This window comes from Ambystoma mexicanum, chromosome 3p (genome assembly GCF_040938575.1).
Source record: "Ambystoma mexicanum isolate Mex_15411 chromosome 3p, UKY_AmexF1_1, whole genome shotgun sequence".
NCBI lineage: Eukaryota > Metazoa > Chordata > Amphibia > Caudata > Ambystomatidae > Ambystoma > Ambystoma mexicanum.
The window spans coordinates 1,062,014,001-1,062,086,089 of NC_090925.1; positions in this window are offsets into that span (position 1 = coordinate 1,062,014,001).

Consider the following 72,089-nt stretch of genomic DNA (forward strand, 5'->3'; position numbering starts at 1 on the left):
CAAACTACTGGCAGTTTGCGAAGTAGAAATTGAACCAGAGTAGGACAGGGTTTCTGATCCTCATGTGCTGGTGTACGGTGTCCGTAAACCCCTGCTGGTCTACTGTGTTGAAAGCCGCCAAGAGGTTGAGTAGAACCAGGAGGCAGTGGTGGCTGCCGTCAAGGATGTTGAGGGTGTTGTCAACCACCTGAATGGTTGCTGTCTCTGTGCTGTATTTGGGTCTGAGCACATATTGGTAGGTTTGGAGGAGACTGTTGGTGTCGATGTGTTGCAGTTGTGAGGCTACCGCTTTCTCGATGGTCTTACCTAGGAAGGGAAGATGGGTGATGGGACATTAGTTACCTACGTTGTTGGGATCCTGAGAGGGTATAATGTTAACACTGAAACCATATACAGGAGAGCTATGCAATCCATCAAAAGCTTCTAAGTCACCACATTCTGTGAGAGAGCATGTTGATGCAAAACTGAAACATTTCTGACTCAATCGTTTGTCTGCTAACCACTTCGCACAAAAGATAATTTGTTTAATTCTTTACATATTTGATTGTGTAAGCTGCAACACAGTGCAGTTGTCAGCCACACATTGAACATTAGTGCTCACATTCCAAAGCAGAGCAATGATTGTGTTGTAGTTAATTTTTGTTCTGAGATTGCTCATAACGTTTGTGGTTGTGTGTATTTTTAGGTGATATATCAGTGATGGTTTGTCAAATGGGTGACATATTACTTTTTGCCTGACCAACTGAACATACAGCCCTTGGGAAACCAAACCTAAACTTTGCATTAAATTTATACATTTTGTGGCAACATCTGCCATACCTGCTCCTTATGAAAATTGAGGGTTTTGACCAGTAGCTCTGCATAATCAGCATCTATAGAAATGGCATATCTTGCAGCTATGTTTTTCAATAAATTGCAAAGCACAGCTGTCAGGAAAGTGTCCAAAGTGTGAACATCCCTCACCCACAACAACATGTGACTATGGCTCACACTATGAGTTTGAAACTCTTTTGTCAACACAAAATGCCCAACAAAACAGAGAGAAGCATAGCCTTTATCGTCTTTATTGCAGATACAGTGGACTATAGCCAAAATGTTATGATGGGAGACAATTGAGGTCAAAATAGGGCCCAAGGCACACAGATTAGCTAATGTTATGGACTCTACCCTAACTTTGCCAGGGTTACTCTCACAGTTGAAATCCACACAATAATCTCATGCATACTCTGCGCAACACAAAATAACAAACCAAGCAAGAGCACCCAAGTTCTGCTACATGTACTCACATCTGAAGGATATTTGTTAACTTTTAATCCAAGACGCCATCCTTATCTTTCACCTTTTGCACTATTGCTCTTGCAGTAAAACTCTGCAAATGGGCGCCAATCTTCAGTGTTTGAGACACTGAATAGCAAAGTGTGAAGAACTCACTCTAGTACTGTAAGTAGAACATGTATTCTACATGTGTCCTGAAGCTTAGGTCTTCATAATTCATCCATGTCAAAAGGTATTTTGAAGAAGAAGGAGGCATGGGGCATACATGCAGTCATCCACCTTTCCCCGTATTGCAAAGCGCTTGAACACATTGAGCTTCTCCCACAGAAGAATAAGCAGACTATTTGCACATGAAGCAGTGCTATTGCCTCGCCTTATAGGAATCCAATTAATCAATATTGTATGTTAGGAAAGATTTCTTAATTGTGGGTCATTTTCCTTCCATGTAGCAACCCCTAAACTTTTTGCTGTTGTTTTCACCGTGATCTTGACTTTGTCGGAGAAGTGCAGCCTTCTGCCGCACTCCTCTGGGCTTTCGCTCCATTCTTACGGGGAAACTGACATGCCCTTAAGACAGTCAGTACCGGGAAACGTTGTTTTCCGTAGTTCTTTTATCATGTTGCAGCTTTCGTGCAGCATGGCACAAGAGGGCACTGTTAGCTAAGTTACTGCTCTCTGGGGTCTCTAGTCTTCTACAGGCCCTAGACACTCTCTTTGGATTGTTAACGAATGGTGCAAGTGAATCACGGATGGGACTTGTGGCAGCAATCGTTTCTTTGTGTTTTTGAGCTCCTTTTGGCATTTAAGCGCGTTTCTCGTGCTTAGCACAAAATGGTGGCTTGGCTTCCAAAATGGCCAGACCACGAGGCTCATTGTCCTGTCCGCTGACCGGCTTGCCCCCTTCACCTTCCCCAGGTTGAGCCGACCCGGGGCCTTCCTTATTTGGGCATGTACTTTCCCACGAAACACAGATGCTTTCGCGGGCTTCTACAGGCCTTGTGTGTGCCTCCAGGATGTGGGCTGGGATGTCTGGTCCAAATACACATCCTGGGTGCCAGAGATTCTGGTGTGTCATGAATGCCTGGGACCATCGTGGTCCATGATAGGTCCACGTATGGTGTGAGTGTTTTGTGAGCTGATCTTCCATTGGGTCCCCTCCGTTTTGGCGTGAAGGGAACCATGTATAAGAGGAGGCTGGAAAAACCACTACCATGTCGATCTCCTGAGTGCTCACGAATGAAGGAATACAGGAGCCAAGTATCCTGCAACTACGAAGCTGAACCGAGGAATCGCTGGTGACCCACTGAAGGACTGCTCCTCTGCACTGCTGTCGCTTGGTGAAACCCTTTCTACCTCTGATCAAACGAGAAGGCCTGTACTGGTACTTCGACCCCTTGGAATAGTGGGAACAACTATTCTCAGCATCTTCACCATCTCCTGCACGTAAGCCTTTGGAAGTGTCTCTGGGCCATCCAGTGGACTGACCAGCCTACCCAGGAGTCTTGCTCTGTAACCGCCATCAGGTTGTGTTGTATGACGAGTCCTTGTCACTCTCACACGATTCGTACACTTGGCATTCCCAGGTCTGAAGTGAGTAGTGTACATTGGGCTGAAATACACACGGCCACTCCGTTGACCAGCTGTGGTAACAAACTGTGCAGTTTCACTGCGTTTGGGACATCCTCAAATCTAAACTTCTGCTGCTGCGGAATCTACACGACGCAAGACGTCCCCTGCTCGTATCTGAACCTGCCAACCCTGAAACTGACGCGGAGAAGCCTGGGTCTGCCTGCATCAAGGACCGGTGAGTAGCATCGCTAGGAACTGGTCACCCTCCTGCAGTAGCCCATAGCTTTTCCCCGCTGTGTCTAACAGCACACCTTTCCGTACTCGCGCTCTGCTTCTGCCCACAGTGGAGGCTGCGCTTGAGTCACGGAGCTCTGTTCATCTTCCTTTGTTCATCGAACTGATCTGCCTGATTCCCTCGAAGAGACTCCCCTTTGCCCGTTGGCACCAGCGTGTGCAGGTACTTTTGAGCACAAGGCTCCACTCTTCATAGGGCTCGGACTTCCTTTTAGTTAGGTGCCTCTGAAGGCGGACTGGGTATAACTATTATTCGCACTGCCTGTTTTCCTCCCCATCTAGGTGGTCTACACATTTCGTGCGTCTAACCCATTAGACTTGTTTGTATTTGTATATATATTGTATTTGATTGGTATGTGTTGATTTACTTGAGTTTTATTGTGATTTCTCGCTACGGTCAATGTTACAAAGGCCTTGTAATAAATGTGTCTATATTTTTAATATAACACCTGCTTGGAGTAATTTGTAAGTGTCCTTGCTGTGTGTGCTCATTGCGGGCTTTCAGTCACCCTCACCCCTCTTGAGACCTAGTCTTGACCGCCGCGATCGCTACCCTGATTGGTCTGGCTTGTCCAGAGGTTACCCTGTTCCAAGAAACTAGGCTGGCCTTCTGAACCTCTGCCCCTCCAGGACAGAGCTCAGAAATCCATCTTAACAGTGTAGTGCTCAAACAGGCTGGTAACTTCAGCTGCAGAAACATGATGGAACTGCGTTGTTGATTCCTCCACAGCAATGTCAGTTTCTGAAAGTCTGCTGCAAACTGAACACCAGCATAGCATACATCCTCATTTGACAAGGATGTCAATTCTGTCTTCACCTTTTCAAGGTCTATAGGTTTCTTTAAATTTATTTACAGCAACACCATTCACCAACAATGACAATGAAATCTCAATCTGCTTTTGAGACACCCACATCCTGGACATTTTGTCTGTTTATTGCAAGCGGCTTGTGTTTAGGTTTATTCACACACATAAAATGTAGTGTTCTTGTGTTTATGTGGCTCAGCACTGCAGCTGAACAGGCACTGTGGCATGTGTGACTTAGCTGAAATCTCTTATTTTAGTTTCACATTTCAGGTAAAAGGTTTTTTTGCAAGTCTTTGTAAACTCATCCTAACTTTGCTGGTGTCTTCTATACATACCCCAATGCTACAACCTCAGGGGGTGGGGGGAGACTAGCATGCACTGATGATCTCAAACATGCATAAAACAAGTTTTCAGTTCTCTTTATCCTTGAAAGCTTTCTGTCTTGCTTTAGATAATGCTATGTATGAAGTACCACTGCTTATAAAATAAAAAAATAAAACAATGGTCTGCATTCAAAAGGCTTGCATTTGATCTCATTTCAATTTCGTTATATATACAAAAATGCACTAATGATCTCTACCAGGATTGAACCAAGTTTGCAATAGTCTTCATCCTGGCAAGCTCACTGTCTTGGGTTAGATAATGCTATGTATGAAGTAACACTGCCCTATAAAATACAAAATAAATAAATGTTCTTCAGGAAAAAGCTTGCATTTGAGCTAATTCCCATTTTGCTTTACATGCAAAATAAAATGAAAGCAAAGGAAGATAGGTACCCATGTGGGCACTCAATTTCTTTAGGCCCTCATGAGATATCATCAACTGCATGCCCGGCAAAATGAAATGGGGGCAGGGCATACTCTTACCCTTGCACCTTACGCATATTTGCACCACCAGATTGCAGAGCTATATTAGAGAATCTTGCAGATTCGTAGGCCTGCTGAAACACTCTGATTGGTGGGAGGAAACACCAGGCCCATCTGCTACAATGGAATTCCCCAAAATAAAGATTTGTGTGCAAGCCTGCTGCAGTCAAGCAGATGGAGCAGCACAGTTAAAAGTGTTGGATGAGTATGTTGCAGAGATAAACCTTCAGTTGTTTATTTATCCTGTACGAGTCCGACCTCACAACCTGGCGGTCCTGCCTCAATATATTTAGCTATACAAACCAGTACTGCTCTCACAATGTGGGGATGCTCCCTCAATTTAGTTGACTCTACCAACCAGTGGATCAACTCTCTGCGTCCTAGTACTGCGCTCAAAAATTGAAGATTCGGCTTTAATTTAGTTGATTCTTCCAACCGGCAGATACACTTCTGCCATTTTTCTACACTCTTCAAATGTGCCATATTGCTCATGTGTTACCCTCATGACCAGTCATTTAGAAGAGAAACGGGTGGTTGGATAATGTATTTCTCCATGACATCCACCACTATCTCATGATCCAGGTAAAAAAATAATTGATACAAGTCTAGCGATGAAACAGTTTGTGCCTCCATCCCACGTCACGCCGTCTAACCTTTTCTGCCCAAAGGGTGCCACATCCTGAATTCTTTGTGAGCAAAAGGAATATACACTGCTTGTGGTGGTAAAAAGGTCTTGCTCGTGGATAGCGCTATTGGATCAGGCTGTGCTGGGCCATGCATGTGGTCAGGGAGATAGTTTGGCTGGCTCAGAGTCGAGAGGGGTTTGAGAGGGAGTGCCATTCCTTGTGGCCCATGCCCTTGCCCCTGCTGCAGGAGGGTGCTGCATTAACTGTGTCTGTGGCATGTGTTATGCACTCCCTGGACACATCATTGTGCCACAGTATGTAGTGCCTGCACATTGAGTAGGTTCCCAAGGCACTCTTTCTTGGGTTACCACAATGTAATATATATTCTGGCAGATGATGCTTATTTCATAACCTGCCTTTTCCCTGACAGTGTTACCCTCCAGCAAGCTCAAGTAGTTCTATGCAGATGCCTAGATAGGCAGTGATGTCGTGGGTGGGGATGTCCTATTACCTGACTTCACCTTCTTGGGGAAGCTTGAGCCTGCCTTTGCCCCCGTCCCCCCTGCATGGTCAGGCTATGATGAAGTAGCCAGTCTCCTCCTTCTATGCCCTTCTGTTGGTGGATGTGGCGCACATCCGGATGTTCTACCTGGTCCTCTTTAGCCTCCTACATTACCATCATGTTCTACTCCTCTACCCCCTGACGTTTGACACCCCACACCTCTGTGGCTACCTCTCCCTGCTGCTCCTGGAGAGCGATCTCCTACCGACCAACCCCATGATTAAGGTACCCACCCATCTTCTGCAAACACTCCTATATTGTTGGGCTCCTTATACTTTACCTTCACCTATTGATCTACTCTCTGCTCAACCACAACTCCCCCCATCAACCACTATCATCCCCCTCCTCGACCACTACCTATCCAAAGTCATGCTCTGCCTCAACCTCCATTTTCCCCTTCTAAGACTCTGTATTGCCCTATATGCAGACTACCAATTCCTGTGACATGGATGTTGAGAGGTAGCCCTGGCATTCATCTTCCCCCGAGGGGATTCCTTTATTTAAAAGGATATGCTGCCTAAGGTGTCACAGTGAAAAACAAAAATGTGCCTATGGTGCCCAATGTACCCAAGGTGCCAATGTACAAAACACAAACAAGTGGATTCTCACAAGTCCCATATAGAAATGTGTTCTCCAAACACACACGCACAGAGTAAAAAAATAGCACACCACAGAAAAAATGTTTGCTTCACAAACAAAGGTTTCTCTACGAACAAGGACAAGAAAATAAGTAAAAACCTTTTAATGTCATTCCATTTTCGGGTTGACACAAATAGACCAAGGAAAGTACAAGAGAACATGTGTGGGTTTTTATGTTTTTATTTTTTTTAAATGGAGTAAGGGTAAAAAGAGAAGACATTAAGATTTTGGAGTCAGCCTAAAAAACATTCACTGACAAAAGGAGATTCAAGAGGGATCATGAAACACCAAATATACCACTCTCAACTAACAACCCCCCTCCGAAAAAACTCCTAAACTGTCCTAAGCTAGCCAAAACTCTCCATGAATCTTACAAATGTGATCCTGCCGTGTCCACTCGTAACTTGATAGCCAAACCAAACTCAAAGAGGAAGTAGCAAGCAACATTTCGAGGCCCTCAGAGCAGTTTTAGGACTCCTGTCCTGTGATTGGCTGGTCGAACTCTCAAGTTCTTACATCTACCTATTGGAGAGCTGGCCTTGAACCCCAACTTGAGACTATTGGCAGGGTTCCACCCTTTGGAAATCAAGTAGGTATTCCATGTGCTGGGTCAAATTTATGTAGGGAAATTTGGGAAATTGTGAGCGCCCCTATTCAGAGACATCCATGGCGAGGTTGTATATTCATGACCTCAAACATGATATAATATTGACGCTCTGGGAGGAGGCTTTTAAATAGATAGATTTTTAATTGTGTTATCTTATACAGTACCAAGTATCAAAGCAATACATTAGCAAGAGAAAGTTGATCTCAGAAATGCTTAGGAGGTTCTTTAATATCTAAAAGAGCATGGCAAATATTACAACTATTTAAATGTTGTTGATGAAGTCATACGTGTGGCAACCAACATTCACACACTGGTCTATTTGAATGTATCATTTCCGGTGATGTACATGACCTTTACAAACACTACAAAAACCACTCGCTGCATTCTCGAGACATTATGGAGGATGCTTGGGAAATATATCAAATGCATCAGGCAAAACGGTGTCTGTGTGAGGAAAAAAGCTAACGATGTCACTGTTCTCCACTTTCTTGCAGCAGCGGAAGGAGGAACATACACTCAAACAATGAGAGATCATTTCAATTAACTGCATCAGACTACCATTATCAAAGGACAAGCTCAGAAGATACCAGGTCCCAATAAAATATCCTGTTCCTTTTCATCTGTTGTTCTTAAGTGAACTGGAAACTCTATGGTATGCTGTTGTCCACACACTAGAAACTGGCACTAAGTTTGCAAACCTTTCAGCAAATAACAAAGTCCAAATGACCATGGACAAAGCTGAAGTATTTGAGTCAGGTATTGCCTACATCTTGGCAACGAGGCGTGCTACAAAAGAATAATGGCTATGGCATAATTTTGAAGTTGTCTCTATGCTAAGGAACCGTGGATCTCCTACTTGATTTGTTACCCTTATTTGTGCAGATCATCATCTGATGCTTGTGTGATCTTCCTCTGTAGTACAAAGCAAAACAAAGAAGTCATTTATTTAAAATGTAACTTTGTGCAATGGACCAGTGAACGCTTCCCATTACTAGCCCCACTGCTTCATTATTGTGCTGTATCCCATTTGCAACAAGGATTGCCCGTCTTTTGTGAAAGAACCTCAATCCAGTGGAGATGCATATATTCACTTGCTGTGGACATGACACCAATGACACCGTACTGCAAATTACAGAAACGCGTATCATATGTGTCATGACGTCAGCTAACACCAATTCAGACCTAAGAGCCCATGTGCTATATTTCCATCAACAAAAGTGTTGCAAATACTGCTGACACCATTATAGATATAAAGGCCATGCTACACAAAATGTTTTTTTCAGTTTCCCTAAGCCTTTGTGTTCCAAAGTTCATGTGACTAATTGCACTCCTCTGCATTGTCCACAAGGCTTTCTGGGGCCTGTGACCTACCTCTCTGCAATGATGCCTACATAAACACTGTCCATAAACACTGTCCTTCATGAGCCATCTGTTCATCTACCTCCAACATTCTGCGAGTTAGCCTGCTTCTCCATTCAGAGATTTGGAGGGAGATCTGTATCCTCTGCAGGGGCCTCCCTTTGCAATAGCCTCCCTGCCGCACTCCAACTTGAGCCTGATCTCCTTAAGTTCCGGAAACCCCTTAAGACATTCCTCTTCTCCTCTCCCTTCTCTCTCCCTCTACCCTGCTAACCTTTCTCTCCGCTCTATCCCTCTCTCCCTCCTTTTCTGCACAGCCTTCTGACTGGCTGCCCGGTCGGTATCTCAGAGTCACACCGGTCCCTGGCACCCTTGTCAGTTCTCTTGCACTTGCCTCTGGGCTTGCATTTGCCTCATCGTTACTGCACTTGGTCAATGACTAAGGAGAATGGAATCTCTGCCATTTTGAGAGATAGTTCACCCCACTTAGGACCCCCTGACACTCTGTAGGGTTAGGGATAAAGCAAGAGGGCTGCAATATTCCACTCTTAGAAGGTTCATAGTTTGAAGACCCAAATCCGAAATTGGGTCCGTGGAACCGGGAGCACTATCACGGGCCCCATCAAAAAAATGGCCATGCTTTGTGCCCTTGTGAGAGCATATTGAAACCCATTGTGACACCCATTGACCTCTGTGGGGCTGGAGGGCTCCCCGGTGGGCAGAAATATACCCATTTTGCAGTTCCCTGAAACATCTGCCAACAACAATAATGTCCATTTGAAAACATGTCCAAGCTCCCCCTAACCAATTAGAGTACCCACGCTGCAACTAATCACTTCACTTGGACCTTTGCAGTTCATGGACGCATGACCTGACAGAATGATTTTCATGTCTGTGGTTGTGTGTTTTGTCTTGGCAGTAAGGGTGATGAGGGTGTCTGTGTCAATTGGGTGTAATGTGCCCCATGTGTTGGTAGGTTTGGGAGCAGGGGGTGGGAGTGGGTGAGTAGGGTTTGCCTCATGTTTTTTTTTGGAATTGAAGTAGTCTATGAGGAAGTTGCATGCTGCAGGCTATGTGGGTGTGGAAGGTGTGTATGGAAGTTTGGTGAGGGATTTGAAAAAGTCTGAATAGGTTCTGTGTACGACGCTGGTCAATTGGAGTACTTGGAGGTAATGGGTGGTTTTGGCATTGCATATGGCTGTTTTGCATTTTTTGCAGCAGTGTTTGAGTTGTGTACTGGTGGCAGAGCATGTGTTATTTTGCCAGGCTCTTCCTAGGCATCTGGCTACCTGCTTCATAGAGAGGAGAGAACAAACTGTTGAACCATGGTTGATGGTGGTGGCTGCATGGGTTTTGTGTTTTGAGGGGGCTCAATTTGTCTGGTGCTTGTGTGGAGAAGGTGTTGTAATTGTTGAGAAGAATGGAGCATGCGTGTTTGGGGTGGCGGGGCTGGTATGAGTAATTTTGTGTCTTTAATATGTTTGTTTTTTCTGTTTGGGGGTAAGTGCAATGTGTGGCAGGTAGGGTGTGGGGGCAGCTCCTATGTTGTAGAGTGAGTGTGAAGGGGATTACACAGTCATCTTCAATTTTCCAAAGAGACATACTTTGTGCATGAAATCAAAAGGTCCAGGGCATTGCCAGATGTATGTATGGGTAGGTGATGAGTTGTGTGAGGTCATAGGGGTGAGTGCAGTTTGGATACCCTTTAGCATGGGGGTGCTGTCTGGATGGGAACCTCCAGGGCTGAAGTCGCCAAGGTAAATAGTGATGCAGGGGAGCTATGAGTGTTAGTTGTGAAGTCAGGCAGTCAGTATTGAAGTTGGGGTTGGGCTTAGGGGGTGGTAAATGAGTTGTATAAAGGTGGGGTTTGTGTGTTATAGAGGGGAAAGATGTGTATAGGTGGTGTGGGATTTCTAAGTGTGAGGGAATATGTATCTATGATATCAATGTCAACTCCTTGTTTGTGTGGCCAGTATCTGTAGTGGATGAGATAGTGTGGGGAAACTTGTCAGGGATAATGGGTCGTGGTGGGGTTTGAGCATTGTTTCTGTGAGGAAGAGTATGTCTGGGGGAGTGTGTGCTAATGGGTTAATTGATTTCATGCATGTGCTCTTAACTCATAAATCAAGAGTGTCTCCCGGCCGGGTGTCCAAAGTGAGGGACAGACAAAGATAAGGGCAATTCCTGTTTGTACCAGTTCAGAGGGGGAGGACCCAGGGTCTGAACCCATGCTCAGACAACAGGCAAGCATACACCAACATGTGCTTTCTCCTTCCGTCCCCCCACCATCACCAGGCAATGCCAATGGCAACGACATTGCCCCTCGTCTAAGGCATGGACTCTGCAATGCAACAACCTCACCCATATTAGCCCCAAACCCATTAGCATCCCCTCACCATCCACAACACATCCGCTCAGCAGACATCACCAGCCTCAACACTACACACAACCTTGATGCTATCTTCATCACCAAGACCTGGCTGACACCTACCTCCACCCACGTCCTAGACGTCCTTATCCCTGACGGCTACAGAATCCAACACAGATACCGGTCAAACAAGACAGGTAGAGGGCTCGCAGTCCTCCACAAGACCTTGTGGCCGTGCACCAAACTTAACATTGACAACATTGGCTCCTTCGAAGTCATCTCTTGCCACTTCCCGTTCTCCCCTATTGACATAGTACACTTCCAGCTCATCTACAAACCACACCCAAATCCAACCCTGCTGTTATCTGAGACTTTATCAACCTGGTCACAACCATGTCCCTCACGCACACCAACAACATCTTCCTAGGTGACTTCAGCCTCCCAGGCAACAAGGCTACCAAACGGAAGAAGGAAGTTCTCCTATGCCATCTCGACACCCTCAGCCTTGCACAGCACATGAAAGATCCAACACACAAGAAAGGTAACATCCACCGTACTGTCTTCCCTCCACTGCAGTTCCCCTCACCCGCTTGACTGGTCTGACCGCATAGCCGTACCTTTCAACATCCTGACCACCACCCTAGTCAAACAGTCCCAGCAGAAACCCATCTGACAGCGAGTTCCTTCAAGAACTTCCCAGTGGAACCCTCACAGAAGACCTCAACAAGCTCCACCTTACATAGACCAAACACCCCCAAACAAACTGCGACTCTCTACTGGAAGCAATCAACACCATTCTCTCCGCCTCCATTGACCAACATGCACCTCTGAAACAATGCATCTGCAAGCCGAAACTGTCAGCACCCTGGTACATGCAAGAACAGCCAAGGCCTCCTACTATCAGAACACCATAGCAGAAGCTGACAACAAAAGCATAGCCCTTTTGAAAGCGGTCAAGCAAAGCGTCAACCTGTTACCATACCTTCTTCATTGACAAAATCAGCAAGATTCGCCAGCACATAGGCACCTACTCTGCATCCACAGATTCACCTCACGTCCCCCCTGGCAAAATCTCCAGACCCTGGACAATCTCCACAGAGTACATGGTAGAAACCCTGGCCACCCTCAAAAGCCAAATTGTATACAGACAACATTCTCCCAGCATCCATGCTCAGAACCTCCCCGAAGAAGCTCTCCCTCCCTACCTGGAGTTCAGCAACAGCTCTCTAACACAAGCACCTTCCCATCAACCCTAAAAACAGGACAAATCCTCCCTCTACTAAAGAAACTCACTCTGGATCCCGATAAGCTAGGGAACCAGAGCGTCCCATCACCCATTATATCTTACTAGGTAAGATCATTGAGAAAGTGGTAGCTGCACAACTGTAGCAACACATCGACACCAACAATCTCCTTCAAACCTACAAAACAGGGTTCATTCTCAGATGCAGCACACAGAGAGCAACCATACAGATGGTCGACAATGCCCTCAACATCCTTGACAATTGCAACCCCTGCCTCCTGGTTCTACTCGACCTCTCAGCCACTTTCGACTTAGTAGACCACCAGGCACTTATTGACACCCAAAATTGGCACATGGGGATCAGCAACCTGGTCCTATGCTGGTTCAAGACCTACCTCGCCAACTGCCAGCAATTTCTTCTGATGGACTCCTCTAGATCGCCAATGCTACCCATTAACTGTGGAGTCCCGCAGGGTTCCATCCTCTCCCGAGTGATCTTCAATCTATACGTGGAGCTGCTGGTAGCCCTACTAGCCACACACAACATCAACATCTACCAATGTGCTTGCGACAGGCAGCTATACCTCGAGATCGAGTCCATCAAAGCCTTCCATAGGGCCAAAACCTGCCTCTCGCTAATGCACTCTTGGATATCCAGTGCATAACCAAATTCCTACTCCTCATCAACAACACCAAACACCCAGACATAAAGACCTGGCTATCAACCATGAACTCTGAGTGCTTCACACCCAAGCTCACCTCCTGAGCCAAGTCCCTCGGGTTCCACATCAACAAACACCTCTCCTCCAAGACACACATAGCTAAGAAAACTCAGACAACTTGTTATCAGCTCTCCCTCCTGACAAAGGTCACGCCCTTCCTTCCTCCAGACAGCTTCAGATCCACCATTCAAGCACTGGTCCTTTCCCACCTGGATGGAGGCAATGCACTCCTCAAAGGCCTCCCGTTGTCCTCCCTTGTGCCTCTGAGAAGTGTCCTACATGTGGCTGCATGCCTGCTCAAGGGTCTGTGGAGATACCACTACATCACCCTGAACCCCACGGACCTTCATTGGCTCCTAATGCATGCACAAATCACCTTTAAGTCTTGCTGCATCATTTCTAAGACAGTCACTCTCAAGTCACCCATCAACCTTGCAGAAAGACTCCACATCTCCAGCAGAAGCCAGGACACGCGCAGACTTGAAATCTGCCGCTGCAAAAAGGAAAGGACCAGAAAACAAGACGTTTCTGTCTACACCCCAAGACAATAGAACCTCCTCCTGGTCAGTATCAGACTCGCCACCATGCTGCTACTATTCAGAAAAGAATTCAAGACCGACCTCTTGAAGGAATCTCTCCTCCTCAACACAGGCATTACGTCACCCCTCGCGCAACCTGACTCACTAGACGCTGCCTGCCCCTCTACTATCCGCCACCCGGTACAGCTGTGCCCCTCCTCTATGCCTCTATGTATCCTACCCCCCACAGTATATCTGTTCTGTTGTTACCTATGAAAAGTGCTCCGTTATGCATCTGTACTGTTGCTGGAAAGTCCTCTGTTGCTTCTCGAAGCTAGGTCCGCACTTAATAAATACCATAATAAAAATATCAAAAGTACTCAATGGAGGGCAAGGTTTGCATGCAGGGGAGGAAAAAGTATGGCCCTTCCTTTCCCTCTAGCAAATGAATAAAATAAGGGACAGGTTGTCACCAGACTTATGTTTCGTAAAAATATATGTATGCTCAAATAATTGCATATTATTCCTAAATAATAATGGGAACACAATGGTAAAGCTCTCTGCACTAGAGTATTTATTACGTAACCAAATTCCAAAGTTGCCCTTCGAAAACCATGTGCTCTTGCTCTGCTCGATTAGAGCTGCATATGTTATCACATGATATAGCAAATCAATATTCAATCCTTGTTGTTCAAATGATGCACTTTGACAATTTAAACCATTTTCATTAAAAACTGTTTTATTGAATGAAGCAGTGTTTGTACACAAGTCTATTTTTGCCAATGCATTTCGGACTTAGTCCGTCTTCGGGACGAGACCCTTTGTGTAACTCTTCTCAATAGCAAACTGTTCTTCACGTGCTCTGGCATGAAGCCAGTGTATAAGTAGCTGCCTTCCTCTTTTGTTACTTTAAGCTCCACACAAGTGGGAGCTCGGAGAGGTCAAGGCGGCAGCCTTCCTTTCCCTCACCATTTGTTTAATAATGAGGTTATGCTGCTTCCGCTGATATTGTTAATGTCATTTCCAGCCATTATGGGGAAAGGTTGGTTTTCGTATTCTCCTTACACTCTGAAGATTTAGACCAATTTAAGATTTATTTCTTCTGTGTTGAGATCTCGCTCCTCTCTCCATCCTTTGTGATGGCAAATTGGAGTAATACCTTTTGATCAAGGGTTAAATGATCTGCAGGACTCAGACATATACCCTCATTCAGAAATTTACAATGACAAATTAATCATGTCTGTTCTATCCAGGTTCTGTATCTAGATCAATCTGCTCTGTGAGTTCTGCTGAAATGCCCCTCAGCATTAGATCATTTAATGAGGCATCAGTGCCCCTCTCTAGGCTATTGAAGATGGTTGTTCTTCATATCCACTTTTGCTCATAACTATAATTAGAGCATGTTCACCCCCTCCGATTTCTGTCATTGGGCTGACAGACAATTGCAAGCACATTGAATGCCTCATGTGTCAGGGGCCGGGAGCGAAAGGAACAATAATATGTGCATATGTTGTGCAAGAAATGGGTGTACTCTTTGTAGAGTGCACACCATGCAAGAGTCAGATCTAAGACCAATGGGGCTTCCCAAAAAAGTAAAGATAAATATTGATACTGTAGATCACGTCTATTCATTGCAGGATTCAAGAAATCAAGTCTAGATGGCAAACAATTTGAGGTTGCCATATCCAAAGCAAGGAATTCCTTCCCTGTACACTTGAGAACTGGAAACTGTCATCTGAGGGAGAGAAACGTCTAAAAGCAGATATTTTCCCCAGAACATTGACCTATCTCTGGTGGTTCCATTTCTCTTGGTGATTTGCTATAGCACCAACGTCGCATTTGGGCAAATGTTTTCCTTATATAAATACAACTAACTACAAATGTAAATGGGACCCGTTGGTAGTCTAAGACGAAGATGCTTGGCACCATTTATATCTTCCCATAACGGGGAGTTGCTTGTGAAAAACAGAGGTTTTTCTCAGTAGGCAACACTGTGGCGATCTTTAGGGTGATGACCTGCACAGGGAACTATTGACTGGCCTGCCTCGAATACTGACTTGACCCAGTAGAAGCCTTATCTTCACCAGCGACTTGTCCCACAGGAGGACATCAACACTACCCATCTTGAACACTGACTCGATCTACCAGGAGCCTTCACCTCGAAAGCATGACTCGACTGTATCGACTCCGGCTGAACTGCAGAAAAGCATGTACAAGCCTGGCTCAAGGGTGTGATCCCCAAAGATCAGAAATTAAAAACATTGAAGAGGCCCTGTTACCAAGGTCTGCCTCACAGGAAACTGGTGACATTTAAGCTTCCTGCTTTAGCTTTTGGAAAGATATATCTTTGAATATTGACATTTGTTGCTGACATCTTTCTCCTAAGCACTCTTGTCTACAAACACAGAGTGCCCCTTTACTTTGAAAGTCTGCTTCTCTGTGCTTTAACATTACATTAGTTGCATCTATCTGTGTTAGTTCGATTAACAATCCTATTTTTAGAGAACCTTAGTTGTGCATTACTTTATTTTTGGTGGCATAGCACTATTGTTGTTTGGATTGCTTCTATCTCAGTTCACGCGCCTCCTGAGAGTACAGCCTTCCCTCTGCCCACGTTACCAAAAGGGATGCACGTCTTTACTTCTTCTGCATTCACTTTGTCTCATGTACAACTTCATTACTGTATTTCTTCTGTCTTTCACTTCTTCGTCTCCTAACCCATCCTTGACCCCAGCCCTAACCTTACAGTAAACCTACCATATCAATTGCCATCTCGAAAATGTGAAGAAGCAGACGACGTAAAGGTAAGAAGTAAATGCATGAAGAACTCAATGTCTGACAAAGTGAATATAGAAGAGGAAAGTGCAGATGACGTTCTTTAGTCAAAGTAAAGGGGGAATACCAAACAAATGCAGCTTAGTAAGTATACCTGCAAAGCTGTGTCTGTTTCACTTTTATGAATGGGATAACTGCTGGGTTAGTAGTAGTAATGTGGGCTAAGTAGGAGCTTTGGACAATATTTCTTCTTGTACTTCTGCAGATCAGTAGTCATTTTGCAAGATACCCCATGCATGAACTAACTGCAGCGGCAAGTGGGATGAAGTTTTGAAGTGCCATTGGGAGCACTCAAGTTTTTAGTTCACCCTCATCTTTTAGTGGTCCTACTGGCTGGCTCCAGTCATTTTTCACTGGCCGTTCAGATAAAGGTACTCCTAATGCCAGCTCTGGACTTGACTGTCGGCTTTGCATTTTGTCCGAGAACGCAGTTCGAAAAAAACTATTTTAGGACAATAGTTGTCATTGCCATAGAATCTGAATTCAGTGCTTTCCATAGAATCCCTATCTTTATGGCTGACTCTATGATCTTTAATTTGTGCACTTGCGTGGAGTCTCCTCAACTTTAGGGAGAAATGAGTGAATTCCAATGGAGTCTCTCCTGATATAGTAGAATCGAGTAGCCTTGCCCAATTGTCAATTCCATAACACTTTGATTATCATTGCACCCACGTCATTAATTTCTTAGACCAGAGCTGATTTTCTCTACTCCTGTTCATATGCTTAGCTGGCTCACATCGCATTCTGAGAAGTGCCACCCTTTCTAAACATTGGAGAATAGGAACAGGACTTTGGGATTGGTTCAATATCCCAATTTCCTAATATATTCTGAAGTGGCAAACACAGCTATGCTGTAGACACCGCCTAAAGCCAGTCATCTAAATTGCATTACTTGGCAGGTTTCCTCTATATGTGGCATTAATAGCAAAAGTTAATTAAACGTTAATTATACATCCCTAATGTTGAACTCTCCGCCAGGTCTCTAATACCTATAGGAGACATGCCTTGTGCTCAGACTTGGCACGCAAAGTACATGATGAGTACCGGTTGAAATGCCACGTAGGGAAAACCATTGCCCGTCGGTCTTCAAAGTCAATGTAAAGGCATTTCAAGCACTTTAAAAAAAAACTGTGGGGGATCCGCTACCTATACACTTGAAATTCCATAGAGATGTATTGAAGAAACACTAGCACAATCTCCAACAACTTGTTTCAACAGGATGAACTCTGCCAGAACTTCAATGAGTTCCAATTGAAATGAGCACGCATGTCTATATCCTAATGGCACCCCAAGCCATAGTTATGGAACATTTGTCTCACCTACTGAAAGCCTCACCCCTTTTCCCAGTGAGTAGGTGTTCACTCCACTTCATATCCACAAAGTGGTCAATGAAGGGGAAGGCATGTCACATAAGTAGTGACCTCGCTCACCTTGGCTTGGCTGATGCACAATGATATGATATGATAGGTTATTTATAACGCGCTTAATACCCAGAGGGTTCTAAGCTCGGACCCGGGGATAAAACCTGTGTTGCTTCCAAGGCGAGCGGGTTGCCCCTGAGCTATCCTCCCGAGACTGTGCTTTGGAAGTCACATACTGGTGCAGCCTGTGCTGGTGCCATCTATGCAGATAGGTTACCCCTGATTTAATGATCACTTTTATGTTTACTTTAAGAAACATATACTATGGACGTGGTCATTTGGATGCATTTGTGACTAAAGCAGATGATTCCCATGGGCATATGTAACTACAATAAAGAAGAACATATTTTGTAAGGAATCAGAAGGATTCTGCCCTGTTGAGGCCCATCAGGCATTCTCTTAAGATGCTCTATTGAAGCTATCCTCTTCTCCGTAAATCAGGCCACAGAGGACATGAGCTTCCGCGAGTGCACTTCATTTTTGCTATGTCTTTATATCCGTCTTGCACGTGCTTGACTTGCATGTTCATCGCTTCTCCCAAACCCCTCCACTTGAAATCAACTCATCTCCAGTTCCAGGTCTGCAAATGGTCTGACAAATGACCCCAGCAGCTTCCTTCCTCCTCTCCTCTTTGGGCGATATAAAGCAACTCTGTTGCTACAAAATCCAGTCAAAGTAATACAAAAAAAAGCAGATGATGGAAAAAGATGGGATATGGATTGGAGAAAAAAGAACTGGGCACATTATGTGTATTGAAATACGTGCTGAGTGTAAAAAGAGAGGAATACTCTAGAAGTACCTGACAGCTGCCCTGGTAGCTGATATAGAGAATCATGCTTAAGGATTAGCAACAGGAGAGGTGAGATCTGTACATGGACTGCACGAAACAGCTCGGCATTGTTTCTGTGGTACTCGGGTAGTCTAGAATCTCTAAAGCACTTATTCATTGCGTGTGGGGCTTTACAGAAATTGAGAGAAGAGCTTTTCGGTGGCTTTGTTCATACAACCACCGCTCTGAACACAGAACATTTTTGGCAATATCGAAAGCAAGGGTCAACGTCCTCACTTCTGATCAGGGCAGTTACGTTTTTGAACAGTATTGATATCTCAAGAACACGTAAAGATGGCTTGTCAGGTAATGGAATGGATGGAATAAATGTCTGAGAATGAAAGTGATAATTAATTCTTCTTGTTTTTATGAGGGTATTTTAAAAATGCATACAAAAGGATGATGATCAGAATTAATACTGGAGTTGTAATAATGTAAACATGAATTATGCATTATGAATAATGAATTGTGAATTATTAATTTAAAATGTAAACGTGATTTTGTGAGTGTAATCATGTAATGAATCTTGGGAAACGGAAATGCTCAACTCAGATAGAGATGGCCGTGTCGCGTAGATCGATGGATATTCTGAGGGCTTTGTGGTGATACCCAGAACTGTAAGAAGTTGTCTTCACAAACGTAGTGAAGTTAATGGCAAAACTTCACGAACTTCATGAAGTTGCAAAGTTTTTCATCAGCACTCTGATATGACCGAGGGCTCGATTCTTAACTGTTGTTAAGTGCCGAAAAGAGAGTTAAAAACGTTAATACCTTTTCGGTACTTAGACCTATTTTGAAGGTGGCACATTCTTCTGAAGTTGGTAGGAATGCGGCACTTTCGGAATACATGTGGCGGTTGCTATTGTAGGTTGATAACGAACCCAGCAACCGTCACATTCGTTACCTGCCTCTTTAGACTGGTATTCTTGTGGCTAAAGCCGCACACATATACAGTACCATTTTGGTACCATTATTCTGGAGGAGTGCCACAAGAAGCCTGCAGTGCAGGGTGTATATGAACACTTTCATATACACCAAAGTAAGCAGCTTCAGTGTAGCAGAACACGTTGGTGAAACTGCTTACTTTGGTGCATATGAAAGTGTTCGTATATGAACACTTGTATATGCACCAAGGTAAGCAGCTTCAGTGTAGCAGAACACGTTGGTGAAGCTGCTTACTTTGGTGCATATGAAAGTGTTCGTATTTATTTATTTAATATTTGTATTGCGCCGGTAGCTCGCGAGCCTCGGGGCGCAGAGACAAGAACACGATAGACAGACGGACAAGAACAAACAGCAGAGACGGGACAGAAACATGCAGAGATTACTCCAGCTGGAATTTGGACGTATGGTAATTTATTTGAAGATGTGGGTTTTTAGCGATTTGCGGAAGCGGATGTAATTAGGCTCTATTCTTAGGTGGTCCGGGAGGTTGTTCCAGAGATTGGCTGCGAGGGACGGAAAGGCTCTGCCTAGGCCGCTTTTAAGTTTATGTGGGGCTACTGCAATTTTGCCGATTTGAGATGATCTCAGTGTTCTATTTGGAACGTATGGTCTGATTCTCGTTTTTAGGTATGTTGGTGCTTTTCCGTGAATGCATTTATGGACAATAGTTAGGGTCTTGAAGTGCACCCTATCTTTAATTTTTAGCTAGTGAAGCTCCCTTCTGGAGTCGCTGATGTGCTCTGTTCTAGATTTAAGCTTCACAGTTCTTACTGCGTTGTTCTGTACAACTTGGTAGCTTTGTAGGCACCGTTTGGAGGCACCCAGAAGTAAGTCATTGCCATAGTCGAGGCACGACAAGATGGTGGCTCTAGCTATGGTCGCACAATTTTCCTCTGATAAGAAGGGTCTGATGGCTTTTATTAGACGGAGGTGGTAAGCACAGTTTTTCTTAACGTATTGTGCAGCTTCAGCGTTGCAGAATACAGCGTTGAAGCGCTTACTTTGGTGTATATGAAAGCGTTCATATGCACCACACGGGTGTATATGAACACTTCCATATACACCAAAGTAAGCAGCTTCATCGTTGCAGAACAAAACGTTGAAGCTGCTTGTTTTGGTGTAAATTAAAGTGTTCATACACACCGTGTTCTCGGTAGCAGTTTTGTAAAATAACAAATATGTCGTTGCTGCCCAGGCCCTCTTGAGAATAGTGGTGGAGCCTGGGCATGCTGATTTGGCGCAGTGAATGGTGCTCTTTAGTACGATCACTGCGCCAAGTTAAGAATCGGGCCCTGAAATTCATGTTTTACGTACCTATAAGTAGACATACGCTATTATTAATGCTATATTTATTATTTTATTGATACCCTGGATGTGTTCTGATTTTTCCCATTCTGCGAACATTTGAAAAAGGAAGAACAAATTCCACTAACATTACCTGAAAGAGGCAGAAAGTGAGTATTGTCCATTTGGGGAGCATAGGGAGGTCTGAGGGTCTTACAGTCAATTCTAAAAATAATTAGATGCATCACTATAACACATGTAATATAATACGCTAGCTGTAACTGGCGTAAACTTTGCAGTTCTAGCACTATCTCTCCATCGCTCTTTCTTTCTCGCTCTCTCTGCACACTCCCAGTCTTTCTATGCCTCTATCTATATCTCTGTCTCTTTCTATGTGGTGGAGGTAGCATTGTCAGGTGTGCATTTAACAGAGTGAACCAAGCTGGAGTTTTGCAAAAGAAGAAATTAAAAAAGGAAATTATTTCATTGTACCATCACATTATCAAAACCTAGATTAATAATATATATTATTTTCTGGTGGACGGTTATCAATCCAAGGTGGACAGACTAGCACTCTGCTATTATACGCTTTCAAAACACCCCTATGAGAAACGGGACTGATAGCACAAGTTTGGGCTCTAATCTGATTTGCATATTAAGAAACAGTATTTTGTGAATGTAAGACTGAGCACAGACCTTTATTTTCAAAATAAATGAATGTGATAAAAGGGTTTTATGCTTGAATCAGAAAGTACAAAATGGACAATGGACTTGATGTTCATAATACTCCCTCTAACATTACAATGTCTGGAGGACATAAGCATACTCACTGATTTGGACAGCTGCATGGTTTTGGTGTGAAGATGGACTCTTCTAGATCACCAATGCTACCTGTCACCTGTGGAGTCGTGCAGGGTTCCATCCTCTTCCCAGTGATCTTCAATCTATACATGGATTCACTGGGAGCCTTCCTAGACACACACAACATCCACATCCACCAGTACGCTGATGACACACAGCTATACCTCAAGATCGACTCCATCAAGGACATCCATAGGCTCAATACCTGCGTCTCGCTGATCCAGTCTCGGATGTCCAGTGCATACTTGAAGCTCAACAGCTCCAAGACCAAATTCCGACTCCTCACCAAAAAACACTGAACACCCATACATACAAACCTGGCAATCAACCATAAACTCTTGGGATTGAGACCCAAGCTTACCTCCTGCGCCAAGCCCCTCGATTCCACATCAACAAACACTTCTCCTTCAAGACACACATAGCTAAGAAAACTCAGACACCTTGGAATCAACACTCTCTTCTGCAGAAAGTCAAGCCCTTCTTCCCACCGGACAGTTTTAGATCCACCATTCTAGCACTGGTTTTATCCCACCTGGATGGGGCAATGCACACCTCGAAGGCCTCCTGTTGCCCTCCGTTGTGACCCTGAGAAGTGTCCTACAGATGGCTGCATGACTCATTAAGCGTCTGTGCAGATGCAACCACAACACTCTTGCCCTCATCGACCTTCACTGGCTCCCACTGCATGCACAAATCACCTTCAAGTCCTGCTGTATTATCTAGAAGGCAGTCACCCTCAAGCCAACCAGCAACCTGACAGAGAAACTCAGCATCTCTGGCAGACAGCGCACCACAAGAAGCCTGAACACTTTCAGACTTGAAATCTGCCACTGAAAAAAGGAAAGGGGCAGAAAACAAGCCTTCTCTGCCTATGCTCCAAGACAATGGAACCTCCTCCCCATCAGCATCAGACTCACCCCCACGATCCTACAATTCAGAAAATAACTTGAGACCCACTTCTTCAAGGAACCTCTCCTCCTCAACACCTAGGCCTTCATGTTGCCCCTTTTGCCACCTCACTCATTAGACACTGCCACCCCTCTCCTCTGCACCACCCAGTACCACTGTACCACTTCTCTGTGCCCCTCTGTATCCTACCTCTCACTGTATATCTGTTGTTACCTTTGAAAAACACTCCATTATGCATCTGTATTGTTGTATACCTCTGTAAAGTTCTCCATTGCTTCTCGAAGCTAGGTCCATACTCAATACAGATGATAATAAAAGTAGTAGTAATAATATAATAACTTATTATTATTATTATTATTATTATTATTATTATGTAGTGGTGCTTTGGTCTTGCCATATGGAGGAAACTGCTGCACAAACACTTTCTTTACTTGAAGATCTTCCTGAAAGAATGCCAGACAGCACAGATATTCTGAAACATAATCTGACTGACACTACCAAAAAAGGACAAGTGTCCTGAAGGACATGTGCTTGCATGAAGTAGATGAATACTGCTTGTGCCACAATATAATGGCAATAGTAAGTAAAGACATATTCATTTGAATGATTGTCCTGGTTGCTTGACATGACAAACTATCTCTTCCAAATCCCATGAAAATGCAATGCAACACACCTAAAGAAGGAGTAGTTTTATTTTTGCCAAGTGCTCTTACCTTGATTTAGAGAAAAACTGATTTGTGGTCCTTTTGGGGCTTATAAGGGCTTTTAAAAATATGAAAGAACGCACTGTTTTTTTTTTACAAATATTTGAATATATTGAAAACAGAAAATCATCAATGAGGGTTTGTGACATCAGAAATTGCAAAGAACAATCCCGTAAGAAGCTGTCTATGCAGGATTTCCAAATTCTCTTGGTGACATGCTGGTACAGTACAATGTTGAACTTTACATGGAGGAATTAGAGAATGCTCTATACAACAAGCAAATGATTCAAATAGTGTAAGTGATAACAACATATCATGCACAGTTTACTGTATGAGTAAACATATCTCTGCACCTACCAAGTGTATAATCTATTCTTGCTGTACATTAGTGGTCAGGTTGGCATAGGGAAGTGTTTTAAATTCATGCATTGGGATCTTTTTTCAGCAAGAGAGTTGCTGCACCATATCCTCTGTGAGTATTGACTCTGCTGGTGTGGTAGCATTTATCATAGGAGGTCACACTATGCATTGCTTGTTGATGCTACCAGTTAAGCATGATAGCACATTGGAATTCAGGAAACATTCCAGAAAAGAAGCCCATGAAGTTGGGTGACTGCCCTGGAAAATGAATCTTCTCATTGTTGATGAATATAGCATTGTGCATAGTGTTCTGCTAGCTGTTGAACATTTGACAATGCTTGAGGCTCTGAGGAGAGGCTCTGTGTAACTATTTTGATGGAAACTTGTGATTTTTTTTGGTGATCTTTTGCATTTAACTGCATCCAGTCTTCTAGACCCTCTGTAGCACAGATGGTCTGAAGTGCATTGGCAGAAGAAGAAATAAAAAACTCTGGTGTTTTTCCGAATTATGAACTTACTCTCACCATGAGACAACCTTTAGCTCTTGAATAAGCAGAAAAGCACAATAGCATTTGAATATGATTGTGGGACAATTCTATGAAAACATTTACAAAGTGGACTTATTCCAACACATACCGTGTACAGATCCAATGGTGATACTGGATTTACAGCACAGCAACATTGAATGTGTGTTCTTGATGCCTACTGTTGTAGAATGTGAACAATTAAGTTCTGCAATGACAGCCTCCAAAAATAAAAATCTCATTGAGTTAAAGTCTAATAATTCTTTGGATGGCTGGGCAACACCATTAAAATAAAATTAAAACATATAAAGCACACTTTAGAGATTTACAACAGTCTATTTCTTGAAAAACAGCACTACGGTTTGGACTGAGACTATGCGGCATATGTTGAGTTATGTTATGACGTAATGCCAACATTTGAATTGTAGATTAGTCTATGGGATGAGTGATTGATTGTGTGACTCATTCCTAGAGTACTTCCATTGTGTTAATTCTCATGATGTTGACCTTATTAGTTAGCATCAGCATCATAGCAAGAATTTTTGCATGCATCCATATTTTAAAGACTTTTGTTAAGAAAACACGTATTCCTCTGTATTTTGAATATGTAATCCCAGTTGACATGTCCCAAGGCTTCACTATAGATGCAGCACTAATATAAGTGGGCCACACTGTCTTTAAAAGGGCATTTAATATGTGGCTTAGCCACATATGTGAGGTTTGTCAGCTTTATGTTTAACTAGCAAAAGGTACCCATGCTCTGCATGGGTTCTGTAGACAGACATGAAAACACTCTCATCAATTGTTGAAAATTAATGATCCTGTAGATCGCTGTTCAGAGTCGCTTATCACTTGATGGGCTTTGCACTCTAAAGTGAACTGCACTGAGAATGGGCATGTGTGGCTAGCTGACATACCACAGAGCAGACCTGGAGGGGAGGGGAGAATTGGTGTGCTGCAGCATACTGGGACCTTCTGTGGCTCTCCCCACCTGTCACCTCACCCTGGCATGGTGCAGTGAGTTGTGTTGCGGTGTGATAAAAATATCTTGGAAAAGTTGCATACTAGGTTTCAAGGTCCCATTGAGTTGTGTTCCTTGCATTGAGCCACTTAAAATGAGCTCTGTTCTACCAAACAAAAAAGGAAAACACACCTAAAACTGGAGAAAAAGCAAAGATGGAGGTACCTTTGAGGACAACTCTACTTGCTGATGAGTAGAAATGTGCCCATGCACTGGGCAAACCTTCTTAATAAAATAGGCATTGAATTATCTTCGAAGTCAACCCTGTGTTTGATGTTTCCATTGACAAGTCTGATTCAACAGTAAATAGTCTTGCAGAACATACACTCTGTGGATGAGTGACCACTCTTGAAAGGCTCATTGGAGAAAGACATGATGATAGGGGCAGTGCATTCCAGTGGCGAATGGTGAAGATTTTAATTGGAGGGATGTAAACATTTCCGATGAATAATTTGGAGTAGCTGAGCATAGAGAGGGAGCTTGAACCTAAAAACAGGTGTTGGGGTGGAGGGGTTTCTCCAAGTGAGGATTTTTGTTATAATTGTTTGAGTGGTGCATTTTATAGCACACTTTCTGTGAGAAATTGATTGGGTAAAATGTCACACATTTTGTAGGGTAATGCATGAAATCATCCATCAGCTGCCACATCCATAACAGTGCACAGGAGTTTTTAAAAAAACATGTATTTACATGATACCTTTGCCCACTATATATCAGTATTCTGCCAGTGTAAAACAGGTATTTAAGTTGACGACTTTACTGATGCACGTCAATGCTGGTTGTGCCAGTACATGCCAGTATTTCCATTTAAGAGCATGCTAATTTTGGCTTTTCTTATAATGCAAATAATAATACGTTGAGAAAACATGTCCACACTGTCTCTGCCAATATATGCCAATATCCCAGTTCAAACATACTCCTTTTGGCTTTACCCTGAATGCCAGGTACAAATTCCACACTAGAGTAAGAAAGCATGTCCTGATTGACTGCACCAATGTAAGCCAGTATGAATACTCATCAAGATGGCTTTACCCTTGATGCCAGTAAAAATGCCATGCCATAGTAAGAAAATGGTTGTACGTGGCCATACTGGTCTACATTGGTGCAACCAGCTTGGACATGTTTAAGATTGGTCCTGGGGAAGGCTGCACCAATCTAAGTGATTGATTGATTGATTGGTTATTTATATAGCGCCTATACACAATGTGTTTCAAAGCACTTCAAGGAGGGAGGGAACATAGGAAAATACAGTTACATTCAATTAAAGTCCTTGAAACAATACAGAAATGTGAAATAAAAATAAGTATCGTAGTAGGCCTGTCGACATTTCGGATAGTGCAAGAGCATAGAACAAATAAGGCAAAGAGGGAAGGGAAAAGAAGGAAAACAAAACAAGCAGTAACATTACTATGCCTGATGACAATTGATGTAGTGCAAGAGATATACAAGAGGAGGGGTGGGAGGGGGAAGAGGGGGATAAGAGTGGGGAGAAGGAGATGAACAAGACACGCTACTGTGCAAATTTTTCAGCAACAAATTAATAGAGCTGGTGTGGGGGAAGAAGGAGAAGAACAAGGAGGGGAGGAGGACAGACAGACAAGCTGCTATCAAAAGTCACAAGAACAAATGATAAGAGTAAGTTCTAAGTGGGGGGAAGTATGAGAGGAGGGAGAAATATAGTGGGGTGAGGAGTAGGAAGGTGGCAAAAGAAGAGGGATTTGTGGAGGGGGAGGGGGCAGAAAGGCAGTTCACGGGGGGAAGGGGGTACGTAGACCTAACGGGGGTCAAGGAGGCAGTGGGGGCACCCAGACACACACAGTGGGTATGGTGCACAGACACTCACGGGTGACATGGGGGAGCATAGACACTCATGGGAGGGAGCATAGAGGCAAACAGACACTCACCGGGGTATGGCCATTATGGTCACATATGAATATTCCTGTGGGCTTTACCTTTGATGCCAGTAAAAACAAGTCACGCCATAGTGAAATGCCTGTCCAGACTAGTTGCACCAATTCAGGGCAGCATGGCTATGTCAGAACACTTATGTTGACATTACATTTGATGCTGGTAAAAAATACTATGCTATAGTAAGAAAACCTGTCCAGACTGGCTGCACCAATATAGGCAGCATGTTCATGTACCAACACTCATCTTATTGGCTTTACCATTAACAGCAAGAAAAATTCCAAGCCACAATAAGTAACATGTCTTTGCTGGTTGCTTAAATGCTCATCCCATGTAAGTACACTCATGAGGTTGGCTTTGTCCTTAACACCAGTATAAAATGCCATGCCACACTGAGAAAACAGCTCCTTGTTGACCTCACAAATAGCCCCATATGTAAGAGAAAATTACATGCCCCACTAAGGAAATATGTCTTTGCTGACTGCACATTTATTCTCATCCCCAATGTACGAACACTCATCATGTTGCCTTTTACCTTATTGGCATAACACAGAGCTGGCCTACCAAGATAATTCACATGCAATGTATATATATGCCTTATTTTCGATAGGCACTGAATGCCAACTTGTTTCAAAAGGTCTTTCAATGCAATGGGAGAAGACAGAGTCTGTGTCGGGGTGTATTATTCACACGCCAAACCTTTATTACCTCAATTTTAGTTAGATATTTTCAAAAACCTTTTAAACATTTTGCTGAGATTTTCTTAGTGAGACATCTGTGCCCATTTAATTCTGAGGCATGATGTGACATCTCTCGAGGTTGTCTTAATTTAACAAACAACATATACAAATACAAAATGAAAGCAGATACCTGAAACAATTCTGTGCAAATACGCATGACTGTTGTGTAAACTATGCAAAATGTGTCACACTGTGCAGAACAAGCAATGGGGTGTCAAACCTTTACCCACTTGATAAGAGCCTAATCCATCATGTACAATATATTTTTCATTTCTGACATCACGTCTTGTGCAAACAATGATACCGTCCAGTTCTTCTGTGCAAATAACAATAATCAGTGCAAAACAGATGTTGTTCAACAGACATCAGTGTAAAGCCGAGCACACTTAGTTAGAGCCCTGGTTGCCTATTTGGCCCATATATATATAGCCTGCTGTGAGCTGCAAGTTAAGACTGCCTCCCTGACGATGTGAAGAGCACAGAAACCAGTAGGAGGAGAACACCAGTGGCTGAGAAGGTGTACTCTGCAGGGAACTGGAGTGTGCCCTTCTCCACTTTCTTTTGTGTCATATTTCCAGGATTTCTGAAGGGTGAAATCTTCAGAATCTGATAGGGTACTGCACCGGGGTGACACATGCCCCGCTTTGGAGTGCCTCACTGTAGGCTACTCGCCCCCTTTCCCCACTGTGGGATTGGGTGTGAGCTTGTTCCTTGCAAACCTGATGACTACAACTACCAGAAGTCCTTGCAGCAGAATCATCATGGATTGTCAACACCTGCACTTGCTGTGAGCTGCAAGTTAAGACTGCCTCCCTGACGATGTGAAGAGCACAGAAACCGGTAGGAGGAGAACACCAGTGGCTGAGAAGGTTTTCTGTGCAGGGAACTGGAGTGCGCCCCTCTCCACTTTCTTTTTTGTCATATTTCCAGGATTTCTGAAGGGTGGAATCTTCAGAATCTGATAGGGTGCTGAACTGGGGTGACACATGCCCTGCTTTGGAGTGCCTCACTGTAGGCTACTCCCCCCACTTTCCCCAATGCGGGATTGGGTGTGAGCTTGTTCCTCGCAAACCTGATGACTACAGCTACCCGAAGTCCTTTGTAAGATATTTTGTGTTATTGGGGTAAATTTGGGGTTTGGCAGTATTTTCTTAACGTAAAAATATTGGCGGTATTTTGGTGGTAAATTAGTCTTGCATTTAGATTGGGTTTGGCCTCATATTATTTTAGTGACCATATATTGTTAGCTTATATTGGTGGTAATTTTAGTGGTATTTTGTTTTGCAGTATTTAGTGATGAGCATGGTTATCTTCCTTATATTATAACCCCATCATAAAACAAGACCTTCCTTTCTTTTAGAATACCTCCCATTGGACTATACAGAGCTTTGGACCTATGCACTGTTATAACCCAATAATTTTATTCAGAGCACCATCTACAGTTTGTAAATGGTATCAATGGCGTATCTGCATCCAATAATTTATGTGCCCTTAGGTATTACTGGCTCATGGACGTCCAGTAATCTATATATTATATCAGATTCCTTCCAATCAGCATGCAAGGAAGGCACACACTAACACACAAACCTTTGCTTATCTGTTACTTGACTTGCATTGATAAATTGGCAAACACACTACTGCACTAATATTAGCCTCCCCTTTAGACCTTGTCTACTGAAAATAATTCACATATGCATGAATGACACAAACTCACATTTGTTTTCATAGGTGCATATTATATTGAATTACAATTAAATGTCATCAAGTCTTACCATGGTTATTTACAGCAGCCTCTGCAATACAAAAAACAAAGAAAAACAAAGCAGAACAGGCAGGTCTATTTGAAATGTAGATTAATATTCCTGCATCCTGAAATGCCAAAAATACACATGCAGGAATCCCTAACCTTTCTACACTGTAATAATTTGTAGCCAAACATCTGACATTCAAATGATCCTCACTTGGCACAAAGCTTACCGAGATTAGCACTTCTTTAAAGTTCTCAGTACGACCTTGCCCCACTCGCAAAGGCAGGCCCAGTCAGTGCGAAATGCCTTTGTAAATCTTGTGTGGGGAGCACAGCGGGATAATTCTCCCAGCTTGCGCTCTGTAACCCCTTGGAACTCCCTCTGCCTTCACAGCCCAGTCTCAACTAACTCCTTTCTGCAACGTTTGCCATTAGCAAAGCTCAGATCCTTCCCGTTTGTACGTGGCATGTCTGCAGACACTTTCTTCCAATCAGGTTAAAAAGAATGTTTTCTGCGCCACCCTCATGTTCCAACAATGAGAGCTTCAGAACAGAATTATTGTATCTCTTTGGTTTCCTGCTGCCTCTTTCCCTCTGCTCTCCACAAGCTAACACAGAAGAAAGAAAATAAAATGCCAGTCTTGTCAGAAGCTCCCTTCTTTCTCACCCTTTTATCCTTGTTGGCGTTATTCCGGGATGTGGCTTCTTTCTTATTCACCGACCGTGACTTGTATAAGCTGGAACGCAAGTCCTCAGGTTCCAGCGTGGAAGCCGGCTGCCAAGCCGGTAGCGTTCGAATATCCAGGAACAATGTCAATTAATCCAGAAAGGCAGATAATGAAAGGTAAGGAATAGAAGGGGGGTTCCAGGAGTGAAGGAAGGTAGAATGCACGATAAACAGAGAGCGAACTCGAACGTCTAGTAACTCGTAGTGGTAGAGTTGAGACGCGCGGAGCCGTGGGGGCGTGCCGGTTTTCTAGGAAGCTGGTGAATGCTAGACCTCCGCATTTCTGTGTCGGCGGCCATTTTGGATGGGTTGCAGAGTTAATGCCGTGGTGCATCAAGGACTATGAAGTCCAGAAGGGTTGAACCCTGCTATTCATGACACCATGCCTCCTCCTGAGCCCGGACCCACCTGGTTTGCCTGGGTGTATTCGATGAAACCTTTGTAGTAGATGAGGAGCATTCATGTTAGAAACTGGTTCCCATGTACGCTCACTAGGGGGATAGCCTTTCCACTCCACCAAGTATTGTAGTTGGCCTCGTCTATACCTAGAATCACATATCCTGGAGACCTCAAATTCGACCTGATCGTTGATGAGCACAGGATTAGGTCTAGGAACTGTCTGATTGGATTGATGGTGAAGGGTCCGTAATACTTGGGAGCCAGTTTATTAGGCTGTAGATGTCGAGGAAGGAGTCTGGAGGATAGCCAGATTTCGTCCCCTATTGAATAAGAAGGGTTAGGCCTTTTCTTAGCGCCTGCTTATCGTTTAACAGCTACCCTGGCCTTTTCCAAGTGTTCTTTAGCATCGCTGTGACCTTTCCCCAATTTTTCAATTCAGGAATGAAGTGCAGGTACCGGGGTAGGATGTGGCAAAATGGATAGTAAAACCGAAGGATGGAATCCTTGACTGCAGAAAAAAGGACTTGTCTAGATGGCCGAATGATCTGAATTGTTGTAAGCGAATTCAGCTACCGGAATCAATAGTGACAAATCATCCTGGACCTTGCTAGCAAAACAGCAGAGATATTGCTCTAAAGTCTGGTTGGTTCTTTCTGTGATTCCATTGGTTTGAGGATGATATCCTGAAGACAATGCTCGCTGAATACCTAGTATTTGACAGAGGTGTTTCCAGAACTGGGATATGTACTGGGGACCTCTGGTGGAGATGATCTTGGATGGTAATCCATGAAGTCTGAATATGTGTTCAATAAATATCCCGCCAAGTTCAAGTGAAGAGGGCAATTTGAACAGTGGTGTGAAATGAGCTGTATCGGTAAACAAGTCAATTGTAACCATTATGGTTGTATAACCCCGGGATGGTGGTCATTTCACAATAAAATATGCAGCGATGAACTCCCAAGGACGTGTTGGTAAGGTAAGTTGATGCAGAAGACCGGCAGGTTTTCTATTGTTGTGTTTGTTTTGACTGCACACAGCACAGGATTCAATGTAGGCCTTTATGTCAGTGATCATTCTTGGCCACCAAAATTGTCTCTGTATGAGCTGAATGGTAATAGTGATGCCTCAATGTCTTGAATGAAAGGTATCGTGACAGAGATTCATGACTTTATTTCTCAGTCCTTGTGTAGGGATGGCCAGTCGTTGATCCTTGAAGAGATAACCATCCGTAGTGGCTGTTTCTGCACTCCAGGGATTGTAATACTTGTAAGTTCCGATGATCTGTTCGTACTTGCACTGGATATTTAGCTCCCAGGAGTAAATGACGCCAATCAGTGAATGTTTGTCGGATGGCCAAAAGCTCTTTCTCCAGGACCGAGTAATGACATTCACTTGGGGTCAAAGTACGGGATAAATAGGCAATTGGATGTTCCATCTTGTCCTCAAATTCTTATTTTAGGACTGCCCCAATAGCATAGTCAGAAGCATGGGTTTCCACCAGGAAGATTCGATCTATGTTGGTTTGGGATAGGATTTGACCTTCAGTGAACTTTCTTTTTAGATGTTGGAAGGCCTTCTCTTGTTCTGTAGACCAAACAAACAGTGTATCCTTCTTCAAAAGATCCACGATGGGTTGTACGAGTGCAGAAAAAGGAGGAATTAATTTTCTGTAAAAGTTTGCAAGTCCCAAGAAGGATTGTATTTGCTTCATAGTGGTAGGCGCCGGCCACGAGAGTATGGAATCTATCTTGCCAGGGTCCACTCCAATTCCTTTAGGACTGAGCACAAAACCCAGGTAGTGAACGGTTTGAGTATGGAATACACATTTTTCAGGTTTGGCCAGGAGTTTGTTTTCTCGTAATCGCTGTAGAACTGCCTTAACATGCTCTTCATGAATGGGACGGTCTTTAGAATAAATCAATATGTCATCCAGGTATACGATAACAAAAAGGAACAACATATCCGAGAACACTCTGTCCATGAATCGTTGGAATACCGCAGGAGCGTTGGCCAGACTGAAGGGCATGACCAAATACTCAAAGTGGCCGAAGGGAGTTCTAAAGGCCGTCTTCCATTCATCAACCTCCTTAATTCTAATGAGATGGTAAGCACCCTTAAGGTCGAGTTTGGTGAATATAACAGCTCCTCGAACGGCCTCAAGAATATCTGAAATGAGTGGTATTGGATAACAGTCCTTGAGGGTACATTGATTAAGACTACGGTAATCCAAACAAAGTTGTAACTCCCTTGTGTATTTCTCTGAAACAAAAAACAAGGACGCGCCTGAGGGAGATTTTGATGCCCGGATGGTTCCATTTGCTAAGTTGGTATCCAGGTACTCACGTAGGGCCTTCTTTTCAGGCTCGGATAATATAAACATTCTCCCAAATGGACTCACAGCGGAAGAGTCCGTTTCAATGGCGCAATCCTCAGGTCTATGGGACGGAAGAGCTTGAACAATGTCTGTTGAAAACACATCAGAAAATACCTGGTAAGTTTCTGGTACTTGGATAATGTTGGACACGCTCAAGGAGGATGGTTCATGGTTCTGAGAGTTTACTAGAGGGATCCGGGATGTGTCCTGACAAACAGTGTGACATACAAAACTCAGAGCCAAGGAACAAGGAACCTGCTGTCCAATTGATATAAGGGTTGTGCTTCTGTAACCAGGGCATGCCTAGTACAATGGGATTGTGGGCAGCCTTTATGATGTCAAACCATATTCTTTCCTGGTGGTTGTTTATTGATAATTGTAGTTCCGTTGTTTGTTGAGTAATAGGACCTGAGGACAAAGGTCTTCCGTCGATTCCCTCCACGGGTTGTATCACTTCTTTGAGCTCTCTCGGAATCCCATGAGCGGTGGCCCATTCATGATCAATGAAGATCCCCATGGCACCGCAGTCCACGAGAGCCAGGATGGGAAAGGATTGATTCTCAGTAGTTGTCAGTACATTTTGTAGGAGTACTAAGGTGTTCTGTCCAGGAGTATTCAAGGAAGGAATGGATGCGAAGCAGGCATTTCTCTCCCGAAGCTGTGCTCCGTTTAGGATCAGGAGCTGGCGTTTCCCGAACGCTGGGGTGGTGCTATAGGACATTCCCTAACCAAATGTTTGTCAGAGGCACAGTACATGCAGAGACCAGTATCGATTCTGCGGAGCCTTTCTTGTGGAGAAATTGGCCCCCTAAAGGCACCTAGTTGCATGGGTTCCGGATCAGGGGTTCGTGGAGCAATGGTCTCTTTGGTAGTTAAGTATTCAGTAGCTGTCTTTGGGGAGGTTTTCACCTTTCTTTTTTCAGCCTTTCTCTCCTGGATCCTGAAATATATCTGTAGGGAAAGATCCATAAGGACCTGGAAGGTTCCTGGATGAGCCACTCTGGCTAGCTCATCCTTAACTTCATCGTTTAAACCTTCTGAAGAGAGTGAAACTGGCTTCTTACGACCAATCTTCTTCTTTGGCTAGCTGCTTGAAGCGAGTGACATAAGAGAGCATGTCCTGACTCCCTTGTTTAAATTCAAGAGGTCTTTCTTGTGTGCTGTAGACAGGCTCAGGTCGATCGAACATGGCTTTTAGGGCATCCACAAATCCTTCGTAGTCATCCAAAAGCTGTTCTCCAGAATTAACCAAGGGAGTAGCCCAGGTTAATGCATTACCCGTTAAGTCGGATATCATGAATCCAACCTTTGCTTGTGGTGTTGAAAAATAGTAGGGTTTGAAAGTGAAGTGCACTAAGCATGAATCAAGGAAGGAAAGTAGGGACCTAGAAGATCCATCATACTTATCCACACTTCCACCAAGCAGAACGCTTTCCTTGACTGCGGAATCCCGGGATAGGACCAGCTGTTTTAAGGCTGTATTTTCAGCTTTAAGATTTTGAACCTCGGTAGTTAATTCTTGCATACCTCTCATGAGGTCTTGGACTGCCGCTTCCATATCAGTTTCCGTATCAGGTTTCAGGCGTCTCAATCTGTCAGAAGCTCCCTTCTTTCTCACCTTTTTATCCTTGATGGCGTTCTTCCGGGATGTGGCTTCTTTCTTTTTCACCGACTGTGACTTGAATAAGCTGGAATGCGAGTCCTCGGGTTCCAGCATGGAAGCCGGCTGCCAAGCCGGTAGCGTTCGAATATCCAGGAACAATGTCAATTAATCCAGGATGGCAGATAACGAAAGGTAAGGAATATAAGGGGGGGTGGGGTAGCAGGAGTGAAGGAAGGTAGAATGCACGATAAACAGAGAGCAAACTCGAACACGTCTAGTAACTCGCAGGGGTATAGTTGAGACGTGCGGAGCCGTGCCGGTTTTCTAGGAAGCTGGCGAGTGCACACAAAGGCTAGACCGCTGCAGTTCTGTGTCAGCGGCCATTTTGGATGGGTTGCAGAGTTAATGCCGTGGTGTATCAAGGACCATGAAGTCCAGAAGGGTCGAACCCGGCTATTCATGACAAGTGTGCATTTAAAAACTAATTACAGCAGTCTCACCAAAACATGTATTTTCACCTAATTTTGCCCATGAGACTACATTATAATTTTATGGAGGTTAGAATTAGTATTTAGCAATGTTAATTAATTTAGTAAGTTATATGAATAATGTAGTCTCCATGTATAAGGCATCACAGAAAAAATAATAATAATTGGTGCACTTCATTCTCTGCAGTTTCAAGTTGGACTTGGCTCTGTTATAAATTATGTACTTTGCATACTACCACTCAGGCTATATTATACTGGCTAGATAAACATTCTATACTGCTGCTGGCAACAAAAATGTCACCACATTTTGCAATAATTGCAATAAAAATGCCATCACAATTAGTAAAGTGCTATATATATTCTTACATATTGCCTCCTTTTCTGACAATTCTGGCTACCCAATTCCACAATTGGAGGAAACCCAAATTGTTCTTTTCTTTTTTTTTTAATTACTTTAGAATGTATGTGCATTGTAATATCTTTCGTTTCCCATTGTTGCCAATCTCATAAATAACATCTTAATCTTTATGTACAAAATGATCAACCATCCTCCCATCACTTACACTACTATTGCTAAACCCACCATAGTGTGTTCCACCCAGGTTCCCCAATCAAACACATCCACCTCCATTACACCCAGGCTACTAACTGTAATGTTGTTCTTTCTCAGATTCATCTTAATAGTATGCTTTTCCTTATGACTCAACAAAAGTTCCACATCTAGGTCTATCGGAAATGTATTCCTTTGAAATAATCAATATTTTCCACTTGGCTTTCCCAAATATCATTTGTAATATGGAATAATGTTAGACCCCCAATCGAAACAACTGAATCCTTTGGAACCAGTAAGTAAAATACATTATATTTCAATTGCTTGACAACAAACGTTCCATAATTTAGATGCGTGACAGTCATATTCTTCATAAAGGTGCTGACCACCCATCTATGTATAACCATTTTGGCTTGTGCTAACTCCTCACCACCCGAATTGCTAATGACCACTTCACATCCTCCCGATACACCTGGATCAGGTTTTAAACCACAATTAGCATCTGTTGCATCAGGAACAAATGGTTTACCTGAACACATGTCATTTTGTTCTTTAAACTTTATACATGTTTCCAGGTTTGGATTCAAATAAATCTCAGGCTCTCATGACTGAAATGCCACCACCTCTGGAGTTTTAATTTTTATATATTTGCCATCTTGCCAAGATATAACAGTATATGTCCTTGAATTAATTGGGAAATTGCAGTTTGGACTTCCCTATTTATCAACAATCTATCAGCAGGATTTATCACATTCATAATTTCATTCAATATTCGGTCATGCTTAATTATTAGTTTGATACTATGTTGTATAATTTCAGCCTGTTCATTTAATACGAGCACAGTTTCATTAATACATTTCACTTGTTCATCCAATCCACCTCTAATTCCATCCAAGGTTTTTTGGATCATTTCTAGATGATGGTTCAATTGTTGTGCTTTGGCTCTCAATGTCCCTACTGAAATGGCATTAGCTGTTGACATCGTAGTACCTATTACAGCGCCAATAATAGACATTACCAAGGAGACCACAAGCATTACTGCCCCTCTCTTTCCCCTCCTTTTCTTTATATCCACTGGATTCACAAATTTCTTTTCTAATTGCATTGACATATCTCTTATTGTCTGCTTAGCGTCCTCTTTTCTTAATTCTAGCCCTCTTTAGTCTGATCAGTTACGATTCCAGTTTTGTTCAAACGTTTTCCATCAAACTATCAGGATTAATGGGTATATATATATTCTGGAAAATCATCATTCTAATCCACTGCAATGCCAGATGCTGGTCCGGGCTCAAAGATAACCTGTGCTTCCATAGCTTTAAGATTCCCTGACATCCGTCTTATAGACTTGGTCTTCGCCCCCGCCCGGAGCTTTTTGGGAATTTCCTCCCGCGGACTCCAGGACTCCGTCATCTCTCGTGTCCTCTGGTCCTGCGAACTCCAACCTCAAAATATCAATTAGTTGTTCTAAATTAAATAGAAAAGACACAGATTAAGTACATAGCACAATACCAATTTCACCCTGTCTACCAAAAAAAAGAAATAGTCCAAAACTTTCTGTTCGCTTTCTGAAACTAAGCACATGTTAGAGAGAAGCCAAACATATACATAAGGCACTATTATATGCCAAGATATATTTCAACTTTGTACCATAATAATTCAATCTGTTTCAGCCCCTTATATCAATGTTTATCACTTATGGTATTTTTATTTACATTTATCTCTATAATAAGGACCACAACAATTTTTCTTTTCTTTGATGTGGGATTCTATGAACACAGCCACTGTGTCTGACCTGCCATGTCTTCAGGGCACTTAAACTGTTTCTACTTGCTTAAGTCTCCTGATTTCATGTTTGTGATGACAGGGTTTGATTTGGTTAACATGAACACATTGCTTAGTTACTGTTTCACCCTCTGTATTTAATATTTTATAAACTACTGGAGACACCTTATCCACAATTTTAAATGGCCCTTGCCAGGCTGCAAGAAATTTAGAATTTTTATGTTTACCTTTTCCAAAATGAAATTTATATACCTGATCCCCCATGTTATACTCTTTCATAGACATCTTTCTATCATAATATGATTTTGCACTGTCAGCAGCCCTTCCAAATTTTGCTGCACAAATGCAAATGCATGTTGTAAATGCTTCCTCAGTTCTTCCACATATTTGTGAACTGTAGATGCACTCACAACTGTCTGTTCATGTGTCCTGTATTATAAATGTTGTGGCAGTACCATCTTCCTACCTGTCAACACCTCATGAGGGCTGATACCTGTTGCTTTGGCAGGAGTCAATCTGATTGCCATCAAAACCAGGGGTAATTGTAAATCCCAGCTGCAACCTGCCACTGCTACAAACTTCTTTAATATCTCCACAACAGACCTGTTGCAACGTTCACCATTCCCAGAAGAGGCTGGTCGGTACGCAATATGCAGTTTCCTTTTCACCCTCAATATCTGCCACACTTTACTCATTAACACACTTGTAAAATGACTTCCGCTGTCTGACTCTATTCTTTGTGGTATCCCAAATCTTGAAAATAAATAATATACCAGTAATGTAGCTGCGGTTTGCGCACTACAATCTGGTGCAGGAATACAGTCTATCCACTTCGACATCAAACAAACCACGCTCAAAATATAACGGTTCCCCCTACTCGACCTTTTCACAGGCCCTACATAGTCAATTTGCAAATCTGACAATGGAAGGGATAAGCCTCTTTTCATCAGTGGAGCTCTATGCATTGGTGAAGCGGGTTTAAATTGGGCACATACTAGGCACCATCTAGTATATAATTCCACATCTTCGGACATATGTGGCCAGTAAGCATAATCTTTCAGTATCTCTAAAGTCTTTTGTGAACCTCTGTGTACTGCAGTTATTGCATCATGTGCATGGTGTAGCATTAGCCCTCTGAATGAAAGGGGTACCACCCACTGTATTTGTCCTGTTATGGAATCCCTGATCATGAGTCCATCCTGTAGTCTAATTTGTTTTTTATACTTTAATAATACCCTCAACTCATCTTTTCCTGTACAATCATTCTCAGTTAAAGGATTTTGTTCGGGATCCATCAAATGATTATAATAGATCCCCAATATTGGATCATCTTTTTGCACCTTAATCAAATATTGATCTGGTGTATCATAACTCCATTGCACTACTGGTTGTTCTCCCTCCTTTGGAGCCTTATAGCGTGTAACTGCATCTATCTGTATTTCACCAATTAAGTGTTTAATGGGTAGCAACTCTCCCTCACAGCCCCAATTTTGGCTATATGATCTGCTTTATCATTTCCCTCCTTATCTTCTCATGGAGTTTTTAAATATCCAAATTTGTCCTCCAGTATATTGTTAAAGCCTTCTCTGACAATAATTTGTCTATAGCCTATATTATTTTTCCATTTTTGAGGGGCTGTTTATTATATTTAAGCATGCCTCTTGTTTTCCAGCCAGGCAGATACTCTACAAAGCTATTTCGTGCATTATCGGAATCAGTCACCAGGACAATTTCACTGAATTTATTATCAACTGCAGTAGTAATTGCTTTATAAATGGCTGCCAATTCCCCTACCTGACTACACCTAGCCCCAATTATCATCCCTATACTAGGAATGCCTTCACATTTCAACCAGCCATTTTATATTCCTGATACCAATTGTTTATTAATGTCATTTTGCATTTGTGAAAAGCACAACCGTCAACATATACAGTTGGTAAATTCTTTCATGTCTTTTCATCAAAAGCTTTGTGTGGTGATTGTTCAAACTCCTGCAAACTAGATTCCACCTCTACTTCGTCTGATACACATTCAGCTGCACAGTCATGTACATCTGCTAATCCTTGAGCAACTGGGCTCTTTTTATTTTGGTCATACTTCACTTCTACAGGAGAGCCTTGCAATGCTAATGTCCATGAAGTAATTCTGGACTGTGCTAGGTTGCCTGACCTAATCCTTTTACTATGTAAAAACTGCAATGTTTGATGATTTGTCTCAATGATTACCTTTTCTCCTTGAACAATGGAGCGGAAATGCTGCAACGCCCACATAGTGGTCGAAAGGGCCTTTTCACATTCACTGAATTTAATTTCAACATGAGAAAATGCCTTACTTGCATAAGCAATGGTTTCGTGGTTCAAATCATGTTTTTGAGATAACACTGCTGACATACAATGTTCAGTGAAACCTATTTCTATAAAGAAATCCCTGTTTTTTTATGGAGTATGCTAAACATGGTGCATTTATGAGACATTCCTTTAATTTAGCAGCTGCCTCAGATTGCTCTGTTGCCCATTTCCAGTGCGTATTCATCTACAATAGTTAGTTAATGGTTGAGTAATTTCAACATCATTTTCAATACATTTTCTGTTGTATCCCATCATTCCTAATAAACTTTTTACACTTTTCACTTTTCTAGGATCTTTCAATTTCTGTATGGCCTCTACCTTTTTCTTGTGTGGATTTAGTCCATGTTCAGTTGCTTGATGGCCTAGGGAATTCACCTTTTTCTTGCACCATTGTGCTTTCTGTAAAGATACTTTGGCACCCACCTTTTGCAATTGGCCAAGTACATGTCTAATTTCATCAAAATTGCTTTTTAAATTAAATTTTTTTATCAGGACATCATCCACATAAACTATAGTTCCTCTTTCCGCTGCATCAGGCATAGCCTTTCTCAAAAATATGCCACATTCGCTCCCACTATTGACGTACCCAAATGCTGTTTTAGCCCATGCGTATTGTGTTTTATCAAATGAAAATGAAAACAAATTCTGAATATCCTCTGCCAGTAGCACACACCAATATCCAGATGTGAGATCTAAGGTAGTAAATACCTTTGAGCCATGCACCTAAGCAAGGCCTTGATCAATGAATGGCAGTGGCCATCTGGACTCTGGCACTCTTTTATTTAATTCTCTCAAGTCTGCACACAGACGCCATTGAACATTTGGCTTTAACACACCCAAAATAGAAGTGTTGGAGGTGCTATGAATGGGCCTGATAATTCCCAGAGACTCCAAGTTTATAATTATCTCTGCCAATGACCCTAAACATGCCAGCGGTAACCGATATTGGCGCACAAATACTGGATTTCTACCACACCCTTCCGGTAATGTCACAACATGTAAATTAGTTAGGCTGCAATCATATGCATCTTTGGCAAAAACAACTTTAAATTCCATAAATATTTTCCTCAATTCATTTTATCCTCTTCGTTATCACATGCATCTGCTAACAAAATCTGCTCCTCTACCATTTTTGAAAATTCTGGGAAATCCTCCAAAGGAGGAATCTCTGTGCTTTCTTCCAATTGTGTGGCTGTGTCTCTCTGTAAAGCTGCCACTTTAAAATATTTTGGCATATCAGCCCCACTTCAATGTGCTGATTTTCTATTTCATTTTAATTTAAATCAAATACTATACAATTCTTCTGGTGACAGCACACTGTTTCACTGGAATCATAAGGATACACAGACTGAATTTTAAAGATCCCTTTGGGTTGAGAATCCAGATATTCTGACAACACACCCTGTGCATTTACATATCTCTCGGGGATATTTCCAATCACCATGTTATTGAAATCTGCTGTATAATGTGATTTTTGTATGGCCATTCCTAATGAAGTATTCTCTTCTAAATGAATATCCTGACACCCTTTATTGTTCACCATAATTTTGGCAGATCCTTCTCCAACATCTATCAATGGGGTGTATTCATAATCCAGGCATTGCTGTTTCATAGATTCATTCAGGCACCCAAATGCATCAGAATCTTTAATTTGCTGTCCATTCTTGCACTTTAGTGTTATAGCAACCTGTTTGGGGAATGCAGGAATAGTAATATCCTTTTTCAGCTGTAATTCAATTGCATATGGGATCAGTTGTGCACAATGATAAGCCTTTCTCTTATCTTCAAATTCAGGTGCAGGCCCTCCTAGCTGGGACCATATTTTCTGGTTAAGAAATCGAACACCATACAAATTCTGTGCATGATATCATTGCCCATGTAAAAATCATTTTGTGTTCCACTCACTATATACACATTGTGGTAGATGGTTTTCTGTCCAGTATTAATCTTTAACATGCATCTTCCTGCAATTCGGTTTTCAAAATCTGGGTTGTCCAAACCAGAGACATATTGGTTTTTAATTCTAAATGTTGGGATCTCCTCTCTCTCCATTATTTTCTGCAGTAATTTCTCATTAATAAAGCTCCTTTCCTGTTCAAGCGCCAAAGTAGCTTGTAACACTCTAGAATGGTAATTTATACCAATGTAAATCTATGGCTGCTCATATTCCATGTGTATTTCAGCAAGGGTGGTAATGTGTTTTTCTGTGTCTGTTTTAGGAATAGTATTCTGTTTGCATGTCTTCTCTTTTGAATAAAAGCGCAATGTGTGTTCATCTATTTCAGTTTGCCATTTCTGCCTGGGATCCAAATAAATATGCACAGATTGCTTTTCTTTTTCATTTTGCATTTTATTATGACACATCAAAATGACAGTGACACTAGGCACCCAGCTATTCTGTAGGTATACCTCCACTGCATCATTCATTTTAGCAACTGTGTGGCATTCATTTGTACTGTTGTTTTGTGCTTTTATTTTCTTAGGTCTTAATGGTTTTTTGGTTAAAGACCACAGTACCCCATTTACCCCATCTATGAGAGGAGACAATCTTTTCAGGCAATCTATTCCCATTAGGAATGGAATTTCACAAATAGATGAGATCAACACTTCCTGGTTCGTTCTGTGTTTTCCTATCTTTATGTTAACCTCTGTGACACCCCAATAGGCACCTCCTCACCGTTAAAGTTATGCACTGGGCCTTCACTCTGCCTCACTGTGATCTGGTTCTGTGGCGATCTCCCTTCATTGAAACTTTTTACCAATTCTTTGGACATAATTGTGGCCTGTGTGCCTGTGTCAATCATGGCAAAAGTATTGCATTTTTCTTCCACAGCGATGGGAGCATAATAATTGTCTTCAACTTCCTCTAACACACATAAAAAGTGTGAGTTCTTACTAATTTCAGGATTCACTTTTGTCAGACCTTTTTCACTTTTGGCTAAGCACATTGGTAAATGGAAAGACATTTTTCCCTCCTTTTTGTCCATTTTCGTTTGAGAAACCTTACTCATTTCCCCATATTCAGGGGTCCTTTGGAGTGTGGCCACTGTTTGCCCTTCCATCCGGGGATCATCAGAGTTCACACTACAATTCCCAAACTGAATATGCGTAGAAACATTACTTGGTAATTTGTCATTTTCTAATTCTGGGCATTTGTGGATATTTGACATGGTATCAATCTTTTTAACTTCCTCAAAAATCTGTGGATCAAAGAACTCTTCAGGTGACTGATCTGCACCCTCCTTTTGAGCACTTATTATTTCTGCCTGTATCTTGTTAGTGTTTTGATTGTCTAGGGAGAGCATTCTAACATCCCCACTTACTTCCTGTTCAATTGTACCCATGCATGAGTTGTCTTTCTTAAATCTGTCCATTTGTGCTTTTGGAATTTCATGTTTTCCCTTTTCATTTGTGCAAATCTCCAATGTGTAATTTAACTCCAGGTTAAACCGAACTTCTTTTTTAGATGTATTTGCAATTCCTGTCACATGTTCATTTGCCAGTATTTTACTTTTTAAATCATTAAGCATCTCAGAGAAATTATGCAAAATCAAATCAAGGCAATCTGTCTTTTTTAGCATTGCAGGTATCATTAATATTTAGTCACTTATTATCGGAAACCACCCGGTCATTGCTATGGCCTTCTGCCCCCTCCTTTGATGACTGTTTTTGTGCCGTACAGAGCTTTCCTATGTGTTCACTGGAATCTTTCCATCTCCCTAGAATCTTCTCTCTGTGGCCTAGGTCGATATTGGTTGTTTGCTCCCTGATTGAATCTATTCTGATATCTCTCAGGAGAATGGTTTCTATTGGGGTTGTTCCTGAATTCTTGATTCATGTGGGACGAGGAGCGGGGTGCACCTATCCTTTGATTGAAGTCCTCTGGTGGCAGTGATGTGGTGCATAATTCATGCTCTGCCTCATGTCTTGTCTCTTATTTTGTGAGTATTGTCCCCTATGCTGATTCCCATTTTCAGTAAATCGATCCACATATCGGGGTCTATCCTGATTACCATAAATCATGGTGTTGGGGTCAAATCTGCTCTGTGTCCCCAATGTCTTGTAGGGACCATTATTTCATTCGTCCTGGCCTTGCCTCTGATTATTGTTCAGACCTGACATATCATGCCGATATCGTGCAAAAATTGGCGAGGAGACGTATTAGGCCCAGCTGTAATTGTGTATGCCACTTTCTTTGCCTCCTGTAAGGACTGGAATGGAGAAAAATGACGTCTAATCTCTTTTTCAAACTCTGCCCATGTCATGTTCTGCTGTTCATTTAATCCTCTCATGATACTGGCTTTGGGAGCGTCTAGAGTTAAATGAAAGTATTGTCTGTATTGTTCTTTAAGTATCTGGAGGGCTTTAAATATATCGTGCACCTCTTCTAAGTGGTCCTCTATACAGCACTCCCGTCCGTTTTTGAATTGATTGATTAGGGCCTTGATTGATTTCATTATTTTGATAGGGCTACTTGTTGCCATGCATGGTATTGCACTACTTCATGATTCAACCCTTGTTTCAGGTGTATGGGATTGGTGACGGCCCTCAATGGGTGTGACAAATCCCCCAAGGGCACTGCAACCAAGTGCAGTCACCTGCACAGCCACTGGGGCACTAGCACTCTGTGTAGAAATAGAATTCACCTCAACTCCATTGAATGTGGTGCCCTGTCGTTTGTCCTGGGACCTGGAAATGCATATTTGCTGTTCCAAATCCTTGCACTTTTTAAGGAGCCTATCTGCCTCCTTACACAAATAATTGTTTTCATCACTCATCTTATTAATCACAATTTGCATATTGCTCATTTGCATTTGGCATTCATTGAATTCTTTGTCTCTTTTGTCTCTTTCTTGAAACAATTTAACTAGCACCAGGGGCCCACTGCGGTGGTGATAGTGCACGGTACAATTGTCCTTTAACATTAACATTAACATCTCTTGTTCAGCATTTTCAAGATCACTTTCTTTCTCGAAATGTTCTTTTTGTAAAATCTGCATTTCCAAAACAACTTCATCTTTATCTTGTCTAATATGATCTACCAACCCTTTCAAGTGTTTTAATTCTTGCTCACTATCCTAAAACTGTTTCTTTCTTTGGGACAATTGAATGTCAAGATCTTTACATTTTGACTGCATGTCCTTTTGAAATACCTCTAGTTCTGCTCTTAATTTTTCCTCTTGTTCACTAATTCCATCCAGTTAAATTTTTAACCTGCTAATCAGATTGGCATCATTTTCTTGCATTCGCGGAGATCTATTTAAAATAAACCATGTCTTGGCACATAGCCGTATCAGACAATCTTTCTCTGCATGTTTGTCAGTAGCATTTAATAATCTCAAAAGGCAGACCTGGATTATGCTACCTTCTGCAAATATGCTGTCCAATGATTCTTTCTGCACTTCACCATATATGCGGTCATCCAACTTTGTGGTGTTATTTGATGACCATGTGCTTATAACTTTGCCTCCAGATATTGCACTAACTCTGGGAATGTGACCTCCATTTAAGACATTCTGAGATTCACTTTTAGAGTCACACTGCTCTCATGAAATGGGTTCCCTTTAATGCATGTATGGTAGTGTGAGACACACTTGCCACACCCAGTAGGTGTTCTACAGCCACTTTCCCGGCCAACACACCGTTATTTGTAAGATATTTTGTCTTATTGAGATACATTTGTGGTTTGGCAGTATTTTTTTACCGTAAAAATATTGGCGGTAATTTGGTGGTAAATTAGTCTTGCATTTAGATTGGGTTTGGCCTCATATTATTTTAGTGACCATACCTTGTTAGCTTATATTGGTGGTAATTTTAGTGATATTTTGTTTTGCGGTATTTAGTGATGAGCATGGTTTTCTTCATTATATTACAACCCCATTATAAAACAAAACCTTCCTTTCTATTACAATACCTCCCAGTGGTCTATAGAGAGCCTTGGACCTATGCACTGTTATAACCCAATAATTGTATTCAGAGCACATCTACAGTTTGTAAATGGTATCACTGGCTTATCTACATCCAGTAATATATGTGCCCTTAGGTATTAGTGGCTCATAGACGTCCAGTAATCTATATATTATATCAGATTCCTTCAAATCAGCATGCAAGGAAGGCACACGCTCACACACAAAACTTTGCTTATCTGTTACTTGACTAGCATTCATAAATTGGCAAACACACTACTGCACTAATATTAGCCTCCCCTTTAGACCTTGTCTACTGAAAATAATTCACATATGCATGAATGACAAAAACTCACATTTGTTTTCATAGGTGCTTATTATATTGAATTACAATTACATGTCATCAAGTCTTACCATGGTTATTTACAGCAGCCTCTGGAATACAAAAAAAACAAAAAAACAAAGCAGAACAGGCAGGTCTATTTGAAATGTAGATTAATATTCCCACATCCTGAAATGCCAAAAATACACATGCAGGAATCCCTAACCTTTCTACTCTGTAATAATTTGCAGCCAAACATCTGACATTCAAATGATCCTCACTTGGCACAAAGCTTACCGAGATTAGCACTTCTTTAAAGTTCTCAGTACGACCTTGCTCCACTCGCAAAGGCAAGCCCAGTCAGCGCGAAATGCCTTTGTAAATCGTGTATGGGGAGCACAGCGAGATAATTATCCCAGCCAGCTCTCTGTAACCCCTTGGAACTCCCTCTGCCTTCACAGCCAGTCTCAACGAACTCCTCTCCATAACTTTTGCCATTAGCAAAGCTCGGATCCTTCCCATTTTTACTTGGCATATCTGCAGACTCTTTCTTCCATCAGATTAAAAAGAATGTTTTCTGCCACTCAGGCTATATTATACTGGCTACATACAAATTCTATACTGCTGCTGGCAACAAAAATGTCACCACATTTTGCAATAATTGCAATAAAAATGCCATCACATTTAGGAAAGCGCTATTAATATTCTTACATCTTGCAGCAGAATCATCATTGATTGTCAACACCTCCACTTGCTGTGAGCTGCAAGTTAAAACTGCCTCCCTGACGATTGGAGAGCACAGACACTGGTAGGAGGAGAACACCAGTGGCTGAGAAGGTTTACTGTGCAGGGAACTGGAGTGCGCCCCTCTCCACTTTCTTTTTTGTCATATATATATATATATACGTATATATATATATATATATATACGTATATATATATATATATACATATATATATATAAATATGTGTGTGTATATATATATATATATATATATATATATATATATATATTTATTACACAGCCCGCGGTAGCAGCCGTGTAGTTATGGTTAATTTGCTAAACCCATAGGAAGACCACTTTTTCGGCGGCTTATAACTTCACTCCCCCTAGAGGAATCCTCACCAAACATTGCAAAAAAAGTATATGTTCCGCTCTGAATTGTTTTCCCAAGTTTGATGAGGTTTCATGCAGGGGGGAAATATGTATAGGGGGTGTCTCATAGACTGAATGGGCAAAAGCTTTTCACACGGCTACAGGCTGAACGGCTGGACGGATTCGCACCAAATTTGCGGCAGGGGGTTGGGTCAGAAAGTGTGCTTTTGTGTGTTTGGTGGAAATCTGACCAGCACTTTTATTGCAAAGAACTGAAATGTACGTCTCAAAGAATTAGTGATATCTGGCTCCGCTCCACGGACCCATTTCCCTGTTCACTTCGTGGACCGAACGCTCATTGGCTTGCAGTACGCCGTGCTGTTGGCGAACTTTGTATGTGGCTGGTGGTTGGCTGGAGAGAAGCGTGCTGTGTGTCAAGGTTTTTGGGAAATGCTGCCATGGAGTATCTGACAACCACCAGAATGTACGCAATGTGGCGTTGGGAAGAGGGGATGTAAAGGGTGAGGTAGAGAGAAGTAGTTCATCTGAGATGTGTGATTATTAGGTGGACGCAGACGGTTGTGTGCCTGCAGTATCCCTGCATACTGCGCCAATTTTCCAGTCCCTACACAGGCGACTACCATGTGTGGTGAATGCAGACAGCCTTGGTTAAGGGCACATTAGGTGGTGCCCCAACCTCTTACCGTGCTGACTGGTGGTAGCTGAATAGCAGACGGGGAGTGCATTGCAAAACATATATTACGCCATGTGGTGGTGGGAAGAAAGGATGGAAAGGGTGGGGGAGTGAGAAGTGAATCATCTGAGATATGTCAATAGGTGGACAAAGACGTTGATGTGGCTGCAGTGTCCGTGCGTACAGTGACAATGCGAGGGTCTCTGCACAGCCAACTACCATTTGTGCTGCATGCAGGCAGGCTTTGTTAAGGCATGATAGCTGCTGCGGAGACCTCTTTCCGTGGTGTCTGCTGGGAGCTCATTTAGAGAAGGGGAGTGTATTGCACATAACTTGCACATTGTAAGATAGCCTGTATTCCGCTGTGCTGCGTGTAGTAAGCTTGTAGCCCATTCCATGCATGGATGGAGGCCTGGCACCGACAACTATGTGCCGTGGTTGCAATTAGGTTTCCCATTGTTGCCTTCTGTGTGTGGTTCATCACCATTGCATACATTGTTCATTCCATTTCCTTGGCTATGGTGCTTGTTAGCACATCCTACAGTGTTTACTCCTTGGCTGCAGCTACTGGAGTGAACAGGTTTGCAGTGAGTGCACTGAGTGCACTGTTGTCATACTGTCAGCATAGAAGAGGGTAGGGTTGAAGTGCATCTTCTACGTGCATGGATACTGCAGTGTGTGAAGTGGGCACAATTCTTCAATAGTGTGTGCATAGAAGTGGATACCGGTTAACCTGCATATCGCATAGAATTGCGTAGTGTCCATTGCGCGGAGTGCTGACTACTGTACTGCTGTATCAGGTATTGCTTTCGTGTACTGAATAGAGGGTTGGGAGCTATACTATGGGCATGACAGTGGGTATGGGTGCCGGAGGCTGTGTTATGTTTGTAGATTCTGCTAACCTTTGCATGTTTCCATGTATAGCTGTGTTACGGTGCAGAGGTTGGGTAGCACTGGCAGTGGCTGTGGTACGTGTGTGGAGTGTGGTACTTGGGCACATGTTGCCATGCATGCCTGCATTACATTGCAGTGGGTGTGGGCAAGGCCTAGACTACTTCCATCTGGATTCCTGAATTCCCACAAGATCACAAGCAAGGTAAGCCATGGGGATTACTGAAAAGCAATATTGCGCTTGTGCACGACTTTATTAAGAAAATGTGAAAAAATCGAAAATAAATTACTACATTATGCATACAAGGCACAAACTACATTGCCTTTTTGGAAGAATACTTATTTTGACTATCTGCTGGTCTCATTGTATTACTGCAATGCCCGTGGATGATGCATTTGGCCATTCCAAGATGGCCGCCACAGCGTACACCGGAGTGCCTGGCCCTTTGTCTCTGTGTTTGGGCCTGATTGGCTCGATCTATGTTATAAATAGCCTATGGGATAGCCGGCAGGCTTGGCCAGCCCTCCCCCAAGACCCACTCCTGGGCCCTGCCTCTAGCCTTGAGGTGTTGTGATTCCATAACATCTGCAGCTGCAAGGAGCACGTGCCCCTGCCTTAATCCTACTGCATCTGTATTCCTGAATTCCCACAACATCGCAAGCAAGGTAAACCATGGGGCTTACTGAAAAGCAACATTGGGCTCGTGCGCGACTTTATTAAGAAAATGTGCAAATATCGAAAATTAATTACTACATTATGCATACAAGGCACAAACTCCATTGCCTTTTTGGAAGAATACTTATTTTGACTATCTGCTGGCCTCATTGTATTGCTGCAATGCCCATGGATGATGCATTTGGCTATTCCAAGATGGCCACCACAGCATGCACCAGAGTGCCTGGGCCTTTGTCTCTGTGTTGGGGCCTGATTGGATGGGACTATGTTCTAAATGGCCTATGGGATAGCCGGCAGGCTTGGCCGGCCCTCCCTCCAAAGCCCACTTTTGGGCCCTGCCTCTATCCTCGAGGTGTTGTGCTTCCATAACCACCTGCAGCTGCAAGGAGCAGGTGCCCCCTGCCTTAATCCTACTTCCATCTGAATTCCTGACTTCCCACAACATCGCAAGCAAGGTAAGCCATGGGGTTTACTGAAAATCAACATTGGGCTTGTGCGCGACTTTTTAAAGAAAATGTGCAAAAATCGAAAATGAATTACCACATTATGCATACAAGGCACAAACTCCATTGCCTTTTTGGAAGAATACTTATTTTGACTATCTGCTGGCCTCATTGTATTGCTGCAATGCCCGTGGATGATGCATTTGGCCATTCCAAGATGGCCGCCACAGCATACACCGGAGTGCCTGGCCCTTTGTCTCTGTGTTTGGGCCTGATTGGCTTGGTCTATGTTCTAAATGGCCTATGGGATAGCCGGCAGGCTTGGCCAGACCTCCCTCCAAAGCCCACTTTTGGGCCCTGCCTCTATCCTCGAGGTGTTGTGATTCCATAACATCTGCAGCTGCAAGGAGCAGGTGCCCCTGCCTTAATCCTACTTGCATCTGTATTCCTGACTTCCCACAACATCGCAAGCAAGGTAAGCCATGGGCCTTACTGAAAAGCAATATTGTGCTTGTGCGCGACTTTATTAAGAAAATGTGCAATTATCAAAAATGAATGACTACATTATGCATAGAAGGTGCGAACTCCGTTGCCTTTTTGGAAGAATACTTATTTTGACCATCTGCTGGCCTCATTGTATTGCTGCAATGACCGTGGATGATGTATTTGGCCATTCCAAGATGGCTGCCCCAGCGTGCACCGGAGTGCCTGGGCCTTTGTCTCTGTGTTTGGGCCTGATTGGCTGGGACTATGTCATAAATGGCCTATGGGATAGCCGGCAGGTTTGGCTGGCCCTCCCTCCAAGGCCCACTCCTGGGCCCTGTCTACCCCTGTCCACCACAGTACGGCGCTCCTTCGCTCCCCTGGTCCCCTGATGTATGTATGCTCCCCCAGCCCCCCCGGTCACCCGCTGTATGTATGCTCCCACCACAGCATCCCCTGGTCATATGCTGTATGTCTGCTCCCACCAGACCCACCTCGTTGCACGCTGTATGTATGCTCCTCCCCAGACCCTCCTGGTAGCTCTCTGTATGTATGCTCCCCCCAAGCCCCCTGGTCGCCCGCTATATGTTTGCTCCCCCAGCCCCCCTGGTTGCCTGCTGTATGTATGCACCCCCAGGCCTCCCTGGCCGCCACTGTGTGTGCCCGCTATATGTATGCTCCTCCCGAGCCCCCCCTGGTCACCTGCTATATGTATGCTCGCCCAGCCCCCCCTGGTCGCCCGCTGTATGTATGCATCCCCCCAGCCCTCCCTGGTCGCCCGCTGTATGTATGCTCCCCCAGCCGCCCCTGGTCAGCCGCTGTATGTATGCTCCCCCCAGCCCCTCCTGGTCGCCCATTGTATATATGCTTCCCCCCAAACCTCCCTGGTTGCCCGCTGTATGTATGCTCCCCCCTCAACACCACTGGTCGCCCGCTGTATGTTTGCTCTCTCCCAGCCACCAACTGGTCACCTGAGGGTCGGCTGCCCTCTTGCCTATGCTACCTACCTCTGACTAAAACGTATTGTATGCTACTGCTGCCCGTAGCCAGGGGCTGACATCAGCGCTTTGGCGTAAGGTACTTTATAAATCAATAAAATACAATATCTTGCCACTTACTCCAGCCCTTTGCATTACCTGTTGTTGCCACGCTTCAAGATGGGGCTGGTTCTCATGTCTTACGCAACCGATTATGACCAGATGCATTACCTGTTGCTGCCACCCTTCAAGATGGGGTTGGCTCTCATGTTCTACACCACCAACTTTGACCATATGCATTACCTGTTGTTGCCACCTTCCAAGATGTAGTGGGCTCTCATGTCAAATGCCATCGATCTTGAGCACATGCATTACTTGTTGTTTGCCACCCTTCAAGATGGGGTTGGCTCTCATTTTCTATGCCACCGATTTTGACCATATGCATTACCTGTTCTGCCACCCTTCAAGATGGGGTTGGCTCTCATGTTTTACACCAATAATTCTCCCCCCTGCATTACCCGTTGTTGCCACACTTCCAGCCTTGTAATGTGGATGCACAAATCTTGAAATCTTTTACTGAACTTTCTACTGGACATGCTTTCGAATGACAGGACACTTGCAGTCCGAATATGTAATGGTACACATGAAGTGTTGTACAGAACTGCCAGTGTTAGATGCTAACATCTTGGATGACATTGGTGGATGTGTGTGTGACTATTTAACCGTACCCAAGGAGGAAGTAGTGGAGAAAAAATATTGGAAAGGGAAGAAGGACCGCTCCTGCTTCAGTGGGGAGAAGCCCGCACAATACTTTGGGAAGCACACATGCCACATTCTGTGCTTCATTCCATGCTGGCCAATGGAAATGGGACTGTGGGGATTATCCAATCAGGTAATGTGGGTGTGGTTCACAGGAAGGGGTGGTCATACTGTTGTATATTACTCTGTTTAGTGAGGCTGATGACATGGGCGAAACACATTGTGTTGACTTTGGGTGATTAATTTTTGCTAGATCTGCACAAGTATACCCAGGAAAGACACTTTGAATGCAATTTCCGTTTGGAACGAGTGGACGCATTGTGGTGCGCTTATCTACGACTGCAGTTTCGCTGATATGCATGCACTTTGCAGAGACCTGGCCAACTTTGCTACTATCTATGTTAACATCATGCACTATATTGGTATGCATATGGGTTCCGTGGCTTGTTTAGGTTTGTTCCATCGACTGAAGAGGTTGTTGAATGCAGTGAAGAGGCTTTTTCCCACTGCCAAGATGCTTTTCTCATCCATAACAACAAGAAGAGTATGGGAAATGTTCCTGGAAGCTGTTCCGAGCCAGAGGTTGGAAGGTGTATCATCAACAGAAGCATGTATTCATTTTTGTGCGCTCATGGGATGTTCTTCTGCAACAATGACCTCATTAGTTTTGGAAATGCACATTTTTCCAAGCAAATGGCATTTCGTTGATACCCATTGGGAATGCTGTTTGGTTTGCCCGACTACAGGATGCGGTGAAGAGTTTACTGTAACAATGTGAGCACAAAAAAACACAAAATCGAATAAAAAACTGAAAAGAAGGTGTTTCCCTACAGGCACCTACAAAAAACAAACAGAAAAAAGGTATTTTCAGAGCCACCCCTAAAAATGAACTCCCCTACCCTGGTTGCAATTTATTCCCCCACACCCCCACGCAGCACAAAATCCACATCCGGGGATTTTGAGCATGGCCATGGAAATGGGACTGTGCCGGCTGAGGTATTGTGCAATACTGTTTCTGGGTGTGCTGTGTACGCAGAGTACTGCTGTACAGAATTGATACTGTAACATGGAGAGCTCTTTGATGTGATTGGTGGATGCATGTGGAACATTCTAACAGTACCCAATGACGGTGTGCTGAAAAGAAGGAAGTGGAAAGGGAAGAAGGAATGTTTCTGCTTTATTGGGGCATGGCCTTCACCGTACTTGGGGAAACGCAGGTGCGACATAGTACCGTTTTTAGCATGCTGCACATGGAAATGGGACAGTGGGGACTATCGCAACTGAGGGTGTGGTTCACATACTTTTCTCCATTACTGTGCATAGTGAGCCGTGCTGACATGGTTGCCATTTCTTGCAAAGGCAGTGTAGCACAGCAGATTCAGTCCAACATCAATAACAGGTCAAATCTACGTGGCCTGCCACTCTGTTCTGAAAAGCTGCAAACAGATCGCGGAGCAGCTCTAGGGTGCAGCCTTTTGTTGGGCTGTTGTGGAGACCTTGCACCTGGAAAACAGACCTATATTGTTCAAAAACATCAATACATGTGCAATGGCACATTGTGGTGTGTTTGTAAATGTTTACTTTCCGAAAAAATACACTGTTCATTGCACAACACTCTTCTATTCTGCTGTCCGAGGGTCAGGATCATGTCCCCGAAATAAGCGCCCATGCACAGCTCAGTGGGTACGGTTGCCTCGTGATGTCGCCAGTGTTCTCCCTTGGGACTACTGTCCGCAGGATGGGTTCTGGGCATAATAGGATGTGCGCATGTGCATAGGTGTCAAATGCACACCGTTGCCACTTCTGTACTGATTAATAGTGTGACACATGCGGTGACCATTTTGGGAGATGCTGGGCATTTTGGGAGATGCTGGGTGTTTTAGGGTGTAGCAGGTGGGATGTTTATGTGTATAGCTACCTGTAGGACGTGGTTGGGCAGCTCAAATGCATTAAAGTGTGTTCAAATATGGTGCACAGTGGCGGTGTTACCAGAACACAGAGGCACAGATACACATCCGTGCCCTTGCACAACGACAAAACGTCCACTCCCACACATAATCATGGCTGGTTCACCAGATGCCGATTTGTGGGTCGTAATGGCGTTGTACGGCTGCCTCAATTATCATTGCAGATGGGCCGGCACTTGCGGCCATTCCTACAAGGACTGTACGCTGCTGTCATAACAGCATTTTAAAATAACAATACCACAAATACACTCAACAACAATTTAATTATCAACATTTACTTGCACACATTCATACACACCATTAGGAAAGGGAAGGGGTAGCACAAGTGGATAATTATTGTGGGGAATTGGGGATTTGCACAAATTGGTTGTGAGGGGAGGAAGAGATGGAGGTATCACCATAACGTCTCCCATCACACAGATTTGGAAGGTATGGCGGGCTGTGACATGGGGAAGGGGTACACATGCAGGTCTGCCAGTGCTATTTTATTTTGTACCTATACACCCTTGTACGCAGTCTTTTCAGGCGGCACAATTATTCACCAATTTTTCCAGTTTTTCTTCTAGCCTGTCCATTTTGCTATTTACAGAGTTTCTTTACTTTCCTATGCCTGTATGCTGTTGTGCAAGGGGCGCTGCTTGTGCTGCCTTGCTTGCCTTTCCAATATTTTCTCTTGCAGAAAAGAAAATGTGTTTGGTTTACATGAAGCAATATGCACTACATGAATTACATTTCACACTACTGTGTGTACCAATGGGGTTACTATCGTAAGTCACTGTGTAGTGAGGGAAATTTCCTTCCACTCACTGTAAGGTGCTTGCCATTGCTATGTACAAAAAACAAAACTTTCTGGCTCTGTACCACTATATACTGCACCACCTGCGCAATTATCAGACAGACTGTACTGGGCTTGCTACGTTGCAGTGATGTTCAGGTCTTAGTACTTTCCCATCCTTACTCTGGCTGTTCGTTCTTTGTTCCCATGCCCAGTAGCAGTGAGGTAAGATTGGTGAAGGGAGACGTCACTTCTGTTGTTGGTCTAACCCGTTATGGTGCAGTCCGTATGCCTATGTGCTGTTTGCTTCATAAGTACACAGTTTTCAGTCCTACTCTATTTTATCTTGCAATGCATGTACGTGCACCTGCTTCCATATGTTCCTTGTGTTTGCTGAATGTTGCCACTATATAAGAGAGGCCCTGTCTTTCTGAGCAGGTTGGATGCCAACCGATGTCCATGACCAGACGCATACTCCGAGACTGCTGTGTGCATTAACATGGTGCCCACAGGTTCAGTATGTTGTACAGTACATTGTCAAAAAGTGTGGGTATCCTGCTAAACACCTATGCAATTGACTCAACATTTTTTGCTGAAGGAACATTATGCTAAAGTAGCACTGATAAAAACCTATGAAATTCACTGACAAAAAACCTTGCTTAATTTGCACTAGTACACACCAATGCAACTCATGAACAAAAAACATTTTTAAAAGGGACATTATGGGCAAATAACACTACTAAAACCCAATGTAATTCACTGAGAAAACACCTTCTTAAAAGATACTATGATTCAGTTGCCCTCCAAAATACCTATCAAACTCAGTCCAACAAGTACTTGGAAGGAACATAACACTCTGCATTAATAACAACCTATCCATATTATAGTTACAAGTAAAACCAAAAACAAAACAGAAATTCACCAGTTATGGTAACCTAAGCAACCATAACTCGCACCACCACTGTGCACTGCTAAGACTAACACCCATGACATCAAAGATGGCATCACAAATGTCATTGATGACATTTAACAAGGTTTTCTGTGCGGTCAGTTTGAGAGATCAAAATCCATGGAAAAAACCACAAATAGCACAGCTCGCAAGAGCGGTAAAGGTCTTAAAATATTTTAATATGACCAGAAAAATTGACAAAAATACATAAATTACGGCAGGATGCTGGTAAGCGCAACCCACACACAACGCGTTTCACACTCAATTGAGTGCTTGTTCACGTGAAGAGAAGAAGGACTAAAGCACTTTTATAATTTAACAAAAATAGTCCTTTTACAATTTCCCTGGAACAACATGGGTACCTGCACAGACGGAAAAGGCGGCGGCCATATTGGAGTGGAATGGCAAACAATGAACAAAATAAATGGCCAAGTGGCGCCACCATGAAAAGAGCGCAAATGGAATGAAAGTATAAGGAATGGTGAATTGACCATGATATTAAAACTAGAGCACGCCTTCCATATAGGACAGGACCATGGTTCCAGGGTACCACCAGATATACATAACAGAAGTAGTACAAAATTGTGATCGATGATGCACTGAGACAGTCGAAAAAGTATTAAATACACAACCATAATGAAAAAAACCATTATATGGAATAAAATGGAAGCAAACATATATATATATATACTAGATAGCCTGCGGTAGCAGCCGTGTAGTTATGGTTTTATGGTTAAGTTGCTAAACTCATAGGAAGAGCACTTTCTCGGCAGGTTATGACTTCACTCGCCCTGGAGGAATCCTCACCAAACTTTGCAAAAAAGTGTATAACCAGCTCTTAATTTCTTCGGTAAATTGGGTGAGGTTCCGTGCAGGGGGGGCAAAGTTACAGGGGGGTCCCACATTTTTTTCCATAGATTGAATGGGCAAAAACTTTGCGCACAGCTACAGCCCGAATGGCTGGACGGAATTTCAGCATATGTGGCAGGAGCAAGGGCTTGGGTCAGAAAGCGTACTTTTGTGTTTGGTGGAAATCGGACCAGGACTATTTTTGCAAATAACTCAAATGTATGTCCCAAAACATCACTGATGACATCAAAGGTGCAGTTCATTTTCATGAAAAGTCCCTACAAGGGGTTGTGAGGATCATGTTGGCAAAAAGTGTGAGGGGTGATTGTGAGACGTATTATGAACTGTGTACTTCACCAAAGAATGTCTTCATGTAAACAATTTTCCATTTCAGTGTTCTTTCTAGTACATCAGCCTACTCATAGATAAACATAGGCATTGTCTGCTGCATACACCATAGAGATACAATATTTATACAGTTGCCATGTTGCATAGTAAAATGGTGAATGCTTCTGTATCAGACTTTTGTGTACTGTGCAAAATGTAATAACTTGCTAATAACGGATCACTTACTATCAGTGGTGTCGCCAGGAATCAAATTTAGGAGGGGCACAGAGGGGGCCAAAGACAAAAGTAGGGGGGCACAGACAAAAGTAGGGGGAGAACATGGTCACTGCTCATCTTAGGTAGAGGGGGCACAATGGGGGGCATATGATTTCACAGGAGGGGTGGCCCCCCAGCCCCTCCCTAGGGATGCCACTGCTTACTATACGCGTGTACTGCTACAAACAAAACATAAAGAGACCACAATGCATACAAATCTGTGGCATACAGAGGGAATATAAAGTTACCCAAAGATAAGAAGTATCATCAGAAACTGTTCATAACCTAAATGGTTATCTTGATGTTCAGAAATTATTGCTGTGTTTTAGGCCTGCTTCTTCCCCTATGTATATCACAACATGCGACTGAACCCTAAAGAAAGTACTGTAAGAACATATGAGAAGGGAACTTCTGCAAATGCAGAACCTTTTGAATTTTCTTTTTCTCACTGTCAGTGAACAAAACCACCAGCCACCACCTGGCCTAGATATGTCAGTGAACAAAAAAGAAGGATCCAGGCATGTGATGTCATCAGTGATGTCATCAATGATATTTGTGAGGTCATGGGTGTTAGTCCTTGCAATGCACAGTGGTAGCATGAGTTATGGTTGCTTAGCTTATCATAACTGGTGAATTTCTGGGGGTTTTCGCTATTACCTGTAACCATATCTTCCCTGTAAAATTTCTCCATTGAATTGCATAGGTTTTTACTAATGCAATTTAACCATAACGTCCCTTTAACAACGTTTTTTTGTCAGTGAATATATATACACACACACACATTACACGGCCACGGTAGTGGCTGTGTAGTTATGGTTAAGTTGCTGTTTCCATAGGAAGAGCACTTTTTGGGCGGCCTATAACTCTGCTCTACCTGGACTAATACTCACCAAACTTTGCAAAAAAAGTATATGGGCCACTCTGAATTTATTTGCAAATTTGGTGATGTTTGGTCCGGGGGGGGAAAGTAATAGGGGGGTGTCCAAAATGTCTTTTTTCCCCATAGACTGAATGGGGGAAAACTTTGCGCACGGCTACAGGGAAAACCGCTGTACAGATTTGCACCAAATTTGCGCCAGTGGCAGGGGCTTGGGCGCGAAAGCGTGCTTTTGTAAATTTTGTGACAATCCATTAAGTAGTTACCTGAAAAACCAACAAAAAGTATGTATGTAAAAATTAGTGATATCAATGTCAGCTCCGCGGACACACTTCCCTGTTCGCTCCGTAGACAAGATTGCAATTGGCTATTCTGTGGCGTGCTGCCCGCGACCATGTTGCGCTTGCACTGATTGGCGGTGGCACAGCGTGAAGTGCATCGTAATCTTTAGATACGGCCGCCATGTTTACTTCGTTTTCTGTTGAATGCAAACATCGGCGGTAACAAATCTACCCTAAGAAGACATCAATGCACTTGTTTCACTTATGGAACACTGTTTGGAAAGGTGAGCTTTAGAGAGACGTGGTAGACGAAAAAGAAATATGGAATAATTATTGTTAGCACTGTCATACCGTACGGTGCGCCTTACAACTCATTGTACGAAATGAACTTATTGCGTTCCTTTTACAACACATACACATCATTACTGCAGTCAGGCTGGCATCCTACTGTTTGAAATCTGAGACTGCCACCTCACTATTTCGTACACACAGCCCTTCTGCACGTGTCGACGATTAGCCGTTCTCATGAATAGCCACTGATATGTTGTTGCAAAATGAGAATGTATTTGCATTCAGAGTGAAGGCCACTGCGTTTCCTGTTTTCACTTTGAGCTCAGTACGGCCACATATTTGTCGACACCCATAAGTGTCCCTTGTTTTTTTAACTTTGACGTACAGGGAAAGAGTAGAAAGAATTTAGGGAGTAACAGTTTGAAAAACATATCGCTTGATAAGGTTATGCGTCAAAAACATTTGCTCCGAGCATGCAAAATTAGTTCCTGAACAGCCACTGATCGCCACACACTACTGTTTGCCTGCAGCGCACGCAATGGAGGCCGTCCAAATCATGTAAGTCTCTGTCTGCCAACAATATATCTGTCAGGATTTCACATGTAGTAGGGGCCAGTGTTGCTCAAGTCAAACGATGTTCTATGCCCAGACATATTGTTCATGTATTAAAGCATAAGAAATGCCTATATTTTAGGACACTGCTTTGTGTTATGTGCAGGAGAAACTTCAAACTAGGGTGTAAGGCCCTCTGGAGGCACAAGGACGCCAAGGAACTACATTACCCAGGAGGCTCGTGTGGCCATGAGCCTCCAGAACTCATTAGGACGACGAATCGGCCTTCGCGCATGCGCATTGTGCTCCGGACACCGCCCCAGCTTCCGCGCATGCGCACAACGAACCCGAAGAGCCCTGCTTGCGCTCATGGACACCGGAGAAGTCGGACGCATGTCTCGGAGGCTCCTGCAGGCTGCGAATCGCAGGGCCACACCCCGCCTGCTAATCCTGCAGGCCCCGCGCAACACTAGAGATAAGTGATAAAAACTATTACGAACTGCTGTACTAGACTAAGGACCTTTGGGAGGGGGATTATATTGTTTCGTGGGCTCCGGAGAGCAAAAGTTTTCTCGTTCGACTCGCTAAACTTCAAAGGAGCATTGCGAGTGCTGTGAAGCTTGTTTTCGGGTGGTCCTGGTCAAAGGGGCTTGGGGCTTAAGACTCATCAGAGTGAAGAGTGTGTGTGTGTGTGTCCGGACTTTGGCACTGATTTGCCCGCAAACAGCAGGAACTGGTAGTGTCACCAAGCAAGTGTACAAACGTAAAACTCATACGAGCTTTTATTCTCTTGTAGCGGCGATCCGTTCATTGTGAACCAAGAATCGTAGAACCAGAGCCTGAGGCAGAGCTCACCACTTCTGCAGCATCATTCAGAGCTAAGTGCAGCTAAAACGTTAAGCATTGCATGTGTGGTTGTGACTTCAACAATCATTGTGAATAGTGCTACGATTCATCGTGGGGCTATGTTTGAGTGATGCAAAGCTCAAAAGTGTTCATGCATCTGGAACCTTGTTACTAAGAAAGTGTTACTGATTACCATGATGTATGCAAGAGTGAGTGGGTGGAGATCGACATTGTAGGCACCCAGGAGGGAGCCTTGGAACAATTCATACCTACCCTACCCCCATCCAAAATTCCTTACCCTACCTCATCCCATTCCTTATCCTAAATTCAACCCGGTTACCCTAATTCCCCCTACCTATCCAATCCAGCGGACCCTAACCCTCTTTCCCCGGCGGGTCCCGGAGGCCTGTGGTGGTACTAATCCAGGCACCAAGACCCAACGGGGAGGCATACTTGACAATATCCCACTGACGGTATTTCTTCACTTTGCCCGCATAAAACATTTTTTTCCATAATGATTTACAAGATTAATGTTCCGGTGTCATGTTTTTGCCCATTATGGACATTGCACATTGTTGACGTTTGTATGATACCACTACATTACCCCAAATTATAATACTTTTTACTAAATTAAGTATGTGTTAAAAATTTTGTTTTGTAGAAAGGCTGCGTGGTGCTACATGTTTTGTTTGGTATTCCACCACGCTGCTACCTCCAAACAATAATTTTTTTATTAATAACAACATTGCACATTGTCGCCTTACATAGGGTCCCACTGCATTTCAGCCTATTGAATTAAATTTTCAATAAAAATGTTGTGTCATAAATTTAGTTTATCCAAAGGTTGCGTATTCATACATTTTTTCCCCTTTTCCCCATCAGATAGTTCCTTCCCTATTGTCATTGTCACGGATTAGAGCTACAGAGTGACGGATTTTGCACCCGTCAACTCCAATTGTTCATCTCCGGTTGTCTGAGCGTCATAATTCACTGGGATGATCGTGTCGGCCCTCTGTGTCCGTACACTTCTGTTGTCATCAGAAGTAACATTCCATCATTTCCGCTGGTGTAGATCAGAACGGTTGTCGTCATCTTGCACATCAATGTGGGAGGAAACCGACTACTTTGCCAGCACCGCTAACTTTCTGTGTGTGAGAAAAGAACGTGGCGTTTCAAATTGTCATTGTCACCCAAAGAGACAACAATTCAACTTCTATGAAAATGTGCATAGGGCGATCATTGGCAGCACCGCTTACTTTCTGTTTGTGAAAAACCAACGTGGCCTTTCAAATGTTCATTGTTACCCAAAGAGACACGATTCTGTCGTCATAACAAGTAACATTCCATCCTTTCCGATGGTCTACATTGGAACGGTTGACGTCGTTTTGCACATGATTGTGGGAGGAAACCGACTACTTTGCCAGCACCGCTAACTTTCTGTGTGTGAGAAAAGAACATGACCTTTCAAATTGTCATTGTCACCCAGAGAGACAGCCATTCCACTGCTATGAAAATGTGTATGGGGCGATAATTTTGCACAGGTCATTGTGAAACCAAACTATTTTACTAATTACATAGAGTGATAATTTCGCTCACTTTATTGTAAAATAAAACGTATGTACTAATTCTTATATGTTCGTGTTTTCTTTACAAATGTACTCTCTGTTTTTACAATGTGGTATGCTACGTTGCAGGACTTAATGTGTTATTTTATAGTTGCTCCATCACGACACGTACATCCACATGAACGCATTTGTTTAAGCAGCCAAGGAACATTATTGCAAAAGGTACTGCGCACCACTTGCATTGGGTGCAGGAGGGTCAGGCCCATCTCATATGCTTTAGTGCCGTCCGGCCATTTTCTGTCACCATCAGGCCAATTTCTGTCACGCAGATGCCATATGGCCAGAAATCTTTGTGAAATAATACATGGTTACACCTTCAAAATACACATATCTGTACACATTTCGACTTGTTCCACTTACGACATTATATGTGGAAAGGTCATTGGTAATGGTGTTGTTGCCAGTATTTCTGACGTCATTATCCTTCACATCACAGTTTCTTTGGGATTTTATGTTAACTTAAGTACACTACTTCTTTGCATTTTTTACACTCCTTTTTATAGAAAAAAAATGACTACATGTAGAACACATGTTCTGACGTCATTATCCTTCACATCACACAGTTTCTTTGGGATTTTATGTTAACTTCAGTACAGTACTTCTTTGTGTTTTTTACACTCCTTTTTATAGAAAGAAAATTACTACATGTACAACACATGCATGTTAAGGTCATTGACAACGACGGAAAAGCTTCGTCTTGTGCATGTCATTGTGTTCTCATTTTTAACAAGTGTCATGATGTACATAACAACTGAACGGTACAGATTCCGTCTCTGAGGGAGAGCCTTTATGTATGGTTAATGGCCACAATGTCGGGGATGTGGCTACTGGTCTTTACTGGAAGGGACAAAACATGCCATTTAGGTCGCCATGTCCACCAGGCACTGTCTTTGTGCTAAAGATCTTGCTGATAACCACAAATTTGTCAAGGAACACAAATGTGGTGCTCCAATTACGGGGACACCATTTCATTTTTGCTTTCTGCAACCTGCAATGGAAAGCAAAGAAGGCTTTCTATCCTACACCCGCTTTCCCTTTCTATGGTGGCCATCTTGACAAAGGATTTCTTTTCTTCAGCCGGGAACGGCGGAGGCATTCCGCGTGAAGGGAAAAAATCCTCTTTTTTGATACCACACATTAGTGCTGCAAAATCTCAATTGCTAATGGCATTCATTCCGCATACTTTGGAGGGGAATGGGGTTTATTGATCCAGATACGTCGGTATGCACTCGTGCTTGTATTGTGTTCAACACTTGCATTGTGCAATTCTGCGCCGGAACATTTCCAATTACAAGTTCCAACCAGAACACCCAATGTACATTCCCACTATCAATCAGTTACACATGACATTGTGAAGTGTGTATGATTTTGCCAACACGCCCCCATGCGGTGCAATAGCATAGGATATTGTACATTTCTTTGGAAGGTGGCCAGTTACCTCAAATGATCTGTTACAGTACTATGCTTATGTGTTACTATTAGAACTCTGATAAGTGTAGTACAACATTTTTGTTACAGTTGTATCACGATGCATTTACACTACAAAAAACGTATGGCATTCACTTAAAAAAACATTGCTACAGAGATGTTATGATTACGTTGCCCTCCCAAAAACCTATAAAATTCACTACAAAAAAACTGTGTTGAGGGGACGTTATGGTTAAGTTGCCCTACCAAAAACTTGTGTACTTCATTAAAAAAAAAAATAATTCTACCTCCCCACTATGGGTCAAATTAAAACCGACAACCCACTGAAATTCGCCAGTTATGGTAAACTAAGCCCCCATACCTGCCATCACCACTGTGTACGGCTAACACTAACACCCAGAAAATGAAAGATGACATCACAAATGTTATTGATGACATCACTGACAACATCACATGTTTAGCCCCTTTGTTTTCATTCCCTGCCACATATATATATGTACATTCAGTACAAAAACTTTGTTAAAGGGATGTTACACTTCACAGTGAAACCAAAAAACACTGCACATTCCCCCATTATGGTAAGCTCAGCAACCATAACTTGCACCATCTACGTCCATTGCTAAGACTAACACCCAGGACATCACATATGGCATCACAGATATCATTGATGACATCAATGACACCTCTGACCATTTCCACGATAACGCACTCCGAGCTGAGCAGAGAGGCTGAGACGTACTATGTAAAAAGGTGAAGCCCACTCATTGGTTTAGTTAAACATAGTTCTCAGACAGTGTGTCAGAGTGGCCATCTTACAATGTACTAGCTCTAAATGGAGATCACTGTATCGCTGTGGCAGTATACATAGCATGGGATCCTGTTGCCATCCAAGAAATAGTGTTGCCATTTAAAAACAGGAAAGGTATGTTGTATGGAAATTATATGCCACTGAATTTCATGAAGTGTGAAGCAGATGAACATGTGGGGAATAACGCACATGGTTCTGAATGCATATGTATCCTGACCTAGGAATATTTAATAATCATATCCATATCATTTAATAAATCAGTCATGGCCAGGTGGCCATATGGGGATATGTCACACATAATGATTTCTTCTTCTAGACCCCAAGAAGGGTGTTTTGAAAAGTCTCATCTATTCAAGCATATCATTTAGTGCATGAGAAGCAGTCATGTTGAACAGGGTATTGCTCATTCTGAGGGGGCACACTTACACGCAGAAGGCCCTTTGATGGCATGGAGAACAGTTCTACCCACACAGAAGACAACTCTTATTTTATATATGGATAAGTGTTTGTTCATTGAAGCCACTGGTGACTGTGTGTAATTTGATGACCCACCAGGCTTCTTCATGTAAGAGTGCATTTGTCTCATTGGTGTTGTGTTCACCACATACATGACCCACCACATGATGTCGTCTGGGCCATGTTGGAATTGAATAAAGTGGTAAGCTAGTGGTGCTGTTTGGACTCTGCACCTTATTTTGGAACGACGTTCCCCTTTCCTTTTATTGGCTGCACAACTTTTCTGGCCATCATAATGTAATCTGTAGGGCTATCGAATTACATAAACCACAACAGTGGTCGAACAATTAGACAAATGCCTGCTGCTACATACTCTCTGATTTGCTGTGAAGGTTTTCATCTTCCTTGTGAACCTGCAGACAGTGTGTGCACCCCAGGGGTGGTATGCTGTGATTTCCCTCATGTTCTGTAACATTCTCCTCATTTCCTTCTTCTTAAATCTTGAGTGGGAGAGGGATTCCTTCAATTTCTGTGATTGTTTAAGTGCCATTCGTGGTAAAGGTTCCCCAGAGAGACTCAATTGCACCAGGGGCCAGAATATTTTGTTACTGACCGCGGTCTACTTGTGTCAAGTGCATAGGTGGTCACGCATGTGAGTCTGTCATCTATGTTGTTCTTGTTCTGTGGAGTGAGAAAGGTTTCCCCAGGGGTATACTGTGCCCACTTCTTGGAATTTTTGAGTAACTTCCTCGGGTACCCCGTGCTTTGAATCATTTTTATAAGCTACTTGCCTGTCATTTTTGGGCACTAAGTATTGTTATTTTCACAGCAGAAGAACTGAACTTTATCCTTGTTTGCACAAGACCTGATGTCATAAATGAACAATATATTGTACATGATGATTCAGGCGCTTATCAAGTTGGTAAAGGCTTGACACCCTGTAGAGGAGCTGAAGTACAAATCCACAGGAGATCCTACCCTCCTCCCTCCCATGTTTCGGAGGCATTAGCCTCTGCCCTGTCTACACCAGCAATTGTACGAAGACCACAGCAAGTATTTGGAAGATGGTATCATTTAAGACAGCCATATCGAATGTAACCTCGAGTTGATGACAGCCTGCAGGAGTAACTCCCTGAAGGAATATGAGAGCGATCTAAGAAAATGCACTGATGACATCATAAGAAAGTGTGCACAAAGTCACAAAATACTGAATAAAGACAATGTGCCTCATTACGACCAAGGCGGTAGAGGGTTAACGGCGCCAGTAGAGGTGCCGGTGCTGTTAACCTTCTACCGCCTCATTACGAGGTTTGCCCACGGGTCCCGCTAAGAACACCTGGTAAAACCAGGCGTCCTAAGCGGGACCCGCTAGCACACCAGGATGCTAACAATGGGTCCGTCATTAACGAGCCCGTTGTTATCATCCTCCCATTCCCATTGAGCCCTATGGGGACTCAAATGGGAATGGGGATGTACCGGGTCCGGGTTCCTGGAAAGGGGAAATACCGGGCCCTCCAAGGTCAGAATGGCCCGGTATTTCCCCATTCCAGGAACACAGACCCAGACCCGGTACCCGGTATGGGGGTAGCCATGCCGCTATAAGCGGCATAGCTACCTCCATACTCGTAATGAGGCCCAATGTGTGGATCCTAGAGGGGAAATTACAAAGTAAAAATCAAGTTACCTTCAAAAGTGTAAAAGAAGTAGATTACATGCTAGAAAGTGCTGCAGAAATCAGACGTATAAAGAATGTACATACGCTGAAATGCAAGATAGATCAAGACATCGTATAGGCTAGATACAGGTAGTGAATAGAATGCAGGCGGAGCCGCCACTATACATAAATTGGAAATTTGTATCATGAAATAACAAGCCAAAGAATCATGAAGAGAGAAAAGAGGGCTGTGTCGCAGTAGAATAGAAAGTTATTGGAGCTGCATTGGGCAGCTGTCTGGCCTGAAGACAAGAACTGAGAAGTTGAGGTCAGCTATCTACACTAAAGAGGAACATGTGTGCAGAGGAAGTATCCTCTCACGTTAAGTTGCAATAAAGAACACAAAGGATGCCAAGTCTTAATTAATTAAAACATTTAAATGTTTGCAGAATGAACAGAATCGTGGTCTCTTGTCACATGAGTCGAGGATGGAAATAGGGCTTGAACTTGGAGTTCCAGACACGATAGCAAGTGCACTCACTCCTGTTACATTCCCAGGACAAGAATACTCTGCAAGGCCAAGTACAAAGAGAATTTCATGACAGAAGGCATGAGTGATGAGAGATGTTGGGGCTAATTGGGTTGTAGGGCAGCCTCATGTCCTATCTACTTGCACCTGTGTCTTGGCTTACTTGCAGCTAATTGAAGCAAAACTTCCAGACATTGCACAAGCGTGCCAAATCAATTGTATTAGTATGTATAATGAAGGACATTATAGAACACTGAACACTGTGTAGCTAAATTACACGTATGAAGAGGTAGGCATAAATTGTCCACCTGATAGCAGACAGCCAATAACAAGCCTAGCTCCTATATGATTGTATATCTAGATGTGTCCCTTAACCAATCCCAACCATGCTAGGTTTTTCACTATTGCCACATAGCATGACATCATTCTGATGTATAAAGAAGTATATAATTGTATTTGTGGTGGAAATCACTGAGAATGACCATATGACTGTTGATGTTTGTTGTAAACTCCCTGTTTCAGATAATTGTTAATAAAACAGCAACTTGCCATCTTCTTGAGTTTGTCCAGTTATTTGGACTAAGAATGATTCTGGTGTGATCCTATCCAGTAACAGATTCACGTTCCAAGGGCCATAAACTCCACCCCATTGCTTGTTGTGCACAGTCTGACACATTTTGCGTAGTTTGCACAACGGTCTTGCATATTTGCACAGAATTGTTTCAGGTATCTGCTTTCATTTTGCATTTGCAATTGAATTTTGTTAAATTAAAGTGTATGTATTTACCCTTGAGAGTTGTCAAATCGTGCCCCGGATTTAAATGCATACAGATGTCTCATTTAGAAAACTTCACATTTTTTTGAAAATATTTAACTAAAATCGAGAAAATAAAGGTTTGGTGGATGATTAATACTCCCCACACAGTCTTTGACTTCCCCCATTTGTTTGAAAGACCTTTTTGAACAAGTTGGCACTCAGTGCCTATCAAAGATCACACATATACATACATTGCATGTGAATTATCTTGTTAGGCCAGCTCTGTGTTATATTTGTTTTTTGGCCCCAGGACGTGACGATAGGGGCATTCCTCACATTAACCACACACCTTTGCCCTTATTGCCAGTACAAAATGAAATGCTACAATAGGAAAACATGTCTCTGCTGGGTACGCCAATCCCCCGAACCAATGCAAGAACATTTTCATGTTGGCTGTGCCCTTAATGCCAAAATAAAATCCCATGCCACAGTAAGAAAACATGTCTTTGCTGACCACAACAGGGCTCCCACCACCATGTAAGAACATTCATTGTTTTAGCTTTTCCCTTATCACTAGTACAAAAGCCCCCCTATGTAAAAACGCACCCTCATTATGTTGTCCTTGCCCTTGATCCTACATACAATTTAATTCCACAGTAAAAATGTCTTCTTATGTGGTCATACTTGCCTACATGGGTGCAGCCAGTCTGGACATTTCTAAAATATGTCCAGACTTAAATTTCTAAAACATGCCCATACTGGCTGGTCCAATCTATGCTAGTAGAGCCACGTAAGGACAGTCCTATTGGCTTTACTCTTGATGCCAGGGGGAAAAAAAAGTAGAAAATACTGTTGCATTGTAAGAAACCTTGTCCAGACAGTTTGCACCAATACAGGCCAATGTCAGTATGGCTATGTAAGAATACTCATGTTGGATTAACCTGTGATGTCAGAAAAGAGTGCCTTGCCATAATCAGAAAACATCACCAGATTGGCTGCGGAAAAGTAGCCCAGTATTGCCACATGTGAATACTCATCATTCTGGCGTTGCCCTTAGCACCAGGAAAAAAATACTAAACCACAAAAAGAAAACATGTTTTTGCTGACTACCCTCATAGCTCCATGTAAGAAGTCTCCTTGGCCTTGGCTTAAACACATGTATAAAATGCCATGCCAAACTAAGAACACTTGTCCTTGTTGACCTAACACATATCCCCATTTTTAAGAGCAAATTACATGCCCAACTAAGAAAATATGTCTTTGCTGGCTGCACATTTATCCCCATCCCCAATGTACGGACACTGATCATGTTGCTTTTGCCCTTATGGCACATATAAAATTCCATGTAACAGTAGGAATACATGTCGCTGCTGGATACACCAATCCCCATCCACCCATGTAAGAACATGCATCATGCTGGCTGTGCACTTAATGCCAAACTAAAATGCCATGCCACAGTAAGAAAACATGTCTTTGCTGACTACAACAAGGCTCCCTCCACCATGTAAGAACATTCATTGTGTTACCTTTTCCATTAACACCAGTGTAAAATGTAAGGTCACAGAGAGAAAACATGCCCTTACTGGCTGTGAGCTCCAATGCTCACCAGCGCATGCACATACGTACACATCCATAGCCGTTTCCACCCATAAATCACAAGTACTCCTGCATCTTATATTCAACTGTGCACCCCCAGCATCCACACTGCATTCTCATTCAAACACGCAATCACATCCATATAGTTCATTCACACTGCACTCATATGCCCACTTACACAGACACACCCTCACATGCATAGCTACATATATACCTACATACATATATGAAATCCTAGCAAATATGCATGCATACACACGTACAGAACTACTTTTTTTCCTCAACTTTTTTCGACTAGACCTGGACATGACTCTGCACTTCATAACAGCTCTCAGACTTTAGCACTTCTTAGAGACAGGAACCAGTAAGTAGGGAGAGTTTCCTGGTTCCTGATATGTGTGGTGGAGATTGAGCACCTTCATCTCTCTGCCCACTCAGTCCAAACTGTGCAGGGAAGTGTACAAGTGCCCCCGATACACATTTGGGCCTACGGTTCCGCAACCTGCATTCCCAATGGGACCTGCAAGGCTGGGGAAACATAACTGCATAATAGTCAACCCATTGGCCATGTGTGCTGAAATGTAAAGGGAAACCACATTTTCCTGCTCCACCTCAGTAGGTAATGGGTCGTGTCTCGTCACTGATGATTTGAACTTGGAAAGTGTGCCTAATATCCTCACTGTGCTAAAGCTGAATCTAGAAAGTGTGCCTAATAGCGTCACTGTGCCAAAGTTTGAACTTAGAAAGTGTGCCTAATAGCGTAACTGTGGTGTAGTTGAATTTAGAACGTGTGCCTAATTAGCGTCACTGTGCTAAAGTTTGAATCTAGTAAGTGTGCCTAATAGCGTAACTGTGGTATAGTTGAATGTAGAGAGTATGCCTGATTAGCGTCACTGTGCTAGGGTTTAATCTAGAAAGTGTGCCTAATAGCGTCACTGTGCCAAAGTATGAACTTAGAAAGTGTGCCGAATAGTGTAACTGTGGTATAGTTGAATCTGGAAAGTGTTCCTAATAGTGTCACTGTGATGGGGATGAATCTTGAAAGGGTGCCTAATAGCGTCACTGTGGTATAGTTGAATCTAGAAAGTGTGCCTAATTGCGTCACTATAGTATAGTTGAATTTAGAAAGTGTGCCTAATATCATCACTGTGCTAAAGTTTAGTGGATGGAGTGGATAAATCTCTGTATATCTCTGTATCTCCTATTTATACTATGTATGTGCTATGTACCTGTATCGCCATGTTAACTGTATCACGTGTTTGCCATATCCATCCTGTCGCTTTATATAAACACTTGTGTATAGGCACGTTAAAAATGCCATATCATATCATATCATATCATATACGTATGCCGCTATGTATGCCTCCAGTCGTGCACTTGTGCTTGGTCACAGGCTCTTTACTGATAACCACCATATCACACTACTACGCTTACTCTCTCCTATACACCATCATTCAACTAGAACACAGCTATTCTACGACACATTCGGCCTAGCTGTTCTCATACTAACATGACCCCACGAACACCTCATCATCCTAATAAAACACAGCTAGCTGAGCACATACAGGCTAGCTTAGGCATCTCCTCAGGCCTAATTCAGCCAGAACTCAGTCTGGGTGTCCACCCTCCAGACTGAACACATCCAACTGATTTCCTCAGCACCACACCTACTGCTAAGAAGCAGCTATCATGCAGCAAACACACCAGCTGCACACATATACAGTGTGCCCACGCATCATACAACACTCTCTCTCTCTCTACTGACTAGAACTGCGGTTCCCGAGGGCGTTCAACCTACCTGCGCTTTGAGGTCATACCAATGATACATAAGGTGCTATATAAATGCCAAGTGACATAACATAACATAACAGAACATGATGGAAGAACCACCCTTGGTGCATCCTCAGTTCAAGGTCGGGGTGCTGCTAAATCACAGCAGACCTATTTTTCTGACAACACCCAACAGGATATTTTCTAATTTTACTCCTTTCAAATGTGGCCATGTTATATACAGTCTATACTTGGTTATTGATTTTTATATATACAAGTCTTCACTGAACTTAAAGTGTTAATACAATGCTCAGGTGATTTGCAAGTTGCTTTGACTCCTCAGACATAAGAATCAAAATGATAAATTGGCAGCCTGATGTTGATCCTCAGTTTCCATTCTAATTGGCGTTTCCCCAAGCCTTGTGTAACATAGTTCTAAGTCTATTCAAGAGCTGATATTGCTTTCTTCATAGCTCTGGAGACTTTCTTAGTCAGAGACCTTCTTTTACATATGCATTTGCAACCTATTCAGTGACACATCATTTCCCCTGCCCATAATTGTATCTCCTTCATGAAATTAAATGTTTCCTTAAAATGTTTACACATTTTGGTAATAGTGTCCTTTTTATCACATTAAATGTATCACATATGTCATGGTGCATGGCTAACTATCTCTATACATAACAAAGGGACATATGTGGATAAATGTGTGTGTCTGTTCGAAATGTTCATCATACTTCCCAACATGCTACAAACCTGAAATGTGTCATGTGGGTAGGTTCCATGGTCTAGATGTGTAAAAAGTATAAAATATAAATGTTTCTATTTATTTTTTTAAAGTTTTTTTAAGTGGTCTGCAATGCTTGGCTATGTGTGTGTCTTTTCGATAGGTTCAGCATACTTCCCATGAGCTTCAAACCTGAAATGTGGCATGTGGGTAGGTTGCATGATGCAAACAATGAAAAAGGTATAAAATATAAATATACATTTGTCTAATTTTCAGTGGGGGAGGGAATTTGTGGATATCTGTGTGTGTGTCTGTTCGAAATATTCAGCATACTTCCCAACATGCTACATACCTGAAGTTTGGTATGTGGTAGGTTCCATGGTGTAGACAATGGGAAAAGGGAACTTTAGTAGGGTTGGTTAATGGTATCACTATCTAGATGTGACGCATGCTAATCTTCACAGTTCTATCTAAATGTGATGCATGCTAATCTCTCAAATTCTATCTAGATGCCAGGCATGCTAATCTCCACAATTCTATCTAGATGTGAATTTTGCTAATCTCCACAATTCTATCTAGATTTGACACAAGGTTATCTTCACAGTTCTTTCGAGATGTGACGCAAGATTATCTTCACAGTTCACAGGCCAAAGGACAATCAAAAAACCACGTGGTATGGCCATGTTTGG